We start from the raw sequence: 72,089 nt of genomic DNA, 5'->3' as shown, positions 1-72,089 counted from the left end.
TAACTACTTTCAACATGATATGTGAAACTGTAGCTTCTATTATTGATGATCTTCTTGTATCCCTTTCCTGTGGTGTACCTGTACTATCTCTGTATCTTATCTAAGTACATTGGAAACTGTATATACTGGTATTAGAACTAGGAAACTGAAAGGGAATACCAAAATCAAGAGACACAGGGTAAAAAAGACAAACGACTACAAAAGCAATACTTGCAAAACTGTTTGGTGTGAATGAACTGAAAGACTCATGGGGGGGGGGAGGGAAAGGGGGAGGGGGAGGGAGGAATGAGGGAGGAGGTAATAAACAGTACAAGACATGTATCCAATGCCTAACGTATGAAACTGTAACCTCTCTGTACATCAGTTTGACAAAAAAATTTAAAAAAATTAAAAGCAGAATATGGAATACACTTTTTCCACAGTTCTAATTACATTTTTTCAATTTTTCTTTGAACTAATATGCAGGAATCTGATACTATTAGTATTCTTTGTGACTTCAAATTAATATTTTTCTAAGTATAGTAGTCATGAGTTCTAAATTTATGACTGCCTCATTCACTCTCTTATTTACTTATATGACTTTTCTCCCAGGGTATATATTTTCTCCACTCGGTAAATATCTTTTTTGAATGAACCAGAATCTTTATTCTAAGTTCTCGATATTATCAATCAGATAAAATGAGTTAAAAGTCTGTAATATGCCTCTGCTAGAGAAATCTGTCACAAATTACATCTAGAGTGCTGACTAGTGACAAAGATGTCCTTTGCAATAACTTCATGTGGAGGATTCAAAAAGAATCAAAAAGTGTATACTTATTTTGAAAGGAAAATTGGATAATGGTGACAATAAAAATAAATTAAAATAATAAAAGTTTTGTCCCCCCTGCTAGACTGCTATTAACATAAGGGCTATTAATTTCAAATAAGCAAAGCCAATTGTCATACAGCTATAACAAAAATGTAAAAATAGAAGGAACTTATTAAATGTAATTTCATCATAAGGACCCCTATATTGGATTTGTAATGTCAGTCAATTTAAGGTAGGTCAAAGTTAAGACATCAGAATGTTCCCCTAATGTGAAAAGGAGCTGCATACCTCAACAATCATAGACTTTATATTGCTTTTGTCCCTGGAAAATATCAATTTTGCTACCACATAAAGTTTTAATGAACACAAGCTGGGAAAAAGAAACAGCACCAGGTTATTCCCACCACAGCCACACTGAGTAGTATAATTATTGTCATGATTTTAACTATAATGAGGAAATATGTGAATAGGCATGTACACTATCATACTGCTTTGTGGAGGTAGAATTGATAGCTCCAACACTTGAATGCAGGTAGTTTTATTCCAAAATCCTTTCTTAAACTTTCATGTTTTCTTTCTGCTTGCTAAGCACATTTCCATTTAAAAGGAAGAACATGTGAAAAAAAGGCGTAATATTTACCAAATTCACCGTTTCCTCCTGAATGATGTATGTGCTTAACTTGTCACTTTTGAGCAAGTAAAATAATCTCTTCATATATAAATATTTCTATTTTTGAATCAAGTATATGAAATACATTTTCTACTTTGATTCCAAAAGAATTTTAAATGTATAATCAGTTGCTTAGGCATAGGAATGTTTAAGTCATCTAACAATTTGGATGAAAAGAAATGAAAAAAATAGAGCAGTTGTCAAAACTTGTAAGGCTATCTATTTGTCTATCTATCTACCTACCTATCTCCTACATTTTAATATATATTGAAATAGAATAAAAAGTAAACAATTAAAATAAGTGAAAATTTAAAACAATAATTTATGGTAGAATTTGGATGGAGGAACCTATATTACGTCATTATATATTAGTATTATGATTAAAAAGATTAATTATAAATATTTTGCAGTATTTACCATTTGTCATGGCTTTTGGTGATCAATAGTAGGTGCCATGTATTTTCTCATGCCACCCTGCCAAGGTGTGCTTTTTCACAAAAGTTCCTAACAACCATAGAGGAAATCCTCCTGAAATGTTAGCCAAAATACACATCTCTTTCTAAGTTGCTTGTATAGTATTCTGTTTCAGTAAGGGAAAACACAGACAGATGTAAGCAGTGCACACATTTTAAACTTTGCTTATCTTTGCTTCATATTCTGAACTTTTCAGTTTTTAAATCGAATACAGTGTCCAGTTATGTAAACATCTACTCATTTAATATTTTTCTTCTTTAAGACTCTTAGGAACACATTGATATTGAATCAGAGATTATCTGATTCTCAAGCTCAGTTTTCATTAGGGCTGAATGATGGGAAATGCTATGAGTTGAAAATACAAGAGAAACGTATCACATATGATGATTTTTTTATTATTTATACTTGCAATTGAAAAAATGAATGCTGATGCTGTTAAAATTGACAAAAGTGATAAAGTTGATAAAATAAAAATCATAATTAAATGGTCCAGTTATTTCTGAAAATATAGAAGTGAATTTATACCTATCAGTAAAACTTAAGCATTATAAGTATAGGACTTATCCAATAAAAGTTTTGGAATATTTTCCTTTTGTCAGGCTTGTTTGTGATCGATGGTAGTCAATGAAAAATCACAAATCACATAGAGCAAAAATATACAATAAATGATATTTGCCAAGATTATTATTACTGTTATTATTAATTATTTTATTGGTGTCAGTTTTGTAGCTTCAACTTAAGGCCTAGTTGCTGTGCCTGAGCTTCTTCACTCAAAGTTAGCACTTTACCAATTTGAGGCACAGTACCATATCCTGTTTTCTGGTGGTTCAATGGAGGTAAGAGTCTTATAGGCTTTCCTTCCCAGGCTGGCTTTGAAGCAGGATCCTCACATCTCTGTTTCCTGAGTAGCTAGGATTACAGGGGTGAGCCACTAGGGTCTGGTCAAAATTATTAATATGCACTGTGTCCAGCTGTTTGTTTTCCTCTAGGAAAACTTGAAAATTGATAAATATATGTCAATATTAATGTTTTTTTTTAATATCCTGCATTATGAGTGATGGATGAGATCCTATTGGTTGCTACTTCATTGAGAAGGGGTTAAATGATTCTGTAAAACTTCTTTTGCTTTGTCATAAAGCTTTAAAATAATCTTGTATGATATGTAAGAATGCTTAAAATAAATCTCTCATTAACCAGATAGTATAGGATATGATGGGAGTATATTTAAATATCTGTTCAAGATCCAATCAAGCTACCAGACAGAGAAAGTAATAGATAAGTACCATCTGGGATCATACGGAGATAGTGAACTTTTAATTAAATCTAACTCTTCACTCTTCATTATCTTGAGAGCTCATTTGTTGGATGGTCTTAAAATAGCTTGCTATTTTCTATATAAAGGAGTTTTCAAAAACATTGATCCCGGGCTGGTAATATGGCCTAGTTACAAGAGTGCTTGCCTCTTATACATGAAGTCCTGGGTTCGATTCCTCAGCGCCACATATATAGAAAAAGGCCAGAAGTGGCCCTGTGGCTCAAGCAGCAGAGTGCTAGCCTTGAGCAAAAAAAGAAGCCAGGGACAGTGCTCAGGCCTTGAGTTGAAGCCCCAGGACTGGAGAAAAACAAAACAAAACATTGATCCCTACAGAATTTTGTGGACACTCAGCAGAGCATTAAAAACACAAGTGAAAATATTGCTCTTTATGTAATAAAAATTATAGTGTGTTGTTCACTTACTTATTTAGAAAACATTGTTCTCTTAATAGTAGTTTTTGCTTTCTTTGGTTTATATTTTTATTATCTTGTTTTCTTCAAATATACTCTGGATACTTAGATTATTTCTAAAATGATTTTTTTTACATTTGTTACTGTCACACATCACTAACTATTCTTCGTCTCTTAATGAGAAATTGGTACTCCAACATAATAGAAGATTTATTGCCTATCAATGAGACTACATATAGAAATATGACGCTTTTGAAAAATCTGCTGAGGTCACCTGTTTTGTCAGTAATAGAAGCAGTGTTAGTTTACCTCAGACAATTCCCTCCCTATAGCCTTACATATTAGTGAACAATGATGTAGATTGTGATAACAGTGCTTCATCTTACGATGAATAGACCTAACTGAATGCATAAGTAGCAGGAGAATTTTAAAGTGTTTTGATTAATATCATAGGTAATAATTTTCACTTGTCAAATGTTTTTCAATATTATATAGTATAAGGAATATCCCTACTGATACATGGGGAGAGCTCATTTCTTTGAATGTGTTTTCTACTATTTTTCTTTTTTTTTAACATTTTAAACACAGATTTATTTGTGCCTAATCCTATTGACAGAATTACTGGTGTGGTCCTGCTCTGGTGACTCATGCCTGTAATCCTAGAACTCAGGAAGCTGAGTTCTGAGAACAGTTTGAGGCTAGTTTGGGCAGAAAAGTCCCTGCAACTATTCGCTCCAAAAACTCAAAATTGAGAGACAAAGGCCATAAAGAAAAACCATTCCAAAAGCAATACTTACAAAACCATTTGGTGTAAATAAACTGAGAAGGAAAGGGGGAGGAGGGAGATGGGGGGGGGGGGAAATGCGGGAGGCGGTAACAAGTTGAACAAGAAATGTACTCACTGCCTTACATATGAATCTGTAACTGTTCTGTGCCAAACTTTGACAATAAAGAAAAAAACAAACACTTAAAATGGAGCACTGGTTCAAGTTGTAGAATGCTAACCTTGAGAACAAAATCTCAGGGACAGTGCTTACTGTCAGATCCAGAACAGGCAAGAAGTTAATTATTAGATAAATAACATAATAAAAACTGTGCCTTGAAATTTTATATTTAATTATTTTTACTAGCTGTTAAACAGCATCATATCTTTTCTGAAGATTTAACACAATTATTTTTATGCCTTGTTCAGTTATTAGATATTTCTAATATTTAATTAGGTTTTTTTACATTCAAGAGTTAGCCAAAAGAACATGTTTAGAAGACGTGAAGACCAATGAATATTCTCAATTATCAGCTTTGTCAATGATTGTTAAGGCTTTGGGAAATCTATTTAACATCTGTGTACAAATTTTCTTCATTGGAGATGAAATGTAGACATAACAGGTTTAGGAGGAATGATACAACTAAGGACACATAGCATCTAGTGCTTAGTGGATGTTTCTCAGTAAGTTTTATTGATAGCATATTATTATTTATTATTCTTGCTATCATTTTAGTGTTTGGTGTAGATTTTGGGAAAAAAATTTTATTGACTTCCTATTTTTGTTGTAATTAATCACTACAAGTATAATGACTTATAAAACCTGTTTATTATTGTAATGAATGGTAGGTTAAAGTCCTATGTAATTGTCCCTGGGCTAAAGGCAACCTGTAACCATCAGGGTTCTTTCTAAAGTTTCTATGAAGGATCCATGTCCTTTTTTTGTTAATTTTTTGTTTCTTTTCATTCTTATTAATTATTATTATTGTTGCTATTGTTATTATTATTGCTTTGCATCTAGTGTTGCCTTCCAGTCTTGAGTCCTCACTGTCTGTCTGGGTAGATCTTTCTCCCAACACGGCGTTTTCAACTTTCCTCTTTCTTACCCAGGACTTACACTTTTAACATCTTGTGAATATTTCAAGTCCACTTGGGAAATCCAAAATAATATTTGTATTTTAAAATCAGATGATTATTGACCTTATTTCTCTGTACAAACATATTTTCCCTTTCCTTTCTTCCCCCCCCAACATTATTGTTGTTTTAGAGGTGATATACAGCAGTTACTTATACATACATGAGGAAATAAGTAGATTTCTTTTTGCATAATGCCATTTGTTCGCTCATTCTCTCCCATGCCCTCCCTCCCCTGTCCACACATGACTTCCTTACTTCACTTTCATCAATGTCCTGTGCACCCAGTGTTCACTGTTTCACGTTTTCATCCTGCTTTTTCTTCTGAGTCAGTGCCCCCTCCCTATCCTCCCACAGATGTGGATGTGATTGCACCATATATTAGGTAAAGAATATGTAGTCAGCAAAGTAGAAAACAAAAACAAATTAAGAAAAAAAGTGCTTGGTTTCTATATCTAGGGAGTGTGTTTCAGTGTGTATATTATTTTATAAACATATGAGGTGGCACTTGGGTACTTTCCTTTTTGGGGGCAGTATAACAGTACAACATATTAAGTTGTGTTTACTGAAACTCCATTAAGAAGTTTATCCTGATACTAAGGAATTAACTGAGGGAGTTATTTTTGGTGACAAATGCATTGTCACTTTGGCTATGTCTCCCAACTCCTCTTATTTTTATATTGCTCTTAGGTATCTTAGGTATAGTTTTACTAATTTGGCCTAAACTAGCTTTGCATTTGCTATTCTCCTGTCTGTGCTATCCAAAATCTGGGTTTACAGATGTGTAACATTACTACTAATAGGAAACAACATTCCTTTGCATCTTGACAGATTAACAATACCATTGAGTCATTTTACTAACACATTCTAGCTTTTATTTTCATTCATGTTGCCCTTTCATTGTAATGAGTAACTGTAATGTGGACACATTAACTTCCACAATAAATTTATCATGACAAAATAATAAAATATGTTTATGCTTTGCTTAACTCTGTTGGGATTTTTATCATTAAAATTCAGTCATTCACAAATTGACAGTAGATTTAGAAGGGGAACGGAATGTTTAGCTTTTTACTAAAGAAATTATAATAAATAAGGTGAACTAATGAATGCAAATCTTATGTGATTTTCACTTTAGATCATAGGCTTCTACATTTCCTCTTTAATTCTGGTTAGTTTTCATTATTCTATGTATTAAGAGTTACTGTTTCGGGGCTGGGAATATGGCCTAGTGGTAGAGTGCTTGCCTCGTATTCATGAAGCCCTGGGTTCGATTCCCCAGCACCACATATACAGAAATGGCCAGAAGTGGCACTGTGGCTCAAGTGGTAGAGCGCTAACCTTGATCAAAAAGAAGCCAGGGACAGTGCTCAGGCCCTGAGTTCAAGCCCCAGGACTGGCCAGAAAAAAGAAAAAAAAGAGTTACTGTTTCAATTATTTCTTCAGCTACTAGCATTTTGAAGTAGGCCTTTTTGTGCTCTGCTTGTTTGTCTGACACTCTACCACTAGAGGCACACCTCCAACCTAACATTTTACTGCTGTTTTAGAGAGGGTCTTATATGGACTTTTCTATTCCAGCTGGCCATTAACCACCATCCTCCATATTTTAGTTTTCTCAGTATGTAGTACTGTAAGTGTGAGACATTGATGGAGGTCTTCAATAATTTTCTTAAAAGGGATCTCATTAAATAGTTCCAAGTCACTTTAGCTACATGAATGAATCTCTGTTTCTGTACAGATATAGATGATATAAATATAGATGTAGATATAGATATATCCTCTTCTTCTCAATCTGGGTTAATAACTGGATATTTTAAGGCAAAATTTCAAGTACATAATTTAATTAGTGCAAAATATTAGGGGATTAAGATCTACAATGTTTCCTCTTAGTGATTTGAACTTAAATCTATTCCTAAATAATATTTTTTAATTGTTTATATCAATTACATTCAAGAAATCTGATTGAGATTTTATGCATTCAATTACAGAAAATATTCAATGGAAAAATAAATGATAATACCAAATATTTAAGTAGTTAATAATTGCAATGAGTTACAATGAGTTTTTTATATTGGTTAGATCATTGAGTGAATTAATAAACCATGTAAAGTCTGTTTTTTCATTATCTGGATTTTATAAGTGTGGACTTACTATAGTAGAATTTAGTTTAACTCAAGCTAAAAATAAAGCAGTTAAATGCTGACTTAATATAAGAAATATTTTCCAATGCTGTTACCTAAAGTATTTGACTTCTAGAATAAGATCTGCTGATTTCTGTATACATAATCTGGGCAAGGAACCATTGTTACTCTAAATAAATGATGATATTTTTATACGTGGTTTCTATGAGTATTTTTCACCATCAATAAAGACAGGTACTTATATGCAGTGATTTTAACACATATATGATAACTTCTGATTCATTCCTGTTTTATGGTCCACTGGTAAGCTATAATAATATAACTAAATTAAAAACCATGAAAGTTTGTTCAACACTTTTCATTTTGTATCAGTAAAATGACTTGCTACTTATTGTTTATATGTATTTTTTGCACAATAAAAATAAAGTGCTTTGTCTTCTCCAGCACTTTTTTTTTTCCTTTGTGTTGCGTTAGAGTTGTTTTCACTTTAGGAAACCTAGATGCAATTATTTTGAAAGTACCACCAATTAATTTCTTTCTTTCTTTCTTTCTTTCTGTGTGTTTTTTTTTTTTTTGGTTTAGCATAAGGAATTAATTCTGTGTGTGTGTGTGTGTGTGTGTGTGTGTGTGTGTGTGTGTGTGTGTGTGTGTGTGTGTTTGCCAGTCCTTGGCCTTGGACTCAGGGCCTGAGCACTGTCCCTGGCTTCATTTTTGCTCAAGGCTAGCACTCTGCCAATTGAGCCACAGAGCCACCTCTGGCCATTTTCTAAATATGTGGTGCTGAGGAATCGAACCCAGGGCTTCATGTATATGAGGCAAGCACTCTTGCCTCTAGGCCATATTCCCAGCCAGGAATTAATTCTTGTCAACAGATGTTCCTATTATTTTCAGGTCCAACAAAGGATTTCAGGACAGCTCAGTGAAACATGAGTAGCCCTGGATTCTTGAGTGGGAAGTTTTTCTATGCGTGTATCTCTCAGAATATTAGTGAATGCTCATGTGTATGTATTAATGTGTAATGCTACATATAATTATTGTGTACTGACTGATTAATTTAAAATATTTTTATTAATGACTGTGTTTTGATGCTTAAACTAGTATTTATTTTAAATATTTATGGACTGATAAATTTAAACTGTTGGTGATGTATTTCTTTCTTGAGTCAATGTTTTTATTTATTTTTCAAATTATTATTTTACATTTTACAAAGGGGTTTTAATTAAACATTTCAGCTTGTAAGTACAATGTATCTTAGTCAGTGTCACTCAGTTCATCATTCTCTCCCATCTATTGAGATTAACTGTCTTGTGCACCAAATGCGAGTGACATAACAGATGCAGTAAGAGCCAGAGGAGGAACTTCATGAAAACAGTGAACATAACAATAAGTTTTTCTTGCATAAAGTCAGAAGAGGGCCTATAATCACATGGATCAAGAATGTGTCATGTTACAGATTCTGATTTTTTTTTTAAATAAGAGAATTTAGAGGAAAGATGTGAAAGAAGAGAAAAGGTTTTTGGTGAATCATATGAATGATGCACTTTTTCTTTTATTCTACAAAAAATAAATGTATTTATGGATATAAAATTGGGGTGTTATCTGATCACAACTATGGGTATGAAAGCAGATTTATTGCAGTGTAAATAATGATTGAAAGAAATGAGTGAAGGAGGACTAGAAATTAATTCAAAAGAAGACTTAGAGAGTGTGCCTACTAAGGCCACCTAGAGAAAACACATTGCTTACTGTCTCAAAATACCCTTAGTTATAAAGATTAATTTATATTTGCATTTTCTAACAGAAGCACACATATCAGAAATATATACTATATATACATATACACACATGTATAGGTTAGAATATGTATGTAGGTTAGAAATATGTATATAACACACAAGCATATATACATATAATGTAATTTTGTTGTATATATACATATGGATTTTTTTGTACTAAGTATATTCTTTTGCTCTATAATTTCTTAGCATAGTAGAGTAGGAATTATAGTCTTAATTTATGTTTCTATGCTTATGGATTCTGCCTAACACAGCTTCATACGTAACAGAAATTAAATATCTTCTGAGAGGTAAAGTTAAATACACAAATTGGGAGTTCTCAGGAGACAGATTGTAGCTTAATCAACACTGGTAGCAGGAGTTCATAGGCATAATGAGGTCTATATATGGAGAAATACTCTCTAAACAATAATTAAATGATAAAATATAATGTAAAAAAGAGGGAAATTTCTGAAAACTATTTGTTGGGTTAAAATATATCAAAAAGACATTATGAGTCAAGAAGAAAATGTCTACCCTGTGCTTTAATGGATAAAACAGATGTGAGTTCAACAGAACTTAGTTAGAAGTCTAATGTTAGAAAATAACTCCCTCACAGGAGCCATGCCCTTTACTGGACAACAACCACTTCTTCATCTGTTCTATAAAGGAGGGTACAAGGAAATGAACACTCCAGGCAACATTTTCTCTTTCCTTCTATTATCCTTCCAGTTCCTGTACTAAGAGGAAGGTAAAGAGAACAGAGGCTAATGTTTTGAAAAGATTTTAAATATTGTTTGATAAAAAAAAGAATAAAACACTAAAATGAGCAGTTAAATGAAAGACGTTATTCCTTACTGCTCTAACCAACAGAAAACCACCAGGCAGTGTCCCATAGAGATTAGGTTTGGGGACAGGGTAATCACAAATTAGGTAAGGGATACCTTGAATATAGCTAGTGGGGTATGGAATTGTCCAATTTGAGTATGCAAAACTATTTTTAACTTCGAAGCAATTAGAAGTTGTGCTAAGAAGCCCAGCGACTGAGAACTCTGAAAGGAAGTGGCAATTCTTTAGATAGAGCCAGAAATCTCATTTAAGACAACAAACAACCAAACAAAATCCCTACACTGCAGAAAGAAATTTCTTTGATACAATCTTTAAAGGTCACTTCTATAGGGTAAAGAACAATGCTAACAAGTAAATTAGAGGGCAAAGTAGGAATTGTGAAATAAAAATAGCAAAATGTGAAGTTGTATAGGAAAGTATTTCCTGGTAGATTAAATTAAAAGGAATCAAATGTTGATGTCAGTATTTTTGACGTACAGAAAGGGTAACTGCCATCAACCTAAGTTACTGTGTGTGTGTGTGTGTGTGTGTGTGTGTGTGTGTGTGTGTACCTGTTCTGGTCTTAGTTGTTTTAGAATATTATTGATGAGGCATACCTAAATATTAGCTTTGGAATATTAATCTATGGTATTATTAAATATATATTATCAATTATACAATTGAATATATAGCCCTGAAGTTTAAGAGAAGTCTGTGATAACACTGTTATTAAATTATATATAAACATTGATTCCTGTTATAGACTTACATATAATGTCCAAAGTTGTGAGTAAAGATAGAGAAAAAGACATGATAGACTGAGTTGAGACCTGCATTTTGTTGTCTAGCTGAATGCTGCATTGGGGAGTTTTCACATTACTAGATGAGAAAAAGTCATGTAAATTTTTAGAGACTGAGGTATTGTAGGAGGAAAATAAACATGGACAACACAAAGTCGCAAAAAGTCAAGTAGAAGAAAAAGTACCTTGAAGATATGATTATTTATAAGCTAAAATAAATCTTAGTTATTAACCAGTGGAATGAATTTCATGGACTAAAACATGGAAGGTTATAAAAATAATTATGTGCAACAGTAAAATGTATCAAACCTTTCTTAGAATGAAATCAAGATAGAAGAGAAGGATGTAGACACATTATTCTTGTTGGTTCTTTTTCAGCAATTGAAACCACAGTTTGTTGATTAGTATCAGTATGTGAATACACTGATGAAAGTGATCTATCAAAGTGAAAACTTGACACAGGAAGAGGAAAATGAGAGAAGTCTTGTCTTTGCATGGATGCCATGAGTGGGAAGTAAAAGGTTAGCCTTTAGAAAGCAGTCTGACTGCTAGTACAGGTTAGGAGACCTACAAAATCTGATAAAATTCAACAGGCATTACTCAAATATCTCTCCACAAATTAGGCTTAGAAGGAGCATGAAAACATAATAAAGGGATGCCACACCTTTAGCATAACATTAAATATGGAAACAAATTGAACTGTTCCTGTAAACTAGGGAAGAGGACCTCAATGGTCCCTTTTACCTCATTTCTCCCACATAGTGTCAGAATAATTAGCATGAGTGATTAAATAATAAAAAAAGTATAGCAAACAGAAACAAAGAAGTCAAATTTCCACTGTTTTAAGCACTATTTCCTCATAGACCCCTAAAATATAAAAAAAACCTGTTGGAATATATTAATAAATTCAGTAAATTTACATGATTAAAAATCAACAACAATCAAGCAATTCCAAAGGTCATTTGTCTGGTGTATGAAATTTACCAAATATTGTCTAGGAAGAGAGGAAGTAGGAAGAGAGGAAGTGAAGCTTATAACACAAATGTAAGTGAGCAAAATGTTCTCACTAAGTACATGGTATGTTGTGACTCAGATTGTTTATAAAGCGAATATTAAAAATGCTTTACATATTGTAAAGCCATTATTTTGAAGAAGACTTTATTTCTGAAAGCACAGTCCAGTAGTATATAAGCCCTATCGCTGATTAGTGCTTTAATGAAGAAGATATAGAAGTCACAAGAACAATTAAAATTTCTATGATCTTCTCAATTGTGTACAAAGACAGCTGCTTGTTATTTAATAATTCATATCAATTTATAAATTAGAACTCTCAGAGGAAACTAATTTATTTAAATAATCGAAAGCACAAGTAGTAAGTTGAATATCCAGACATGTAATATGCTTGATGAAAGCTACTCAGTATTTTTGCAGAATTTTTTTAAAACATATGACAGTGTCTTTATTGCTTCTAGCTTTAAGATCAAAGAATCCTATTAAATCCTACTATACAATGAAATCATTACAACTGAGTGTATTATTTCTCATGTATTTTTGATGAGATGAGAGACATATTGTTTATTGTAAAAGATTCAGACTTTTATCCAGAGGTTTGTGTCATTATTTTTACTCCTATAAGACAGTCATCTCTGTAATGGTAAACCGGTAAATACCATGTATCTGGGAAATCAAACTGAAAATCTTGTCAACAGAGAAAACACTCCCAACTCTCAACCTGTTCCAGTTCACTGAATGAATCCATGGACTAAGCAATTTGAGCATAGGTCAGAGTACTGCTGTCATTTTTATAGCAAGTTCTACCACTGTGCTTACTCAATAGTAATGCCTAAAAGACATGACAAGAGCAGACTGGATAGAAAGTGCATGATGGAGAAAATGAGAAGTTTCATGTCGCTGAGAGTTGAATAGATATGTGCCAATCTCTCTGTTGCTACAAATAGAATAATTTCTATGTAGTGGATGATCTACTAACTATTTCAGAAAATGTGAGTCCTTGGAAGAGCAGCAGGGGCTTAAGTACAATATGACCATAGGTATCAAGAGGAGAAATTGAAAAGTAATCTTTTACAGTACATCCTAACATTTTATAAGTTACTCCACAGGGAAGTGGAATATATCAAATAATATAATTGCATATATATTGCAACTCTAGTGAAGGAAATTTTTGGCTTTCTTTATGTTTTACTATCATTATAAAGTTAAGATTGACTTTAAATTATGACGTGGATATCTATTAGTTTTATCCCTTAAATGAATAAGATGTAATTAATATAATACTTTTATCTTTTAGATACTTTTATTGTGGTTTTGTGTAATCTATAAAGTCTTTGAGGTCAGATAATATAAACTTATACTTGTTTATGGTAGCTATGGAATCTAGAATTCTCTGGTTTACAATAGCATTAATGAATGAGAGAATACTAAGAATAATAACATCACATTGAACAAAGTGCATCACTTCTTACATTTTTTTAAATTTTTGTATGGTCTTGAATTTTAAAGACATATTTTTTTTCAACATCTTGTAGAAGACATGCATTTATTCTTTATGAAATATCATCCAATACATTTTCTACCTCATATTGTGTTAGAACATTGTTTTGGTACCTTTAAGTACTGGTCAGAAACATGAAACTTACTCTCAGTTCAGATCTCCGGGTTATCCATCATTTGACAACATAATGCTTTTTCCTAATAAAGTCTTCTGTCATTGTGTGTGTCATACCCCTAGACAGAAGCCTTATGTCATATCCAATGTGCTCCTAAAGTCCATGTTCCAAATGGTGACCAAATTTTTTCACAATTTTCTCCCCATGAAAGTGCAGTACCAGGAGCTATGAAGATACTGATAAATATTTGATTAATAGTTTAATGACTGACTCAAAGAACAAGTAAATAAGACACCTTAATAGAAAGTACTAAGAGAATTTTCCAACAACAGCAAAACTAAACAAATTCTTCAGAAGCATATGATGAAGAGAGGGAGAAATTCAACTTGATTTTTCAAGAGAAAAACCAAAACGGGTTCTAAATTTAAGATGAAGTAAACCTGATTGCATAGTTTGAGGTACAGCATGATGGGTGTTCAGTACTGTGTTGTTTAGAGTAAAAAAAAAATCTCCAAAGCTTTTGGAGAAGGGAGGATCAACCAGTACCACATCAATCACACATTGGTGTTACTCTATCTTCCATGCAAAAGTTAGTGAAATATTTAACTCATTTCAGTTATTCCCATTTTTTTTTGTTTGGTGTCTTATGGAGAGGGAGAACAGCTAGAAAGGAAAGTAACACCTTATACTAGGTAAGTTAAATATCTATACTAATTCTCTAATCTGTTTTCACTGACAGGTAATCTATTTACTTTCTCATTAAAGAATGATCATATTTTCTTGATTTGTTGATTACTTCAAAAAGAGTATGTTGAAATAATTTTTACATTGAAAAAGGTGAAACATTTCTACAGGGCTTCATATTAAATCCTCCCCTCTCAAACTCTCTACACTGAAGCCTTCAAGAAGTCTGTGTGAAGTGTGAAAGATGATCATATGCAGAGAAAGAATAAGTCTGTAAGCTTCTTTTTTTTCTTGGAGTTGGTCTGGGAATGTGGCTTAGCAATAGAATGCTTGTCTAGCATGCATAAAGCCCTGGATTCAATTCCTCACCACCACATGAATAGAAAAAGTCAGAAGTAGCACTGTGGTTCAAGTGGTAGAGTGCTAGCATTGAGCAAAAGGAATCCAAAGGAAGTTCTCAGAACTTGAGTTCAAGCCCCAGGAATGGGAAAAAAATAACGGAAGAAAGAAGGAAGGAAGGAAAGGACACACTAACAATAAATCAATGTGGCTCAATAATCAAAATTACAAATCAGTGGTCACAGGGTACATACTTATTAACTCCCTACTTAAATATTTAAGGCAGAAAGGCAATGACCTGAAGGCAGATCTGAGGTATATAGTGCAATGATATTTAAGAGAAAATAGAGAAATAAACAAAATTCCTAAACAAAAAAGATTAAAATTGATTATTTTTCTCTTGATTAGTCTATTTGCAAATATACTTTTCCTGAATTCATATGATTATAGAAATGTTTTGTTTATGAGTAAAATATCACAAAGCATATTTTAATCTATGTGAGGTGGATACTTGAGGATCAGAATGTGAGGCCTTCCCAGGTGAAAAAGTTATTAAGATCTTATCACTTCGTACAGACCTGTAACCCCTGTTATCTGAGAGCATCAGTGTCAGAGACCATATTCAAGCAAAATATATGAGAAAATACCAGAATAATAACATGATGCAAGAAAAGAAAAAGAAACATGGCTCAAGTCATGGTGCACATGCCTTGCAAGCACAGGCATTGAGTTTAAGCCTCAGGGGAAAAAAAAAGATAAATTAAATGTCACCACAGAGGATGAAACATCATGGTGGACATTTTTCCCATACCATACAAATGAAGTTTCCCTTTAAATTATGAAATGTTCAAATGGTAGAACTCCATTTTCATTACCTTGACACAAAAGTACTGATTTTACATATCTACTCAGGATAAAACTGGCGCTTGTTACATTGAGCAATGCATGAATTCCAATAACAGAATGCATTAATAGATGAAAATAAAAGTATCTTCACACTTGCCAGTGGGTATTGGCTTGAACCTTGTAATTGTAACTACTTGAAAGTGTGAGAATGAGAGGGCTATGGTTCACAATCCACTCTAGAGGAAAAAGTTGAAAGTTTAGTGGTCATCCCAAGGTTTGGGGGTTAGATGGAAAGAATCAATTACCTGGCTAGCTGAGGCAGAAAAGTCCACACAGGATTTCATCTCCAACAGGGAAATTGGACACATGGGGCATGCTTATTATTACCAGAATTTTAAAATAGATGAATCAAGCTCAAGTAAACTCAGGGAAGGAAGAGAAAATCTATCTTAAAAATAATCAGTGAAAATTAGAGCTGGAGGCATAGCTCAAAGCTTTTGTGCCAGATTAGTGAGTACAAACCTGAATGTAACATAAACGATAATTTGTTGAAGTAGTTTACTTCCTTTAAGAAACAAATTGACAAAAAAAATTGCCAATTTTATTATACATTTGTAGTTTTTTTCTAAATTAAAATGCTAATTTCTGGAAGGAAATGTGTGGATTTATGGGCAAAGCACAAGCCTTGAATAGAATAGCCAAGAGAATGAGAAGTTCTGAGGTCCAAAACTACTACCTACACAAACATACCCAGGCACACACACTCACATTCATGCACACAAAGGTAGAAAATTATAGCATTAAAATTAGTCTTACATTAGAATCTATTCAGTTCATTGTTTATTAATAATCAAGCACTTGACTATCTCTTCTATCAATCTATCTTCTGATATACGAACTTTTGATTTTCAATAAGGTTTCATTAAAAAAGGGTGTTCCTGATATATAGGTTCTCTCTAATCATCCAAGTTTGATGATCAACTATTACACTTTATTAAGTGAATGTCTTTGGGCAATTTGTTTTACTTCCCTAAATTCAATTCTATGATCTTTGAAATGGCAATTATAATAATAGCCTGAACTTTATGGGCTATTGGGCTTCTCAATGAGATAATAAAAGATAATAAAGTTAAAATATTGAAGTGTATAATACTGTTGGGGGATTGATAAATTGCCGTCTTGGTTAAATTATTTGGAAATATTTACTTAAAATATGTCTAAGAAGGCATATGAACTGGTAAAGGAAATACCATGAAACTAATTTTGTTCCTTTCCAAAGGACAAAAGACATTTTCCTATATCATTTTGTCAAATAATAGAGGAAACTATTGTGATAATATAGTATGATCAAGACTGAGAAAATAAAAACCCAAGATTGGGCAGATTATTTTTCTTTAACTATGAAATATTTTTTATTTATTTATTGTCAAAATAATGTACAGAGGGATTACAGTTTCATACTTAAGGAAGTGAGTAAATTTCTTATCAAACGTTACCACTTCTTTTGAACTCTGGGGTCTGAGCACTCTCAGTGAGCTCTTCAGCTCAAGGCTAGTGCTCTACAACTTGAGCCACAGCTCTACTTCAAGTTTTTCTGGTGATTAATTGAAGATGAGGCTCACAGACTTTCCTTCCAAGGCCTGCTTAGAACCCTGATCCTCAAATCTCAGCCTCTAGTATAGCTAGGATTACAGGTGTGAGCCACCAGCATTATGAAGTATTTTGAGATTTTTATACTGAAGAGATTAGATACTAAACATCAATCAGACTGGTAAGAAACAAGTGTCGACCTGCCTTCCTAGGTGGTTAAGATGGGCTGTTCTGAGCTTTTATTAGTATAGCATGTATTGTTCATCAAAATACTTGAGAGTCTTTTCAGAGAAGAACTAAAAATTTCCAAAGGACACGCAAAGAAGTGTGCAACATCTCTGCACATAATGGAACTACAAATGAAAAACAATATTGAGATTCCACCTCATCCCAGTTAAAATGGTTATTTTTCAAGAAAACTAAAATATCAGATGTTAGCAGGGATGTGGCCAAAAGGGAACACTACTAAACTGTTGGTAGGAATGCAAACTTGTCCAACCATTCTGGAAAGCAAAGCACTATGAAAGTGTCTCAAAAATTAGAGATAGAATTCCCTTATCATCCAGAAATTCCATTCCTGGGCATTTATCTAAAAGGTCACAAACCAAGATAAAGACACAGCAATAAATGAACACTGAAGCACTATTTACTATAGTTAAGTGATGATATACAACTCAGATGCCTTTTAATGGAGGACTGAATCTAGAACATATTATTTTATATATAGAACACACACATACACACACGCACACACACACACAGGAATTTTACTCATCCAATAGAAATGATTACATTGCAACATTTGCAAAGAAATGGAAAGACCTGGAAAAATTATTAAGTGAGTGAGTCAGGCCCAGACACACAAAAGATGCATGTTTTCTTTTTATGCAGAAGTAAGGTTTAGCTTATAAACTTATAACTAAATATGTTGGATAGTGTGCAAGTGAATGTAATTATACTAATTGGAATATGGAAGATTCAAGAATGAATAGAAGTAGTACAATTCCTTGAAAAGACAAAATTAATGTTCAACCCAGTAAACACAAAGAGCAATGTACTTAAAAGTGCTAGGGTGGGGTCAAGGAGTAATGGTTAGACAAATAGAGAGAAGAAGATGTTGGAAAATGCAGGTAAGTATCCAACTTATAATCTTAACATTTAAGAAAAATGAAGGAAGAAGATTGGGAGGATGGATGAGGTTATTGAAAGAGGTGACAGTGATAAAGATACATAGTATCCATAAACTGCTTGGTTGAATGAAACCACTATATACAACTACTCAAAGACTTTTTGTTGGTGGTGGTGGGAATGTAAACTTGTTCAACCACTCTGGAAAGTGGTATGGAGGTTCCTCAGAAGGCTAAACATAGAGCTCCCCTATGACCCAACAGCCCCACTTTGGAGAATCTACCCAAAAGATTACAAGCAAGACCACACTAAAGACAACAATACAGCTATGTTCACTGCAACACAATTTGTCATTGCTAAAATACGGAACAAACATAGATGCCTTCAGTAGACGAATGGATGAGGAAAATATGGTACATATACATAATGGAATTCTATGCCTCCATCAGAAAGAATGACACTGACTCGTTCATAAGGAAATGGCAAAGACTTGGAAAAAATTATTCTAAGTGAAGTGAGGCAGACCAAAAGAAACATGGACTCTATGGTTTCTCTCATAGGGAATAATTAGTACATGTCTAAGATACACCTAGCAGAAGATCACAATAACTCAGTAGCTATGCAAATAAGAACACATAAGATGATGCTAAGCGAAATGAACTCCAATTTACGGAAACATGTAGTATATGATTGTTGTAGTTATTTACAACATGCTATTTAAAACCATACCTTTTTTTATTCCTCTATTATTCCCTTCCTGTGGTTTTACCCCTCCTATCACTGTAACTGATCTTAGTACTCTGGATGCTGTATATATGTGTATTGGAACTAGGGAAGGGAAAGGGTATATCAAAATTGAGAGACAAAGGATAAAAAGACAAACCATTGCAATAGCAATACTTGCAAAACCAATTGGAGTAAGCCAACTGTAAAACTCATGGGTAGGTGGGGAAGTGGGGAGGTCAGAGATGGGGAAAATGTACTTGCCTTATACATGAAACTGTAACCCATCTGTATTTCACTTTGGCAACAACAAAGAAAAAAAATTTTTTAAATGTACTCTTTGGTTTTGGTCATTAATTGGGCTTGAACTCTGGATCCTTTGGTGTTATTGGGGATTTTTACTCCCAGATGGTGCTCCACCACTTGAAGCACATTTCTACTCTGGAAGTCTGCTTGCTAATTGAAGGCAGCCCTTGTTTTCTTGCTTCACTGACTTCAAGCCTGGATGCTGCAGATCAAATCCTTCCATAGCTAGCATTGGCAAATGAGATGGCTTCTGAGAGCAGAAAAATCTCCATTACATTTAATATTTTCAACGTTAAATTTATCCTAATCCAGTGTTATTGCTTTTAAAGTTGATTGATCTTCATTGTTATTCATTAAATTTTCTCCCAAAGTCTTACAATAGGCTTATAAAATTTGTTGTTGCCAATGAATTTTAGATCTACTGAGTTTCTCCTTTTTTCCTAGGATTTAATGTGATATGTTGAGAGTGGCTTATAGGAAAAATAGGTTAAAAAACAAACCAAAAAACTATTTGATTCACTAGTCATGAGCTTCCTCACATGGGGACTATATATATAGGCTAACATATGAGTTAGCCATTTTATTTTATTTTATCCTGGGCCTGGGTCTTGAACTTGGGACCTGGGTGCTGTCTCCAAACTTCTGGCTCTTTTTTCTGTAAGGCCAGCACTTTACTACTTGAGCTACAGTTACATTTCAGGCATTGTTGTTGTTGTTATTAGTTAGTTAGAGATAAGTGTCTCATGGGCTTTCTTGCCTATACTGGCTTCCAGTCAACACCCTTAGTTCTCAGCCTCCTGAGTATTTGCAGTTATAGGCTTGAGCTACCAGTGCCTGGCTGTGAATTAGTGTACTCTTACAAAAATTGTTCAAATAGAGCTTAAAAAACACAAAGCTAAAGCTGTGTTAAAAATAATTTCTCTCACTGTATAGAAATGTATTTTAAATTGTAAGTGTCCTAATGTATTAATCCAAAAATGTTTGTAAAGAAATATGGAGCACTTCTTCAAATGCTTCTGGATAATGTGATATTATCTGCAGATAAATGACAATAAAAATTTTGGTTTAATCCTTAATGGGCAAAGTAGAAAATGGAGGAGGAGGAGGAGAAGGAAGAGGAGGAGGAGGGGGAGGGGGAGGGGGAGGGGGAGGGGGAGAGGGGGGGAGGAGGAGGAAGAAGAGGAGGAGGAGGAGGAGGAGGAGGAGATTACTGCCTGTATCACTTAACAGTTCTTGAGCTAACAGTTTATCTTTTTGTAATTTTTATTGCCAAGGTGATGCACGGAGGGGTTACAGTTTCATATGTAGGGCAGTATATGAGTACATTTGTTGTCAACCTTGTTATCACCTCCTTCATTTTTCTCCCATCTTCCCTCCTCCCCAATCCCGCCCCCCGACCCGGCATAGAGTTGTATAGTTGTTTTATGGCATATCTTCTTGTAAGTAGTGCCGTTGCATTGGTTTGCATTTTTACCCCTTTTCTCTCCATTTTGATATTCCCCTTTTCTTCCCTAATTTAGATAAACTTATATACAACACCCAAGGCACCAAAATCAAATACAGTGACAACAGGGTTTCAGAGGGAAGAAAAACAAAAGAAAAAGACATAATTTCACATAGTACTTTGAAAATGACAGCAACAGTGATAATCCACTTATTTCCATAACTTGCAGTTCACTTTGATTAGCATCATCTTTTGTGATCATATGTACATAACTATTGACTTATTATGATCATCTGCTAGGACTATCCTAGACATATCATACTGTGGTACATATGCACAGTGGAATTATATGGTTCTTTCAGAAAGAATGACATTGCCCAATTTTTAAGAAATAGAAAGACTTGTAAAAAATCATACTAAATGAAGTGAGCCAGTCCCAAAGAAATATACACTCTGTGGTTTTCCTAATTGGTAATAACAGTTTCTTTTAATGATACTCTGTGCTCAAGTGCAAGTAATAGGTAGGAATTGTTATTCAGACAAGATATTAAACTTATATAAGATGACCCCATTTGTAAACAAGAGAGCAAAAGAGAGAGAGAGAGAGAGAGAGAGAGAGAGAGAGAGAGAGAGAGAGACTGAATCTTGAATCCAGCTAGTGAGAGCATAAGATATAGTAGGCAGTAAGAAGTGGATATTATTGTGTTTTACATACATTAAAATACATGTGGATCTAGTATGGCATTAGCAAAATTAATATTTAATTATGTTCAAAATCATTACACAATTCCAACTTTCAGTAGGATCATGTTTGTGTTATTATTTTAAATAATTTAACATTTGCTTTGATGGATAAATTCTGTCAATATTATTCAGGAATTAAAATTCTATTGTTTTGATTTTTATTTATGTACTCATTTATGGATGTATGCATGTATGTATTGCACTTGACCTAAGGGCCTGAACACTGTCCCTTAGCTGTCTCCATAAAGGCCAATGCTCTACCACATTGAGCCACAAGGTCACTTTCAATTTTCTGGTGGCTATTTGGAGGTGAGTATCACAGACTTTTGTGCTTGGACTGGCTTTGAACTCAGAGTCTCAAATCTTAGCCTCCCATATACTTAGGATTACAAGCATAAGACACTGGTGCCCAGCTGATATTATTTTTTAATTCAGTATATTTCATGTATAAAGGAAATTAGTTCACCCTTTTCACCTTCCCTTCTGTATTTTCCTATTTATGTGTATCTAAACAAACAACAAATGGAATAACATATATGGATAAAAAACAATGGATTATCCTTGATAGGATTTTATTTTTTTAAATTTTTTAAATAGTTGTACTGGGCTGAGAATGTGGCTTAGGGGTAGAGTTTGCCTAACATGCACAAAGCCCTGAGCTCAATTCCTCAGCACCACATAAACAGAAAAAGTCAGAAGTGATGCTGTGGCTCAAAAAGTAGAATATTAGCCTTGAGTAAAAAGAAGCCAAGGACAGTGCCCAGGCCTTGAGTTCAAGCCCCAGGACTGGCAAAATATAAATAAATAAAAATAAAAACAGTTGTAAAAATGAACTATCATTTAACAAATCAGTTTATGAAAACAATGCATCTTGATTGTTCTCACTTTTCATCATTCTAACGCATCTCTCCCAACTACATCCCTTACCTCAGTTTTCATAATTTTGTAGATTATGCATTGAATATTATGACTCAATTTGCCCCTTTTTCTTCTCATTATTCATTTCCTGTTGTTTATTTTGTTGCAATGAGCTTTTCTAAGGAAATACACAGCTAAAATTCTCCCCTGATTCTATCATATTTCAGTTAATACACTTATGTACATTGGATACTTCCTGGAAATTTTACATCTTTTCATTCTATGTTTAACATATGAGAGAGGCAAGTATCTTTTCTCTTTCTTGTCTTGACCTACTTCATTGAAGATGATTTTTTTCCAGTTTCTTTTATTTCTTTGCAAATGATGAAATGTAGAATCAGAAACAATTGTTTTTCTTAGCTCCTAGCTCTGCTACTAGATTGATTTTTTTAAAAAAATGGTTTTCCTCTCCTGCATCTTTCAATCTGTATTTTTTTGTGTGTGTGTGTGTGTTTTCTTTTTTGGTAGTGGGGCTCGAACCCAGGACGTTGCACTTGCTAGGCAAGCGCTTTGCCACTGAGCTACATTCCAGCCCAATTTTTTTTTTTTTTTTTTTTTTTTTTTTTTGTGGCCAGTCCTGGGTCTTGGACTTAGGGCCTGATACACCATCCCTGGCTTCTTCCCGCTCAAGGCTAGCACTCTGCCACCTGAGCCACAGCGCCCCTTCTGGCCGTTTCCATATATGTGGTGCTGGGGAATCGAACGGAGAGCTTCATGTGTAGGAAGCAAGCACTCTTGCCACTAGGCCATATTCCCAGCCCGCATCTTTCAATCTGTAAAGTACAGGAATACTATTGAAACCTAAAGTATATTATGAGGAATAACTGATTTAAAAGATGAAAACGCTGTTAGTAATAAACATAATAAACAGCTAAATAAACACTCATACAATTGATTGTGAATTACTACTGCTTTGTGATTTGAGAGGGGGAGTGGTCAGCCATGGGCTTGAACTCATGGTCTGGGTGCTGTCCCTTTCTTCTGCTGAAGGCTAATACTCTATCACTGCGAGCCTAACTGAGCTCCACTTCCTGTTTTTTGATGGTTAATTTGTGATAAGAGTTTCAAGGACTTTCCTGCTTGTGCTGGCTTTGAACTACCATTCCTAGATTTCAGCCTCCTGCATAGCTAGGATTTTACGCATGAGCCTTCAGTGACTGCTGAGATTTTAATGACGTCCTTAGAAGAAATGTCCCAGGTTTTATGTCTGATGACAACTTTGAAACTTCATCTTTTGCTCATTCCATTTTTCTCTGTGTCCTAGGAAGTTTATCAAAAGTTGATGCTGCTCCTATGGGAAGACTGTCCTGTGTTTGCACATGAGAACCTGCCTTGTACTGCACCCAGAAGCTATAACAGAACTGGATTCTTTGCCTTCTTGCTGCACATATATAAAACTTAAGAGCCTATCGTTCTATCCCCAGTGAACATTACTGTGTCAATAATAAATCCCGCTATCCAACTTCTATCACAAATACTTGTTAAGGATCTGTCCCTTCTGCTGATGCACAACAACATGGTGAAACTATCCACATTAATAATCAATTTACTTATATCTCAACATTAGCTTATTCACCCATTCATTCAGCTACCACCCACCCTACACTTTTCCTGCTAGTATTGTGTCTGTTTTCTTTTCCTTGTTTCAGTCTTTTTCTTGTTACTGTCATCTTTTCATATTTGTTTCTACTCAATTGCCACAAGAGGGAATCTTTCTAATGAGGAAGTGTGTTAAAATTTTTCACTTTAAATTTTTTGTGAAGCTTTACATGCATTTCTGAATTGCGAAAATTGTAGTACTTTACATATTTATGTTCCTTTTTTGCTTCTTTTAATTTTTAATTGGATTTATTTTATGCATGCAAGCCTGGTTCAAAATTTAGCAATCAAATGATATCATCACTTAGAGTAGGTTAAGAAGAGCAATATGTAATTACATCAATTGATGTTTTTAAGAAAAGAACTTAACAAAATGTAGCATTTTCTTTGACCAAGAAAATCTCAGCTAACTTGCAGAAAATAATATTGTAAATTGATGAAGATGATCAATAACTAAAATTTTTCTGTGAAATTTATTTGTAACTTTAAAGGATTGTGAATATTTCATCATAAAACCAGAAAGAAATTGCTATGGGCTAATTTTTATGTTTTCTCAAAACTCATAGTGGTATTCCCACCACTGTTAAAGTAGCATTGGGAGTTATAGTCTTGGAGAGTAATTGAATTTAGGTGAAGTCCAGCAAAATGGAGTCCTCATGGTTGGATTGGAACACTAACAAGAAATGAGAGAAAAGTGTGCCCTCTGTCTTTATATCTTTGTTAGTTTTGTCAGATAGGGAGTAGTTCAGTTTCTCAGAAAAAGAAAAAGTGCCTTCATTAAACACCTCTGTAAGCACGTTGATTTCCAAATGGGCAGATCTGTGGTAAGTATTTGTTGTAGAAAATATTCAGTGTGGTCTTGCCCTGGTATTTTGTAGTTATAATCCTAGCTATGGTGAAGACTTGGCACAACTTAGTTTAAAGCCTGTCCTTGTGGGGAAGTCTTTGAGAGTGTATCTTCAATTAACCAGTGAAATACTAGATTCACAGCTTAGCTAAAGTACTAGATGGTCCTCCCTGAGCTTTCAAGCAGAATGAGAAAATGGGGCCCAGATTTCAAACTCCATTATACACACACACACACACACACACACACACACACACACACACACACAGGCATGCATGCACATGATGACACAAAATAACAAAACAAGAAAATACCAAGTTTATATAATTTTTTCCGGGGAGCCCAAATTGAATACCATGTAAAGTAAGGTATCTTCTCTTTTCATTTCTACCAACCTCTTCCTAGTAAAACATCCCAGCTACTACCACCAACAGGAAAAGCAAATAAATAAGGTACAAATTAAGAATATAAAAATGAGAAATTCTTATTCCTAGATGACATGATTCCCTATTAAAAATTCCCAAAATTGACACAAAAGCCCCTATCAGAAATAAGTATAGCAGATTATAGAATCTAAGATTAGTAAACAAAATCGTGTTATTACATATTGAAATAAACAATCTGAAAAATATAGATTTATTATCAAAAATTTGCAGTATCCAAACTGTAGAAGGCCCTGGGGAAAGAATACTGAACAAAAATATAAGAATTATGTCAAGAAGGCACAACAGTAAGTTGAAAGAGCTTCCACTTGAAAAATATGGGACAGTTTGAACAGCAAACTAAGTAATATAGTGCTGGATTCTAATGCAAAGTGTAATGTAATTAATTATTCATGGGTTTTTACTGATAAAAATTAGTTTTATATTTAAGTAAATAAAGCAGAACAATTTCATTTAAGAAGAATTTCAAATAAACAAAAAATAAACAATCTTGGAGAGAGGAATTAAAATCTCCACATTGTAACTAAAAGATACAAAAAATAACTTACGTCGTATAAGCATGTGTAAATGGAAAAAATAAATATACACTTGTGAACGTAAGAAACATTATTTTATATAAGATATCAGAGATATCCTTCATACTAATAATTCATATTCATATTATTTCTTCCTTGATATTATTAATAGAAATGGAACTTTACCTATGTCTTTCTAACCAAAAAACCTCACACCATATTTAAATTAAAGTTGATAGTTAACCAAAGTCCAGTTGGTGCATGGTATTTTTTAAGATATATTAATATTCTTTCAATTTACAGTACTGTAAAATAATAATAATAACTTTAAAGATGGCAAAATCATCATCATCATCATCATCATCATCATCATTATTCTTATCTTCCTCCTCATCATCTAAGGACTCCCACAATCAAGAGAAGGTGAAAGAGATGTGATGGAAATTTAGTAAAAAGTGGTGTTCTGGATAAGACTAGAGAGCAGAAAATGTCAATATGAATTACTTAGGTAATAAAAATAAGGTAGTGGCTTGAAGGCATAATAAGATATTAATATTCCTTGATTAATCAACAAAAATTAGTAGGTTAATATAAGAGATTAAAAACAGGGAAAAACAAATGGAAGGTATGTATATATCATTCATTACCTTTGCAAAATTTCTCTAATTTTAAACCTTTTCTAGAAAACAAAGTTTGCTTTCTACACTGTAATATTTTTTTCTTACAAATTTATATCTTTTATCTTCTCTGTTATGGCATTTTCCTTTCAAAACCTTTAGTATAACCCATTATATATTAGCAAATATGAAAATGAGAAAGTTCAGGGCATAGAGACATATATCGTATGAATTGCCTTTAGAATCCTCATAGAGGTATTTTTTTTTTTTTTTTTTGGCCAGTCCTGGGCCTTGGACTCAGGGCCTGAGCACTGTCCCTGGTTTCTTCCCGCTCAAGGCTAGCACTCTGCCACTTGAGCCACAGCGCCGCTTCTGGCCGTTTTCTGTATATGTGGTGCTGGGGAATCGAACCTAGGGCCTCGTGTATCCGAGGCAGGCACTCTTGCCACTAGGCTATATCCCCAGCCCGAGGTATTTATTTTTTACATTATAACAGCTATAACTACCATGCAGGTCATTTGATATTAGTATTCAAAATTATTTCTGTGAAATACATTTGATATTTAGATGCATATACATACATATTTCCATAGATGTTATTCTATAAACTTAGAATAATACCTTCCATCTTCTATTAACACATACACACATATACACGTGTATATGTCAATGTGTATGTATATATTTATATATACCTTAGAGAGACAAATTAGACCTAGAAATACAGGCAGAGAGACAGTGAAAGTTAAAATCCTAGGTATTTTATTTATAAATATAAATCAATAAAATGACCATAATTTTTCTTCATCATTACAAGTGATTAAAAATTCATTATTCAATTATCTCAATAAGAATCATATTTCTCATTGTGTACACAAAAATCCAAAGCACTAAATATTCTTCTAGCACAACACTTGTAAACAGAATCATCTATGTGAAATAGCTTACTTTCCAATCTGCTGTGAGAATTTCTATCCCGAGTCCAAGGTTATTTTCTCAAGAGGAGACAAATGCTTTTATATTTCTAGTGACCACTCGATACTTTCACAGAGTGTTATTATAATGATCATAAGCAATGTATCACCATGTTCTTGTGTGTTGTAAAATTTATGACAGAGATGTATTTGTTAAACTCTGTGAAGACACTCTATGGTTGCTTTTGTGGGATTAGTTTTGCTTGAAGTCCAGCAGACAGAGGCATTTAATAAACTCTTTCCTGCAAGTCAAAATGATATCCTAGTGATACCATCTGTATAGCTGTTGGAATCAACTTTAGCATGACTGGGTAGGTGCCAGAGTTGAGCCAATGAATAAACTTTCCATGCAAGAAGTGTGGATTTTAACAAAATGGTTTAATCAGCCTGCTGGTTGACTGGTTGTATTTCTGTCCTACCATTTGATAAGATTAAGGACATTCATATTGGAGAAGTTTTTTTATAACAATTTATTTTTAGAACACTTGGAATGTAAAGCAAGTATTTTAAACTTTTCCATTTTACTTAATAGTCATAGTAACAATTACCTTCCTCAGCCTGCATAGATTATAGTCCCATATAATTTCATGAATGTATCCACAGGCTAAGTGTCACTGATACATTCATCCAGTCTTTGTTTCCTAGGAAACACAATAGTTCAAGAGATGAACAATGGCCACCCACTTTCATTTGCTCTATTACTTGATCCTGCACAGATCTATGTAAGTCATGTTTTTTTCCTTTCTTTCTTTTCTCACTGCTAACATTTAGTTGTGGTTTCATGCTATTTTAGAATTTTATTTTTATATAATATACAGTCCTAAAATAGAGATGATGGGGACATTCAGATGGTGAAATTCTTTACATGCTATAATTGCTATAATATATGCTGTAATTCATATTGCAAAACTAAATTCTACTGTAGTATGAAAGCATGGTACTGCCAGGTATTTAATGATAGCTTGTGGGTGATAAAAATTATATCTAGAGAGATAGTATAAGAGTTGCTTTTTGAAACAAGTATTGCACTATTGATTTCCATAGAAAATTATGATTTTAAGTATGTGTCATTGAAAGCATATTAATGGGGCATAGAAATTACAAATATTTTTATTGAACATTAAATTAAATTTATATGGACATGTAACTGTTTGTAATGATACCTGGGATGTTTTAGTTTAAAATGGTTTATTTCAATATTATAATAATATAATAATATTTACTAGAATTGCATGGAATACTAATTCACACACAAATAAATCTTTAGTAAGTATTTATGAATAGATGATATTGGAAAACACAATTTTGAAATGGACCTTCTGAATTTTTGAGACTGTTAACCAATTTCAAAATACTACAAAGAAAAAATGTGATTTCATGCAATGAGTAATTTGAAGGCTAGTCAATGATTGTATGGAAACATATCTATCCTGGTTTGTGTATAATTCTGCGTTTGTTGTTTCTGTTGGCTGTTTTAGGGTAAACTCCAATTTTTTGTCTCATTAACAAACAGGGAAGCAAATGAAGAGACAAAGAGAAAGAACCTTAATGAATGTGTCTTGAAGTCTTTTGTCAGAGATCCAGAAAAAATTTATAACTTTCAAGTACCTCAGAACTCCATTTTTTTGGAGATAGGTACTTGCTACATAGCTCAGGTTACCTTTAAGTTTCCAATCTCCCTATCATCACTTGCTGAGACTATAGTTACATATCACTCTACCTGTAATACAGTTCCAATTTCTTAACATTGGGGGATATTTATTAGTTACATATTCTAGTTCATTTGTAAACTGACTTATGTTACGTGATTTTCAGATGATGACAACTAAGGTTGTCAATAATTCAGTCTTTATTTTCCTTTGTTGTGATTCATCAATGTTTGCACTATGTGAATCATGAGCTTTGGTTTATGGGGTACATGTCCGTAATTATTTTTCTTTATTGTCAAAGTGAAGTACAAAGGGGTTACAGTTTCATATGTAAGGCAGTGATTACATTTCTTATTCAACTTGTTACCTCCTTCCTCATTTTCTGCTATGATTAACCTAAACATGTAGTAATTATTCCCTGTGAAGGCAGTTTTGGGTATGGCTCACTTCAGTTAGTATGATTTTTTCCAAGTCATTCCAATTCCTTACGAATGGGGCAATATCGTTTTTTCTGATACAGGCATAGAGCTCCATTGAGTGAGTTTGTGTACCACATTTTCCTGATCCACTCTTCTAGTGAGGGGCATCTCGGTTGGTTCCATATTTTAGCAATGACAAATTGTGCTGTGATGAACTTAATTGTACTGGTGGCTTTAGTGTGGTATTTCTTGTAATCTTTTGGGTAGAGGCACAGAGTGGGGCTTCTGGGACTTAGGAGAGCTCTATGTTTAGCCTTCTGGGGAAGCTCCATACAACTTTCTAGAGTGATTGAACAAGTATACATTCCCACTAACAATGTAGTAGGGTTCCCATTTGGCCAAATCCCCTCCAGCATTTGTTCTTCTTAGATTTCCTAATAATGTACATTCTTACTGGGGTGAGATGGGATCTCAATATTGTTTTGATTTGCATTTCTTTTATGGCCAGTTATGTTGAGCACTTCTTCGTATGTCTCTTGGCCATTCTCGTTTCCTCTTCAGAGAAGTCTCTTTTTACATCTTCAGCCCATTTGTTGAGGGGGTTGTTGGTTCTTTGAGGATTTGTTTTGGAGAAATTTAATTTTTTGAGTTCTACATCTATTTTAGATATAAGGCCTTTGTCTCACCTGTAAAGATCTTCTCCCAATCTGTGGGCTTTCTGTTTATCTTGCAAGCTATATTCTTTGCAGAAGCTGTGCATTTTGATGCATTCCCATTTGTTTCTGGGCCTTTATTAAAGAAGTTTCGCCCTGTGCCAAGGAGCCCAAGTGTGGTTCATACAGCTTGTAGGTAGGAGTTGGGTGCTTTCTGTACCTGGGGGAGCTGAACACTCTCAGGAACTGTGTGTCCTCCTGTCTGCCCTGGGACTGTTGCTTTTAACTCCTGCTGCTGGCTGTATGGCAGTGGGCCAGTGCCTCTGGCTGTGTTTACTTTGGGCTGAAACCTGCTAACCCCAGGGGAAGTTCCTCCCACCTGGGTGGGGAGACTTTCTCCTGGGTGGAGCTGTCTGTGTGGTTCATTGCCCCTTGCTGTAGTAGTTGGGACAATGATCACTATAGGGGACTGTAGCGACTCCCCTACTGTTTGTTTTGTACCACCAGTAGCTCCTTGCCTCTGCTTTCAGTTTGATTTTAGAAATTCTGGCCACTTTGGCAGCTGTGGGGTGGGACACCTCTGGCTGAGTTTACCTGAGTCTGAGAGCTGGGGCTAGGGGAAAGATCCTCCCACCTGGGTGGGAAGACCTTCTCCTGGGCAGAGCTGGCTCTCACTGTTAATTTACTCATGCTCTTTTCAAAGATGGAAAATTTGTCTTGGCTTTCCCCTGAACAGCATTATTTTCAGTCTGATCTGGCTCAGTTTATGCCACAGTCAGTAATGGCACTTCACTGTGGTGGGATGGGGGAAGGGCTACCTTTCAAATGCTGTTCTGTGGGCATGAGTGAGAATGTCTTTTGTGGTATACTCAAAATTTGTCTGGAAGTTTGGCCTGTCCGTGATCAGCCTGTGATAGAGTCTGTTTGCACCCATCTAGAGGATTTTTTCCTGGTCTCTGCTGTGGACTGTAGGTGAGTAGAGTGCTGGGTGCTCCACTGCTGTGATGGCAGAACAGCTCTTTGAGTCCAAATCTGTTTTCTCAAGCCAGCTGCCTCAACTTTTCCTTTCTGGCCAGAATCTCTATACAATTATAACTAACTTGGGCTGTTTTACTGAGAGTAAAATTTTCTCTGGAGTAGTAAAAGTGGGTTCTTGGAGAGAGATTAGATTGGGATCTGCTTCTCTTCTGCTATTTTCCCTGGGTCCTCTGTATGTCTGTTATGATGTATCTTGTATCATTTCCTTGCAGAGAGATTGAAAAGGAAAATAAAAATTGTAAAATAAATATAGGGTTATTAATTGTTAAGGGAATACTTTTTGAGTACTGTACAATTTTCTGTTCTGTTTCTAACTAAGAAAGTCTACTTAACCACTTCTGCAATTCATATATATCAATATGTAAGCTGTGTATAGCAATCAAAGAAATATTGCTATAATTACAGGCATTGATATATATCCAGTATTGAAAATTTGATTGATATAATGTATTTATTGTTATGTCATTACAGCCTATTGATTGAAATCCAACCTGTGATGCCTTTGCATGAGGACAAACTATCATTAATGATTACATATTAAATGTAGCATAAATACAAGGGAAAATGTAACATAAAAGTAGGAGAAACTCTATGGTGTAAACAAACTATACAACTCATAGGAGAGGGAAATGTGGGGGGAGTTGGGATAAAATGAGGGAGGAGGTACCAAGTTGGATAAGAAATGCACTCACTGTCTTACATATGAAACTGTAACCCCTTTGTACTTCACATTGAAAATAGAAAATATGTAGTTACAAATTTGTTAGACATGGGTTGTGTTATGTATTTCTTGGATATAAATTAGGAAGTTGGTATTATATCTTTTCATTAAAAACAGCAATGTTTCATCAGAAATCCTTGAAATATTGCACTAAGATAGGTGTAACTCTGTCTCTGTCTGTCTTTCTGTGTCTCTCAACTTAGACATTCTCTCCTCCTTTCAGGGAACATGTGATCTGCTCTCAACTCTCCCTGTCCCTATGCGACCTACAGTCATCTATCTCCCTGAGACCCAGGAATGAGCATGTTCCAGAGACTGCTGATCATTTTCCTGTGTCAATTTTGACCTGCATGATAGAAATTTCTAGGTGAAAATCAAGGAGAATGATTTTGTTTTAGGCAGAAATGTTGGGAGCTCATTTGTTTTCTAACTGGAAACCACCTACTGACCATTCCAATTCCTTTTACTCCCTCTTTAAATTCTTTCCACAAAACCACTTGATCATTGCTGTCCCTGGCTAGACTCAGGCTGCCTGGACACGAGGAACATACTCATCTGTTTGACCACTGTTGAATCTGTAGCTTCTGAATAAACAAGTGTGCTCATCCAGAACACAGCAGAATACAGAATTACTCAGGTGGCCCAAGATGACTTCAAACAGGCAGATAGCATTATGGGAATGAAGAAAAGATGCGGAAGCCCCAGATGCCACAACAGCAGAAGGCTGTTAGCAGCTGGAAAATGCTGATATCATCAAAGCCAATGAAATCTTGTAACTCCAGAACGAATGAGTCATGGAGGGCTGTCCATGTGGAAAGGAACTGTGATTATGTAAGGTGGTCACACCTTTGAGGAAGGTGTCTTTGACAAGAAACTATATAATCCACTCTTCTCTGCTACAATTCTCCAAAATCTTCATAGACACTAGATGAATTTAGGGAAAAACTTCCCAAGACAAAGAAGAGCAAAGATAAGTCTAGGTTGGGACAGACTAATATCCCAAAAAATTTTACTATTGAGAATCATTTCAGATGGTTGATTTTAAGGTTAGGAATTCTTATAAACAAAATTTATGCAAATATTCCAAAACTCTAAAATCTTCAACATGTGAAAACCTTCTGGTCTTAAGCTGTTTGGAAGAAGGGTTTTCAACATGAACTATGCAAGCCTTCAGCCCAGCAAAATGAAAATAAACTAAAAACCTGAGCAAGAGGAGGAGGAAGAAGGATCATGAGTAAGATATCTGGACTTTATCTCAAAAAGGTAATTGAGCCAGTTGTTGGTGGCTCCCACCTGTAAGCCTAGCTACTCAGGAGATTGAGATTAAGGATGGCCATTTAAAGCCAGCTCAGTCAAGTATCTGTTTCCAAACTGACAATGAATATGTGGATCTGTGTACCACATGAACACATTCCCAAGTATACACTAACTAATTAATAATTCTTGCAGCTAGACTATTCCCATGATTGAGTTTGCTTTAAATAGAAGTTTGAGCTTCCTCTGAGTGTGGTTGAAGTAAGAAATTTAAATCTCAATGTAGAGCTTTCTTGAAAACAAGGACATATTTAGTATGTCCTTTATAAAGATGAATACCTTTTATGAAACATTTGTCATAAGTGAGCTAAATTATTGTATTCCATCTCAGAGAAATGTCATGCTGAGGTGATGTTTTAAAAATGAAATCTTTTTTTTTTAAATCTATCAGTGTTGAACTTATTTCAGTGACTAAAACTTTAGAAGTATTAATTCCAATAATGAGCAAAATACCTTCCAATAGAATTACTGAACTCTCTAGCTGAGGATATGCATTTATTTCAGAATTGATCATAAATATGTGAGGTGTTACCTTTTCACCTGACAAGGCATGGAAATGGAATTGTGAGCAGGAAACAAATTATGTAGGTCATTGAAAGGAATATATAGGATTCATTTTTATTTCACCCAAGAGAGAGGTAGAAGTTTTTAAAGACCTTAATAAAGGGAAATGATGCAATCAAATATTTGTTTTAAAATTTAAATCTGAGCTAGACTTTGATGGTTTTACTTTATATGATTTCATAGTCATTTTTTGGAGTTATGTATTCCTAATAAGGAAACAAAATATCTTTTATTCTCCTTTTGTCTAAGTGCTCTGGTACAGAGAAAACATGAAATTCCAGTCTGTATTACATTTGTGTAATAAACAAGTTAATGCAATAACATGAATAATAAACAGATGGGATAATGACAACACAATGGATGCCTTACAGAAATATCATTGAGAAAAGACAACAATGAAAAGGTTTCACTTTTTTCCTCCTAATTTCAATTACTTAAGTCTCAAGATGTAGAATAGAATCCAGGTAATGTTAGTGAATGTGTGTCATCCCAGCTTCTCAGTAGTGTGAGATCTAAGCATCACATTCAATATCAGCCTTGGCAGAAATGTTCACGAGCTAAATTTGAGGTGTGGCTCAAATGGTAGAAAGTCAGTGACTGTTAAAAAATGTGAAATAATGTCCAGAATTTCCTCAGATTTATGTCAGACTATCCACTGCAGATGCAGAGACTCATAAACAAATGAAGCAGGATGAATTCATAAATTCTACAAGTCAGCATTATCATTATTAAACCAGAATATCAAAGACCCAACAATTCTGAAGAAAGTCAGATCAAAAACAAACTCAAAGGGCTGAGAATATAGCCTAGTGGTAGAGTGCTTGCCTAGCCTACCATGAAGCCGGGGGTTTGATTCCTCAGCACCACATATATAAAAAAGGCCGGATGGGGCTGGGGATATGGCCTAGTGCCAAGAATGCTTGCCTCCTATACATGAGGCCCTGGGTTCAATTCCCCAGCACCACATATACAGAAAATGGCCAGAAGTGTTGCTGTGGCTCAAGTGGCAGAGTGCTAGCCTTGAGCAAAAAGAAGCCAGGGACAGTGCTCAGGCCCTGAGTCCAAGCCCCAGGACTGGCCAAAAGAAAAGAAAAGAAAAGGCCAGAGGTGGCGCTGTGGCTCAAGCAGTAGAGTGCTAGCCTTGAATAAAAAAGAAGCCAGAGAGAGTGCTCAGGCCCTGAGTTCAAGCCCCAAGACTGGAAAAAAAAAAAGTCAAAAATACTTAACTAGTGAAGGGACAAAATTAAGAATTACGTTCTCCTCCTGAGAAGTATACTAGTAAGAGAAAGTTGAAAGAAAGATTTTAAATTTGGAGAAATGTATGTACCAGCCTAGAATTCTGTCTATTGGGAAGTTACTCTTCAAAATTAAAAGAAAATTTTAAAAATGAGGATATTAAGAGCCCAGAATGTGCCTTAGCGGTAGAGTGCTTGCCTAGCATGCACAAAGCCCTGGGTTCCATTCCTCAGCACCACATAAACAGAAAAAGCAGGAAGTGACGCTGTGGCTCAAATGCGAGAGTGCTAGCCTTGAGCAAAAAGAAGCCAGAGACAGTGCTCAGGCCCCGAGTCCAAGAAAATAAATAAATAATTGAGGAGATTTGGGACCAAAAAACTTATGAGAAACCCAAAAGATACTCTTTTAGAAAAAGAAATTTTATGAAACTGAAATAAAGAGCATCCAAAAAAAATAAAAAGTGAAAATAATGTTAAAATTTTGTTATTGCTTATTGTTAATTTGAAATTCAGAAAATAAAAATGTATTAAAGTAGGTGTTCTAGTGTGTATATCACGTGAGCATATATATGTGCATGACTGTACATAAGATTTGGTTCTCTTTTCCTCTCTGTTATCAATTTGCAGACGAACAAACTTCACGTTGTGTATAATGCAAAGAAAACTGTTCTCTTTCACAGTTTCCTTGATGATACATTAAAGTATGTGGTATATTACAGCGTAATGTGAAACAACTCACGAATGGCTTTGTGAGCTGTGTATTGTTTTGATAAAGCATGGCACAGCCGAACATATGTCTATTATAAAGTAGCATCAAAACATTGTTGTAGTGGACATAGTTCAAGTAACCTGTGTCCACTTTTTAAAGGTATTTTATTTAAAAAATTATAAAGCATTGCAAGCTAATCGAAACTGTAATTTCAAAAATCAAAGAGATCATCTGTGTGACGTGTCACACAAGGATAACACTAAATTCTAAAACCATACAAAATCAATTATAAACCATGGGCATGTGGAAATTATCAAAGAAATTCAAAGCTGCCTCAGAACTTGAAAATTAATTGAAGATTATCTTTTACATTCATCAAACCGTCTAACGTGTTATAACTGCTTCATTATCAGTCATTCATATTGACATACATATGTGATTGTGTGTGCATAAATTGCTAATGTGAATAGAGATAGACTTTATTTGGGGAGAAAAACTGTTAACCTAATTGTCAAGGAAATAAGGAACAGCGAAGGAAATTTGAATAGAGCTTACCTGTTGTGTTACTGATATTTTTATGTTAATATCCCTTTAAAACACAACGTATCAAAACAAAATGTTTATTAAATATTTTGCTCACCAGAAAGAAGCTTGAGTTATGTGTTGTAAAGTGATAATAACTTTCATCCTGTTTTCCTGTACTTTTCATTTTTAGTCTTCATTTTTAAAACTTTTTTCATGAACACCTAATTCTTCCTAGATAATGTTTAAAATTAAAAGTCAAGGTACAATTTTAAATTACAGAGCAGTAATGTGCTAAGAAATTATTTTCCAACCACTTTGAGCCCATCAGATAAAAGCCTTTGATTTCTGTTAAGTATCCTTAATTAGCATTTTAATGACATTAAACTATTGTAAAACACTTCACATGTTCTAGAGGCATACAAATCATATAAAATTTGTCCTTTAGAGAACATTAACAAAATTTAAATATATGCAAGGATTTGTGAATGCCTTTATAGCATGTTGTAGCACTTTTGTGCATTAATTAATTTAAAAGATAATAGCTTTTACTAATTATTCCCTGTGTGGTAACTTGTGAATATTTCATAAATAATACTTAGGCACAGAATACAAAAGGACAATTTATCTCCTATGCTTCTAGGAAAACAAACCAAAGGAACAACAAAGCAATAAATGGTCTCACAGGTTTTATTTCCCAATATCTCTGGACTCACATATTTATAAAGATAAGCTATGTTTAAGTTGTTTGATAAATTACATTCCTTTTAATTAAAACTCAAAAGGAAAATAAATCATTGGAATCACTTTACAGACTATGTAATTATAAAAAGACTATAGCAATCAGCTCACAGGGTTTTTGGACTTCCTAGTGCCCTCTGAATCAGGCTTGGAATACAGTGTGAGTCATTTCTTCAGATACACAAGGCAACAATAATTATAAATGGATAAAAAATATAGTTTTGAGAGCAAACATAAGTAGAAACTGTCATTAGACATGTATTTATTTAAGATACCACATTTCTGGTATAAATTCATTTCCCAATCATTTATTCAACCAGTCGGTATCTACAGCTTTATTTATACTTTAAATTATATTCAGAAATTTCAGATAGAGAGACAAGACAAAGACAAGCAGGGTGGATCACCTCTGTACTACTGGTTATGTGAAAACCAATCTTAAACACAAAGAACAGGATATGTATATGTACAATCAAGTACTACAATGCTTATCTAAACTCAAGACCCCAAATTCAGTTCCATCTTAAAAAATGAAGAAATTAACAATATACCTTCATAACTGTTACACTGTGATGGAAAATGCAGATGGAAAAAAAATCGTGTGTGTGTGTGTGTGTGTGTGTGTGTGTGTGTGTGTAGGCATGAGTGTGTATGTAAATATAGACAGAAGACTAACAGGCAGAAAAACTAAAGTGAGTAGATTCTTTGAGAAGATATATCCAAAAAAGATATGAAATGGAAGAAGGAAATAGTTCAAATATGTGAAGAATTTCAGATATTTCAACAAATTCAGAGAGAGAAATCTGTCACAGTTTAAGATTAATAGATACATGTGCCCATAGTGAAGTAGGCCATTTAGAGACTCCAAAAAATGAAAGAAAAAATGAGATATGACAAACTTAAGGGGCTTGAAAGCCAAAGGAAAATATTTTGTTATAATGACAATGAGGAAAATGGATTGAAATAAAGTAGTAAAGAATAAAATGAATCTAAATTTTATCTTCTGTGAAGAACAGAGGGTCTACAGATAAAAATCTGTAGCAGAGATAATTCACAATTAGATTTGACATATGAAACATGATGCTTTCTAAGCAGGGGAGGGAATCTATTCATTTATTAAGTTTCTATTTTCTGTGCTCGAGTTTGAAATCAGGTCCTTCCTAGTGCAGGCCACATGAGAGCCCAGTAAGCTGACAATTCAAGTGTGTGAGAGCCATATTGGAGATGAAAAAAAACTGGCCACATTTGCTATAGAAGAGGTTAAAATTTATGCTAGCATTAAAGTGGGAAAAACAACATAAATTCTTTGAAAAATGAATAGTTCAAAGAAAGAATATTAGAAAGCTCAAATGTTTCTAAAAGGGGAGGAGCACTGCAAAGGGGATAGATAAGTAGAAAAGGGAACATTGGAATAATACAGCCATAATCCAAGTACCTGTAGCTTCTGTGTGTAACCCTAGGTGCTCAGGAAGCTGCGATCTGAGAATCACTGTTCAAAGCCATCCAAAGCAAAAGAGTCTGTGACTTTTATCTCCCTTAAACTACTCCTCCTCCCAAAAAGCCAGAAGTAGAGCTGTGGTTCAAGGGGTAGAGTGCTAGTCTACTACTTGAGCCCCAGAATCACAGGGACAACACCCAGGCCTGAATACAAGCACCAGAATTGGTACGTCCCCACAGGAAAAAAAAGATAATATGTAAACAGTCAAATAAGAAGTTTAATATAACTAGTATGGTAGTGGAGAATTGAAGAGACCAAAGATAGAAATAGTTACTCTTATGCACTTTATATAAATGGATTAAATAGTAACCACTTTTATAGATATTTGAACATAAAATAAAATATTTAAACTAGCATGATTTTTTCACATATAATAAATATCTAGTTTAATTTGCCAGAAGAGAGATGTTGTGAAGAAACAAAACTATTCTGTTTCAATTCTTTGTCAGAATAAATTTCTTTGATTCCTTCATGAACATTTGTAAGTTAAAATTAGAACAATAAGGCCAATAAGACTTGAGAAAATATGGACTGTAATATTTTGAGAAAATATTGGAACTTCTTCATGTATAAATTGGTTGAGTAAAGAACTTTTATTATTGAAACACTGAAGGTTTTATCATTTGTGTTTTTCAAAAATATAGGGAAAATAATACACAATTGTATTGTTATTGATCTTAAAATCTGAAATTTGAATGGCAAGTGTATTAAATTTATTTTGTTCTAAATGTTAGACTTTTAAACAGTGATATCAAATAATGTTTGATATCAAGTTAATTATTAAATATCATCTAGTTGAAATACTAAACATTTCAGATCCACTTTTATGAATAGATCACTTAGTAGAAAAGTTAGTATTGAACATTTCTTTGTTTAGAAAGTACCAAGTTGAAACAAAAAAAGCATATTAATGTAAAGAAGTTGGTTAAATATTATGCCTCAAAATTACTTACATAATTCAAAAATAATTTAATAAGATGTAAAAATATTCATTAGTTTGTTACTACATTTTGTATTTTATTTTAAGACAATGATTATTGTTCAGCAAGATTAACTCCACAGGAACCATTCAGTGGTGGAATTGTTAAAGAAAGCAACAGCAAATTGTATCTAAAATTTTGGAGATTATCAGCAGTAGTTTTCATTTATCTTTGTCTAACATTATTGTAATTAGGAAAGCTTTCTATATACATTTGAATTTAAATATTTCTTGAGATTTACATTGAATATGATCTTACATGTGATGCTTTGTGCTTGTAAGAGTTTTTAGGTATATGAGAATTTTTTATACGAAAACCCCGCTTTGGGGCATCTACCCAAAAGATTACAAGCAAGACCACACTAAAGCCACCAGCACAACTATGCTCATGGCAGCACAATTTGTCATTGCTAAAATATGGAAACAACCCAGATGCCCCTCAGTAGATGAGTGGATCAGGAAAATGTGGTACATATACAAAATGGAATTCGATGTCTTTACCAGAAAGAATGGCATTTCCCAGTTGTAAGGAAATGGACAGACTTGGAAAAAATCATACTAAGTGAAGATCCAGACCCAAAGAAACACAGATTCTATGGTTTCCCTCATAGGCAATAATTGGTACAGGTCTAGGATAATCCTACTTGAAGATCACAATATCTCAATAGCTATGTACATATGAACACACAAGATGATGTTAAGCAAAATTATCTCAAGTTATGGAAACAAGTGGTTTATCATTGTTGTTATTTTCAATGTACCATGTGAAATTATGCATTTTTCTGTTCTCTTTCTTCCTTATGTTTTTACTTCTGATATCACTGTAACTGATTTTGGTGCCATCAATATTGTATATATGTGTATTGGAACTAGGGAAGGGGAGGGGAATATCAAATTGGATAGACAAAGGATAAAAGACAAACCAATGCAACAGCAATAGTTACAAAACTATGTGGTGTAAACCAACTGTGCCATTCATGGGGATGAGGATAATGGGGCAGGGGCAAGGCAGAGAGAAAATGAGGAAGGAGGTAACAAGTTGGATAAGAAGTTGGATAAGAAATGTATGCACTGCTTTATATATAAAACTGTAACCTCTCTGTACATAACTCTGACAATAAAGAAATAAATAGATTAAAAAATAAAGAAAAAACTATGTGTATATATATATATTCCACTATTTTAATGCAAAATTGTTTCGAGATTTTTTTTTAAATTTAAACCAGTGTTTAAGAATTTTGTGATGATAATGAAGACTCTCAAACAGAAATTTTAGTTAAAAAGACAAGTCTATGAAGTGTATGCTAAGTCATTTGTAAGAGGAAAGAAGTTTGTTAAATTTACTTATTTTGATGTTATACTTACATACATCAGCAACTTTAAGAATATTTTTGTGCTAGTCCCAGGGTTTATACTCAGGGCCTGGGTGCTGACCCTGCACTCTTCTGCACCAAGCTAGCACCTGGCCACTTGAGCCACAACTCTACTTGCATATTTTGTGCCTAATTGAAGAAATGAGTCTTAGGGAATTTCCTACCCCAATTAACCCCAACCCACAGTCATCAGATCTCAGCTTCCCACATAGCTAGGTTTACAACATAAACTGGTCTTAGCACAAATATAAATTAAAAAAAAACAACTTTTATTATCTTTATGGTGGAATACAAAGAAGTTGCCCTTCACCACATCAGTTTATGAATACAGTGCATTTTGATCATTGCCACCCTTTTCAATACTTTCACCACCCTTGTCAACCTACCCTTTCCCTTACTTACCTTAATCTTAGGTTCACTATTGAGTGTTTTGATGTTTAACAAAGCAATGCATGTTTACAGTGCCTCTTGATCTATGTCACCACTTCAACAGCTTCACCACCCCTTTGACCCCTCATCCCTTTTTTTTTTTCTTAATTTTGTGCTATATACAATTAATTACTATCTTCATGCTTCCTGTTACCCTTCTTAGATCAACCCCTCTCTCTCTCCTTCGCCCTCCCCTCCCTTCTTGTGTACTCATTTCCTGCTGTTTATTCTATTAGGCTTTGACTTAGACTTAAAAAAAAATTATACTTCTTGTGCTCTCCATGGAGGCTACTATATTTCAGTTAATTCATTTGAAACTCCTCACTTACCACCTGGCGTGTTTGCTTACAAATTTATAGGCACATTCTAGCTCCCACAAATGAGGAAAAACATACAATCCATAGATGTCTGGCTCCTGCCTACTTTACTTAATATAATTTTTTTCAAAGTCTTTCCATTTCCTTCTGAATAGTACAATATCATTCTTTCTGATGGTTTAGTAGAATTGATTTGTGTAGGTATATCACATTTTCTTGATCTTTTTGTCAATCAAGGGTCATTTGGGGTGACTCCATATGTTGGCTAGCAGAAATAATGCTGCCATAAAACATGGTTGTTGTGGTAGCTTTAGTGTGGCCCTGTTTGGTTCAAATGGATAAAACGCTCAATATTGGGGTTCCTGGGTGATAGGATAACTCTATCTTTAGTTTTTTGAGGAATCTCAATTCTGTTTTCCAGCGTGGCTGAACAAGTACATGCCCACCAATCATGTAATAAACTTCCCTTTTGGCAACATCCATACTTGCATTTGCTAACTTTAGTTTTCTTAATACTGACCATTCTAACTAGGATAATGTGAAATATCAATGTTGTTTTGATTAGCATGTCTTATCTATGGCCAGAGGTATTGAACATTTCTTCATGTGTTTATTGCCCATTCTTACTTCTTCTTCTGAGATATCTCTCTTTAAGACTTTAGACTATTATTAATTGGGTTGTTGTTTTGTTGAGGGTTTGTTTGGGATTCAATATTTTTATCTGTAATTACATTTTGGATATTAGGACATGTCTGATATGTAGCTAGTAAAAATAATAATAATAATCTCTCATTACCTGAACCTTTCTCAGTAAAGATCCAGAATCACAGTGAATCAATGAAAGATTCAATAAGTGGGGTTTAATCAAACATAAAAGTCTGTATGACAAGGAGCCTAACAAACAGTAATTTAAAAAATACATCTGGAAGAGTCAGTAGTAATCAACACCAATGGACTCACATCTCTAATCCTAGCTATTCAAAAAGCTGCAACTTTGGGAATGACTGGTTAAATCCAGTCCAGAGGGAAAAGTCTGAGAGACTCCTTCTCCAAAATAGCCAGCACAAAGCCATAGTGGAGGCACAGTTCAGTGTAACAAAGATGATGAATGAGCAAGAAGTCTTGGTATCATTATAGATTTCCTGTTAGTATTTGTTAAATTGTTAATATGAATAAAATACAAATATATTTAATTCTATTAACTTTTAGCTTAAAGATTTGCTCTATATAAATTTTTTTTTTTACCAATCCTTTTTATAAACCAAAAGATAAGTCATATTTTGTAGTGTTAGGGTATTAGCATGATCCCTTCTCATCTTCTTCTTCTGGAATAAAACCTGGTGCTATTCATAGCATGTAACCATGAACACAATAAATAAATCCGTTTCACTTCTAATGAGATATCAGTTTTCATTCACATTTATCTTACTTATCACCTCTTTTATTGCCAGATTATGTTGAAATTGATTATCTAAGTTTGAGAGACTACCTGGAAGCTATGAAAGATTCACCTTGTGTTATTTGTTCTGAGTTCTGTGAGAATGTGGCACTTGAAGCTGCAAAGAATAAGAAATGCATTTTAAGATATCTTTAGCCAATTTTATAGTGTCTAATTAAATTAGTCAATAATAAAACTACTTATATGTGGGCTCAATTATTCTACATTGGCAAAGTGTAATCTATAACTGCTGTTCTTGAAAAAACAGAATTCATTCATTAGTCAGGTATTATGGGAAGAATGAACAGGGTTATAGTGAGGGCTATAATGTCATCTGTCCTAATTGTTTTGGCTGTATGTCTCTCTGTCTTTTCCTTAATGCTACAGTTAATGTTGGGAAATAATGTTGCAAAATAATAAAATAATCAACTTGTATCAGATAGTAGAATTTTTATTTCACATGGAATTGTGATCTTGAAGATGGCCCACTTACAAGAGTAAATGGCTCTGCCATCCAGGGATGGTTTTCCAAGTCTCAGAATATTGTCATCTTCTAGGTGGGACAGAAAATTTTCTTTTCCTTATCTTTTCCCATTCCTTTCTCCTTTCCTTAAATAAAATAAACCTGGATCTGTCTTTATTCTGCTCTCATTCTTAATTCAAGAAATCCAGGAGATATTCTATGTAGATCATCATGGACTTTTATTTATCATAGCATTAAAGTTGTAATGAGAATGGACGTGGAAAGATGACATTATTATAATCCACAGGGATCCTAATTATTATGTAGTGTATTCTAGTCATTATCCCAATTATCAATCACTTGGAGAATTTATCAATACTTGAGATATTGGCCTATTTTTCGTGGAAAATGTCCATGATTTTCAATATCACTAAGTATGTATGAGTACATCATCGAGATATGTAGCTATTACTTGTTTATGTTATTAATATTACAAGTAAATTAGTTCCCATACATTCCTTAGGAAGTACTTTTATGTACAAAAAGAATATCTGTTATATACTACATTTTACACAACTCAGGGAGCAGGAGAACAAGAAGGGGAGAAGATGGGAGAAAAACATGGGAGGGGATAAAAAGTATGATAAGAAAAGCATTTACTACCATATATATATATATATATATATATATATATATATATATCTGTAACCACTCTATACATCATCTTGAGAGACAGTTTAACTATAAGAAAGAATAAAATGTTTTATAATTCTAAGTTACTTGTTATTCACTTATTTTGGGTCTTCTAGGTTAACCAAAATATGAGAATGCTAATCATTCTGTGCAAACTTCCAACCTTTACATCATCAAATATTCCATGTATCTCTACAGAGAGGAAATAACATCCCTGATTCACAAAGGGTGCATTTATTTACTTTTTCAATAATGCAAACGATGAGATATTTGTTTTGAGCATTAAATATAGTATCAATAGCTATCTAATTTATTTATTACTTGTATACTTTATATATGTATATACTTTACTAAATATATGTTCAGGGCCTTTATCAGGTCTTTTAAAAGTGTTATTGAAGGGGCTGGGGATATGGCCTACTGGCAAGAGTGCTTGCCTTGTGCACATGAGGCCCTGGGTTCGATTCCCTAGCACCACATATACAGAAAACGGCCAGAAGTGGCGCTGCGGCTCAAGTGGCACAGTGCTAGCCTTGAGTGGGAAGAAGCCAGGAACAGTGTTCAGGCCCTGAGTTCAAGGCCCAGGAGTGGCAAAAAAAAAAAAAAAAAAAACGTGTTATTGAAGAAATTTGAGTCACACTTATATTCCATACATTCAGTTAGCAAGTTTCATCTGCTCAAACTATTTAATTATGTTGGTTCTATTATGGACACACACTACTAAAATTAAACAAAGTTTAATGAATATTGTTAGAGAATGTTTTTCTAAGCTTCCTTGACAATATTATACTTAAAGCATATAATACAAAATGCATTGTTGTTTTACAAATATGTTAATAGGTTTATATTTTTATTGACAACTCATTTAAACTACATAAATGCTGACATTACTATGATATTGAATAAGAATACCATCTAAGAGCACCAGACACATAGCTCATTGTTTTACTTTATACCCTATTGCTGTTTTCCTTTGAGGGGTATATTTTTCACTTCAGTTTTTCCAAATATTCAGATAGATAGACAGATAGATAGAAATACAGACAGACTGATGTAGATTATATGTATACGTGAATGCATACATCTATCTCTATATATAATAAATACATTGGAAAGCTACCATATATGATATTTGAAAAGTAGAACATAGTGTTTTACTTTGGGAGATGTGGTGTAAAGTAATTTTAAAATTCTTTACCGGATATTATCACCAACATCATATCTGATATGAACATTGTGTCCTAATCTATTGGGTTTCCCTTGGAATCAATTATTTATTAAGGATCCTGGTTCTAAACTAGCTGCTGCAGAAAAATTCATGAAACTCTTATTTCCAATTATTCACCAACAATGGCTAAAAGTGGATTGTGGTTCAAATGGTACAATGCTAGGTTGAACAACAACAACAAAAAACTTAGAGGTCCTAAATTCAAACCCCAAGGCAGACACACACACACACACACACACACACACACACACACACACACACACACACACACACACACATATTTAGGGATGCAATTACTATTTATAATGAATCACAAATATTTTAGAGTTTTTTCAAATTTGCATATATTCTGATCAGAAATTATTCTGATATCTTTATTCAACTGTCCTTTCTAGTGATTCAGAATTGTTGCAAAATGAGAAAAAAAAAAAAAAAACTGAATTCAATCACACTGAAATTAAAGAGAGGAATATTTTGAATGGGTAGAGTAGATAAAGGAAGAAAGAATATAGGTTATTCATTGTTATATTATTTTGTTTATGAATTGGAAATTTGGAAAGTCTGTTTTCTACTCTGTCAAAGACTGAGATATAAGCATGTTTCACTTGCTTATATTTTGCTTGCTTATATCAGCTCTGGCTCATTTCAGTAATCAAATCCAGAAATGCAGGTGTAGCTCAAGTGTCAAACTGCTAGCATTGAGGGAAAAAAACTAAATGACAGTTCCCAAGCCATGAGTATAGCCCAAGTATTTACATACACAGTGTATACATACAAGCACATACACATGCATACACACATGCATGACTATCAGACAATTAAGAAAACATTTCTGAGTTATACAACTAGAGCAAGGAGAAGACTCATATCTCAAAGGAGGAAAACAAACATATGGTCATTTCAAAATAGTCTCAGAAAAAATCCTCTAGGAATTAGGAAAACAAGTTGTAGAGCACTAGCCTCAAGTAAAAAACTCAACAAGAAGGCAAGTCTCTAAGTTCAAGAACACAGTGCTGTCACTAAAAGATAAAATAACATAAAAGATTCTATAGTAGACATTTTAGGTTGCATGGATTTAGATATGAGTAAAGTCTATTTTTTATAGATCAAAATTTGGTATTACTTTGATCTTCAAAAAGCAATGATTCATCTTTCTTTCAAAGGACTGTTGATGTTAGTATAATTGAATTTTACAGTAAAATACTTCTTTTATAATATGGGGCCTTAAACTCAGGGCCTAGGCACTCTCTCTCTCAACTTTTTAACACAAGGCTGGTGCTATACCACTTAAGTCACAGCTCCACTTCTGGCATTTTGGTGGTTAATTTGAAAATAGAGTTTCAATGTCTTTCCTACATGGCCAGGCTTTGAACCTTGATCCTCAGAGTTCCCAGCCTCCTGTGAAATTCGTCTCCAGTTTTCAACCGACATTATCTGACTATTAATTTTTTTCTTTTATTTTTCTTAAATGTTAGCCCATTACCCTACCATTTCATAGAAAAATGCCTCAATTTTCATGCTGCATCTAAGGATCCATTATGTGTGATAGAAAATTTACGTGTATGTTATTGAATTAACCTCTTAACCTCCTTTATAGAACCACTAATTTCATGATAAAGAAGACAAAGCAATTCCTGTAAAACCAGAATAACCTTAAAATATCTCCTTTTGAGTGAATACATACATGGATTTCACAATGCTAATGTCTTTTTGACAGTACTAGAGTTTTCACTCAGGGTCTCATGCCAGCTCGTCAGATGACTCACACTAGAGCTACTCAGCCAGCTATTTTTATGTTGGTTATATTTTAGATAGATTCTTGCTTTATTTTGGGGTTGCCGGCACTTCAGTCCTCCTATCTGTTCTTCTTCATGTGTCTAGGATCACAAAACAGGCTCCAGTATGCCCAAATATGGTTCTTTCCCCGTCACTTGGGTGATGTATGCTAACCAACATCCACCATTGTGCTTCTCCATGTCACTAGTCAAAAGGTGCATTTCAAAACGTCTATCCACTGCTGAAGATAGAATCATAGGAACATTAAAAAAAAATGTTCTTGTCTTCAAAGTAGAAACACCCATATTCACCTTTTGAATAGCTAAAATTACAGAAATGATACTCGATGGCACCTTAAAAAGTTCCTTTATAAACACTTTATGCAGCATAAATGATTTAATGCCATTTAAATTGTATTGGTAATTTTATTGTTGTTATTTATTAAATAGTTGCACAAAGGTTTACGATTTTATAGTAAAGTTATAAGTACAAAGCTTGGTCAGTGTCACCCTTTCCATTCTTCTCCCTCATTTGCACCCTCCTGGCCCTATCCTCAAATTTGTATAGTTGATATTTTTGCATAAGCTTACTGGTAGTTTTATATCTAACACATATTGACTAGAAATTCAGAGCTACATATCTATTTTTTTCTGATCCTTCAAAATTTCATTAAGATTTCCACAATTTTAGCTTCATTGGGGGACTATGGTATTTAAATGATATACTAATACTGCTATTCCCTGCTCCACTGAAGAAAATGCAATGTGAATTGCTTTTTTTTACTTTGGTTCTTTTTAGAAAACACCAGAGCCAGAAAGAGAACACTTTATGTTGTGATTAAAGGTTCTTTAAATGCATTTCCTGTAATACCACTTTCTCAAAGCTACACCTATAACTTCAACCAGATGCTAATTCTTTGAACTATAATTAACAGTGTGACACTTATGAAGTAATTTTTAGAATCATTACAGTAACTATACATTTTTATTCTCCAGAAGTGCTAAGTACTGTAATCATCACCTGCTCACAGTGAGTCTTATTGCACTACAGGCTATTAACAACGTATGGATCCATTTAACCAAAGCTCCATTCCTAATGAAATTATCAGTAACTGAATTTTTATATGCAAAAAAATGAACTAGTAGACAGGGCTACTTTTTGATGGTATGAAGATTTACGTTCTAAGAACATTTTCAATAGGTGCTCTTCTTTACAGCTATTTTGAACTTGTAATAATTTCAAAAAAATAGTGGTGAGACAAAGTATAAAGGGAGAACAATGCAACAGTGATACTTAGAAGGCAATATGTTGTAAACCAACTGTACAACTCTGTGGGGGGGGGAGCACTGGGGAGGAGGGCCTGTGGGAATAAAATGAGGGAGGAGGTAACCATTTTGACAAGAAATGTACTCACTACCTTATGCATGTAATGTAAACTCTCTGTACATCAACTTGACAATAAATTTGTTTTAATAATATGGTATTGATTAGGTGTGTAACTAAGAAGTAAATTCATGGCTTAATGTTCTCAAATCCCTGGGTTCAATCTTCAGTTCTGCAAATAGTAATAATATTAATAATTATTTTTAGTGCTAACATTATTATATACCATATAATAAAATTGCTAATTATATAATAATTTGTAGTAGTAATATTATAATGGGAATAATCAAATAGATTTTGAAATACTAAAATCTAACACATGATCTAGTAGACAGATGATTGATAAAAGATTTAAAAATATATAGAGATAAAATAATAAATGAAAATATGACTAAACATTTACAAACATAAGTATATAAATATATGCAAATAATATAAATGTATATATAAGCAATCCAGATACATATCACAAATGTGTAAATCATAAAATATACATGTGTATGTATATTATATATTTACATATATGTACATTTTAAGAAAAGGTATGTTTTCAGACCAAAGTATGAATCTAAATGTTGAAATTACAGATGTTTGTAGTAAAATGGTGGTTATCAACAGCCAGAAAGAACAGGTGATGTAAAGACATGTGGAATAGTTGATTAGTAGATAATTGTATGATAGATATGTTAAATCCTAGCTAAAACATTTTGTAACATAGGAAAATATATTATTATGTGTCCAATTTTTGACTTCATTCTTTTATAATAGGTTCAATTAAAATAAAAAAGGTAGGGCAGAAATTTATATTTTTCAGTTTTTTTAAGTTTGTATAAGGTAAAATAAATCATTAGGGGACATTTAGGTAGTTAGACCCATTTATAATAGCCAGATTAAAATGCAGACTTTCCAAAGATAAATAATAAAAAATTAGTTAGGTTGAGTCTGCTCTTCATTTTTCCAAAAATTAGGAATAGACTTTAACAACATATCAGCCAATTTGCAGATGTACAGAACATGCTAAATTAAGTATAAATCTATCTTTTTTTCCCCAAAAGAACTGTGGAATCCTTCAGTGAAAGAATTTTTATTTGTCTTTGATGCTCATGAAAGCTTCAGAGCACTGTGCTGCTTTCACAGTGTTTATTTCTCATAAGAAGATCATCTTATGTTACAGTGTGAAAAGGCTACACCATAGCCCAGATGCCCTGGTAATGCTCATAATGCTGGCAATGGTTATGCTCCGTGCACAGCTGTTTGGTAAAGAGTTGCTTTCTTCAATTCTGCATTTCCAATGAAGAATTATATCCATCAAATGGTAAATCCTCAATAAATGTTCACAGAATTATTGGAAATTAGTGATTAAATTTTCTTTTTGTCCTAGTCTTCATTTTCTACTTTAAATTTTTAGCAATTATATTGAATATTTCACTTTTTTTTCTTTGCCAGTCCTGGGGCTCGAAATCAGGAACCAAGCACTGTCCCTGGCTTCATTTTGCTCAAGGCTGGCACTCTACCTCTTGAGCCACAGACCCACTTCTGGCTTTTTCTGTTTACGTGGTACAGAGGGATCAAACCCAGGGCTTCATGGATTCAAGGCACTCTATCGCTAAGCCATAACCCTGGCCCTCATATTTTTTTTTTTGTAAATGATACTTAGAGTAACAATAAAATCATCAATATTCATGATGATTGACAAGAGCAAAAAAAAATATACATATATATATCAAATGAGAATTAGAAAAATTCTAGGATTAAAACATCCAATAGTATGTCATAGTGACCTTAAATATTGTAGTTTTAATAAATACATATTTTCAAAATTTTCAAGTTTTTGGTTATTTTATGTAGGAATTTATGTTTTCTATGAATAATGGCAGTGTTTAGTCTCTTGATCATCCTAAAATCCTTTTTCCTTTTTTCTTTCATCATGACTATTGATGATTTTATAATTCACAAATATCTATTATTGCCAATACTTAAGAAAGCCTTCAGTGAGATTAAAATCTAAACAGTTCAGTGAATTCCAAGAATATGTATAAGTTCAGAAACTATCTATGTATTACTGTTAATATTATCATCTGTTTACAAACACAGGGAAAATAAAATCCCATGAAATACAATCTAAATTAATCTAATTACACTACAAAAGGTATAGTAATTGAGATCTTCAGAGAGCTTACAGGATGTTGTCCTAGGAGATTTTAATATTAGACATAAAGAGAAATAAAAGTAAGATTCACAATCAGTGGGTATAGCAATTACCTGGTAGTTGTATTACTGCAGTTACAAAGGAGGCTATCAAAACAAAGAGGCATACACAAGTGCCATACGTACTGAAAAGACATATATATTGAAAAGCTTTGAGCCCATGATTAGACAATTCACGTATAACTAAACAAGTAAGTAGAATATAAGATGCCCCTTCCAAAAAAAGAAGTGGAAAATTATTATTTGTTTTAATTTTTTTCATCTTTAAGTAATTATTCAAAGGAGATGCCATTCAACAAAGCAGTTTCTGAATACAATACTTAGTGACCAATGTCACCCTTTCAACATTATCATTCTTCCCTCCCCACTCACCCTTCCCTCACTTAAGTTTATAGCGTATATATTGAATTTTAATTGCATCCTTCCCTAAATTCCTGACTCCAGGCACTTAAGGAGGGTGTTGTGATAACCACAAAACATAATTATCCTCTCCTGAGAAGGAAAGTATTTTCAAATGCCAGAATTTCTGCTAAGAGAAAAGCAAAGCATTGCAAAGGAGAAGTCCCTTAATAGCAACTGTAATTTCTAAACTGCTAAGGAAAACAGATTGACTTTAGACAAGAGCAATATATATATATATACATATATATATATGTATATATACATATATATATGTATATATATAATGAGAATTAGAAAAATTATAGGATTTAAACATCCAATAGTATGTCATAGTGACCTTAAATATTGTAGTTTTAATAAATACATATTTTCAAATTATTTTCCTGTGGATAGTTTTTGGTTATTTTATGTAGGAATTTATGTTTTCTATGAATAATGGCAGCATTTGGTCTCTTGATCATCCTAAAATCCTTTTTCCTTTTTTTTTTTTTACTGCATTGGACAGAAACACTCTATAAATCAAATGATTACTCAATAAGGCTTAAATTTCATCCTCTCTCTCTGTCTCTCTCTCCCTCTCTCTCTCTCTCTCTCTCTCACACACACACACACACACACACACGCCCTTATGCTGATTCAGTTTTCCATGTAAACATTACCAATTCTCTGTTGCCTTGAGGAATAATATAAAATACCGTTGTCCAAAGAAATGTCATATTTGTTTGCATTTGTCTCTTCTTGGAATTCAGTCTTCATGTACTCCCAGTTTTATTTGCATCCCAATGATTGTAAAATGTGCTCCCTGTGAGAATATCAAAGCCCATATGAGTGGACCTATTTTGATTTCACCTATTTTTTCTTTGTTTATTAGTGCTTTTACTTATAAAAATAGATAAAAGTAATTTAAAAACTACGAATAAGGAATAACTTTCTGTAAGATTAAATTAAATATATTTATTAGTCTAGATTAAGTAAAAAAACCTATTTGTATAGACATACATGCATTTCTATGTAATGCTCAGTCCATTCTACAAATCATTCTGTACTTCATTCTGGAATCAGATTAAAACTAAATTCACAGGACACAACATTGTATAAAAAAATGGGGTTTATTTTGTTGTTAAAAAAGAAACATGGAAAGCAACACAAAATCACTGTCATTTCACTGGCAATGTTTCTTGTTTTTAAAAAAAATTCTACATCCCAGCATTCTTGCTATTCTACCCCTGGGCCAGTTATGGATTTAAAAGAGATAATGAGGTATGTAAGATAGCTCAGCCCAATGAAGTCAAGGCTAGTATTGTAGCATGGTTTGGTTTAACACAATTAGACATTATTCTTTTGATGAGTTCCTTCTCGTGAATAACTGTTGTTATTTACTCTATAAAAACCAGAAAATGTAATGGCATGCACATGGTCCATTTCATATTGTTGGCAAGATATTCATTTGCATTTAGAAAGTAATAGTATGGGACCAATTCTTAATGTTCCTTTGGGTTAATGACTATATTCTTTCAATAGAGATGCTGTGTCAAAGTACCATGAATTGTATGTCTTAAAACAGTGAGAGTACATGATTTTACTTCAAAGTCTTTGATCCATTTGGAATTGATTTTGGTGCAGTGTGATATATAAGGATCTAGTTTTAATTTGTTACAAGCGTTGAACCAGTTTTGCCAGCACCATTTGTTGAAGAGCCTGTCTTTATTCCATCCTAATATTTTAGGCTCCTTTATCAAAAATTAAGTAAGCATGGGTCTGCGGATTCATTTCTGGGTCTTCAGTTTTGTTCAAATGGTCCTCAGGCCTGTTCTTGCGCTAATACCAAGCTGTTTTTACCAGCTGCCCCACTTTTGGGAATCAATCCAGAAGATCACATGCAAGACCACACTAAAGCCACCAGCACAACTATGTTCATTGCAGCACAATTTGTCATTGCTAAAATATGGAACCAGACTTCTGGGAAGACGGTGGAGGAGAAGCAGCAGAGCTCTAGTTGAGCTCTCTCTGACATTGCAGTTTTCCCATCCCACAGAAACTTTTACCCCTAGAAAGATAGCAAAAGTAAGTTATAACAGTACAGGGATTCTGGCCAGGAAGGAAAAATTGACTTAGCTGGTCTGAAAACATATATTTGAGCTCCGGGCGCCATCCTGCCCCCATGCCAGTGCCGGTGCTGGGGCCTGCACAGCGCCCTGCACTCCCTGCAGTTGAAGCACTCAACGGAGACCGGGAGAAATCCTCCAGACGGCGGCATACAGACAGATCGCAGGCTGAGCACAGATGGGTTGAAATCTCAGAGAAAGCGAGGCCGCCCCACCCAGGAGGGAGGAATCTTCCAGGTGAGCAACTCTCAGCTGGGTAAAAAACCAGAGCAGAGGCGCCCTGTCCTGCTGAGTCCACAGGCTATTCAAAGCCATGCATTAAAAGCAGTGGCCCTATAGCAGATGGGAGGAGCCACAGTTCCCAAGAGTGTTCACGTCCACCACCTACAGCGGACTCCCAAGTGTTACCTGCAAGCTGTGGGAAACACAGAGCCCCAGGATTTCACTGACAGGGGAAGAGGTTCATAGCAGATCCACCCCCTGCAAACTGAAAACAAATCAAACCAGCCAAGCGGCAGAATAGACTACAGATAATCGCAAGGAAACAGAGTCTGTAGAAAGCCCACCCAAACAAGGAAGACTACTTTTTTTCCTCAAACTTTTTTAAGCTATATATATATATATATATATTCATTTCTGAAATGTCATTGGTTTGTTTTTGTTTTCCATTTTTACCTGTTGGTTCTATCAAGTTCTTTTTTGTTTGTTTTTTGTTGTTTGTTTATTGTTCCTGATTTTTTTCTTTTTTTCCTTTTTATTTTTTTAAATAAGTTTTCTCTGTTATATGCGTCTGTCTTCCAGTATTTTTTCTTTATTTCTTTCTTAGCATTCTCTTTCTTTAAAAATTACTTTCCTATGAATAACACCTCCACTCTTTACTGCTAACTCTCCATTGTCTATCATTTTAACCTGTTCTTTCTACTGATTCTACTCTCCTCCACATTTCCACATCACTGAAATTAAACCAAAATCATTACCCCCCCCCATACATTTTACTCTATTCTTTTTACTACATCTAACTTACCCTTCTGACTTTCTTCTAGGACCTCCAGATTCCATTGACTCCTGGTTACTGGATAGAGGGTATCCATGCTTATTATGAGTGAATCAAAGGGGTTCATAGAGAAAGCCAGTCCAAAAAGAACTCAATATAAGAACAAGAATTGCTAATAGGGTTGTAACAGTAAATAAGTAACTACAGAATACAGGGCTCAGGATTGGTTGCTATATTGAAATTGTACTCTTTAGGAACACCAAATATAATTTTATACACAGGTATAATATGTATCCATATATGATTGTGAACTTCTAAGATTTACACAAGAGTGCTTGGTAAGGTCTGCTTTGGGTCTTAAACAGTAATCACAGGTGCTTGTAGATTGGCATTCCCAATCCAAATGGGCAGAAGAAACACAAGAAAGATGGGAAACAATGGAGTATTATCTCCCACTCAAAACAAGCAGGAAGCAGAGCAGTCAATCAAAGACATAGAAGAGAACCCTCAAAATGCTTGACAAAATTTACTGATAAACATGATAAATGAAAAGTTTGAATCTCTTCAGTAAATTATTGTAGAGTGTGTGGAGGCAAAACAAAAATTAATGGAGAATTTCATGAACTCCACAAATAGAAAGATAAATGAACTTCAAGATTCAAATGAAAAGATAACTACCCAGCTAAAAGATTTGAGAGACAGCACCCAAAACCAAATTAATGAAGTTAATGAAGTAAAGAAGTCCATGCAGGACCTAAGAGATAATTATAGCAAGTACATGGAAATCATCAGGAAAGACCAGTCTGAAGGAAAAGCGATTCGAAATCAAGTAGCTAGTCTACAGTCCCAACTAACTGAAGCAGAGGATAGAATCTCAGGAGCTGAAGATTCCCTAGAATCTTTGGAGAAAGATCAAAAAGCAATACAAAGCCAATCCAATCGACCAAACAGATCGCTCCAGGAGTTTCAAGATACAATCAGAAAGCCCAATTTAAGGATAATAGGTGTTGAGGAAAACCTGGAGAAGGAAGTTAATGGAATAGGCAACCTATTTAATGGAATATTAGCTAAGAACTTCCCAAATATCCAGAAGGATAGGCTTATACAGATACAAGAAGCATTTAGAGCACCAAACCGACCAGACCAGAATGGGACAACCCACTGACACATTGTGATCAAAGCAGGATCAATAGAGTTCAAGGAAAGAATCCTTTAAGCTCTTAGGGAGAAAAACAATCACATATAAGGGAAAATCATTCAGAATCACCCCAGACATATCAGCAGAAACCATGAAAGCAAGGAGAGCCTGGAATGAGGTATGCCAAACCCTATATAAAAATAACTACCAACCAAGAATAGTGTACCCAGCTAAACTCTCATTCATAGCCAAAGGTCAAATAAAAGTCTTCCACAGTAAGGAAAAACTTAAACAATATATCTCCACCAAACCAGCTTTACAAAAAATCCTCAAAGATATACTATATAGACAAAATAATCGAGATCCCAATGCAAACCGAGAAATGAACCCTGAACAGTAAACCAGAATATCAGATCAACAAATGGGAAGACTCAGCCTTTAACAAGATACAGATAATGAAAGGAACAAATGATCAGCTCTCAATCCTCTCAACATTAATGGACTTAATTTGCCAATCAAGCAACATGGGCTCATAAGTTGGATCAAAAATCAAGATCCATCTTTCTGCTGCCTCCAAGAGACTCATCTATCCAGCAAAAGTAAACATCTTCTAAAAGTGAAAGGCTGGAATCAAATCTACCAAGCAAATGGCCCCCATAAGCAGGCCGGAGTTGCAATCCTAGTATCAGACAAAATCGACTTCAAATTAAAAAAGGTAAGAAGAGACAAAGAAGGTTACTACATACTATTAAAGGGATCTCTCCTACAGGAAGATATAACCATTCTAAATACCTACACACCTAATAAAGGAGTACCCAACTTCATAAAAAAAAACACTACTGACTCTAAAAACACTCATAGAGCCAAACACATTGATCGTTGGGGACTTTAACACTCCACTATCACCTCTGGATAGATCAACACTCCAAAAACTGAACAAAGAAACCACAAAACTAAAAAATTGCATAGACCAACTAGACTTAATCGATATCTACACAATATTCCAACCTGCAACAACAGAATACACATTCTTCTCAGTGGCACATGGAACATTCTCCAAAATATATCACCTTAGGTCACAAAGAAAATCTGTACAAATTCAGAAGTATCAAAACCATTCCCTTGGGCTGGGGATATGGCCTAGTGGCAAGAGTGCCTGCCTCATATACATGAGGCCCTGGGTTCGATTCCCCAGCACCACATATACAGAAAATGGCCAGAAGTGGCGCTGTGGCTCAAGTGGCAGAGTGCTAGCATTGAGCAAAAAGAAGCCAGGGACAGTGCTCAGGCCCTGAGTCCACGCCCCAGGAATGGCAAAAAAACAAACAAACAAACAAACAAAAAACCATTCCCTGCATTCTCTCAGAACACAATGGAATAAAATTAGATCTCAACTCAAACAGCCACCACAGAAAATCCTACAGTTCAAGGAGACTAAACAGCACACTGCTAAAACATGAGTGGGTCATTGAAGAAATTAAAACAGAAATTCAAATGTTTATGGAACTCAACCAAGTTGAGGACACAAAGCACCAGCTCCTCTGGGACACAGCAAAGGCAGTACTCAGAGGAAAATTTATATCTCTGAATGCATACACCAACAAACTGGAGAAACAGCAATTCAATCATCTAAGGAAGCACCTTAGTTTCCTTGAAAGAGAACAACAAGCCAAACCCCAAGTCAATAGATGGAAACAAATAATTAAAATCAAATCAGAATTAAATCAATTAGACAAAAAAAAAAAAAAAACACCATCGAACGAATCAAGAAAACATAGAGTTGGTTCTTTGAAAAAATCAACAAGATAGACAGACCCCTAGCAAACCTGATCAGAAAATGAAGGCAGCACACTCAAATAAACAAGTTAAGAGATGAATCCGGTAACATCACCACAGAAACAACCAAAATCCAGACCATAATAAGAGACTATTTTGCAAACCTTTATGCCAACAAATTTGAGAACTTGGAAGAAATGGATGATTTTCGAGAAAAAATTCATATCCCCAAACTCAACCATGAAGATTTAAACTGTCTAAACAGACCCATATCCATTATTGAAATAGAAATGGCAATAAGTGATCCCCCATCCAAAAAAAGCCCAGGTCCGGACAGATTCACAGCAGAATTCTACAAAGCCTTCAAAAGAGAACTCACAACAATATTTCTCAAACTCTTCAATGAAATTGAAAGAGAACGTTCACTACCAGACTCATTCTATGAAACCAGTATAACCCTCATCCCAAAACCAGGCAGGGACTCATCACGAAAGAGGACTATAGACCGATTTACCTGATGAACATAGAATTAAAAATGCTCAACAAAATTCTGGCCAATACACTTCAACAGGTCATCAAAAAAATCATACACCACGATCAAACTGGATTCATCCCAGGGATGCAAATTTGGCTCAATATACACAAGTCAATTAATGTAATTCACCACATCAACCGGAGCAAGGTAAAGAACCACATGGTTTTATCACTCGATGCGGAGAAAGCATTTGATAAAATCCAACACCCATTTATGCTAAAATCCCTGGAAAAATTGGGATTCCAGGGAACATTCCTGAATATAATCAAGGCAGTTTATGACAAACCAATAGCAAGCATAACTTTAAATGGTGAAAAACTAAAGCCATTCCCTTTAAAAATCAGGAACAAGACAGGGATGTCCACTCTCTCTCCCCTTCTATTCAACATAGTAATAGAGCAGAGCAATTAGGCAAGAATAAAATATAAAGGGGATCCAAACAAGAAAAGATGTAGGTAAACTTTCTCTCTTTGCAGATGACATGATCTTATACCTAAAGAACCCCATAGACTCTACCCCCAAGCTACTAAAGCTGATCCAAAACTTTGGCAAAGTTGCAGGATATAAATTAAACCCTAAAAAAAATCAACGGCCTTTCTCTATGATAACAACCCAAAGACCGAGGCTGAAATCAGAAAAACAACTCCTTTTGCAATAGCCTCAAAAAACATAAAGTACCTAGGAATAACCTTAACCAAAGAAGTGAAAGACCTCTATGATGAGAACTCTAAAAACATGAAAAATGAAATTAAGGCAGAACTAAGGAGATGGAAAAACCTCCCATGCTCCTGGATTGGGAGGATTAATATAATCAAAATGTCAATATTGCCAAAGGCTATCTACAAATTCAATACAATACCCATTAATATCCCAACACCATTTTTTAATGAAATAGAGGAAGCAATCCAGAAATTCTTTTGGAACAATGAAAGCCCTAGAATAGCAAAAACAATCATAAGCATAATGAACAGTGCTGGAGGAATTACAATACCCAACTTCTACCTGTATTATAAATCTATAGTAATAAAAACAGCTAGTTATTGGCACTGGAACAAGCCTGAAGACCAATGGAACAGAATTGAAGACCCAGAAATGAACCGACAGAACTATGCCTACTTAATATTTGATAAAGGAGTTAAAACAATAGTCTGGAAGAAAGATAGCCTCTTTAACAAATGGTGCTGGCAAAGCTGGTTCAACACATGCAACGAACTAAAACTAGATCCTTCTATATCACCCTGTACCAAAATCAAGTCCAAATGGATCAAAGACCTAGAAATCAAAACAGACACCATGAAAACACTAATCAAAGGAGTAGGAGAAACACTTGGACTCCTTGGTACAGGATGGAACTTTCTTTACAAAGACCCAGAAAGGCTACAAATCAAAGAAAGGTTAGACAAATGGGACTGCATCAAACTGCAGAGCTTCTTCTGGGCAAAAGACATACCTCACAAGATAAACAGAAAGCCCACAGATTGGGAGAAGATCTTTACTGGCCGTTCAACGGACAAATGCCTCATATCTAAAATATATGCAGAACTAAAAAAAAAATTACCTTCCTCCAAAACAAAACTGCATAGAACAAATTACCCCCTCATCAAGTGGGCTAGAGATTTAAAAAGAGACTTCTCTGATGAGGAAATGAGAATGGCCAGGAGACATATGAAAAAGTGTTCTACATCACTGGCCATACAAGAAATGCAAATCAAAACAACATTGAGATTCCATCTCACCCCAGTAAGAATGTCCTATATCAAGAAAACTAACAATTACAATTGTTGGAGGGGATGTGGCCAAAAGGGAACCCTAGTTCATTTTTGATGGGAATGTAAAGTGGTTCAGCCACTCTGGCAAGTGTTATGGAGATTCTTCAAAAGGCTAAACATAGAACTCCCCTATGACCCAACAGCCCCACCTTTGGATATCTATCTAAAAGACCACAAACATAATCACACTAAAGCCACCATCACAACAATGTTCATCGCAGCACAATTTGTCATAGCTAGAATCTGGAACCAACCCAGATGCCCCTCAGTAGATGAATGCATCAGGAAAATGTGGTACATATACGGAATTTTATGCTTCTATCAGAAAGAATGGCAGAAATTGAAGGACTTGGAAAAAGTTATACTAAGTGAAGTTAGCCAGACCCAAAGACACATGGACTCTATGGTCTCCCTTATAGGGAATAATTAGCACAGGTTTAGGCAAGTCACAGCAGAGGATCAGAGGAGCCCAAAATCTTTAGGATCATAAGATAATGTTAAATGAAATGAACTCCATGTTATGGAAACGATTGTTATATCACAATTGTAACTACTTTCAACATGCCATATGTAACTGTACCCTCTATTATTGATGATCTTCTTGTATCACCTTCCTGTGGTTGTACCTACACTTTCTCTGTATCTTATCTGAGTATATTGGAAACCAGGTATACTGGTATTAGAACTAGGAAATTGGAAGCGAATACCAAAATCAAAAGACACAGGGTAAAAAAAGACAAACAACTACAAAAGCAATACTTGCTAAACCGTTTGGTGTAAATGATCTGAACAACTCATGCGGGGGCAGGGGAGGAAAGAGAAAAGGGGAGGAGAGAAGGGGGGATGAGGACGAGGTAACAAACAGTACAAGAAATGTGTCCAATGCCTAATGTATGAAACTGTAACCTCTCTGTAATTCAGTTTAATAATAAACTATATATATAAAATAAAATAAAATAAAATTTGGGACCAACCCACATGCCCCTCAGTAGATGAGTGGATGAAGAAAATGTGGTACATATACACAATGGAATTCTATGCCTCTATCAGAAAGAATGATATTGCCCCATTCGTAAGAAAATGGAAGGACTTGGAAAAAATTATACTAAGTGAAGTGAGTCAGGCCCAAAGAAACATGGACTCTATGGTTTCCCTCATAGGGAATAATTAGTACAGGTTTTGGCTAGTCATAGCAGAATTCCAAAATAGCCAAAAAGCTATGACTGTATGATCACATAAGATGATGCTAAATGAAATGAACTCCATGTTTTGGAAACAAGTTTTATATCATTGTTGTAATTATTTTCAACATGCCTATGACACCATAGCTTTTTGTTTGTTTCTCTTGTATTCCCTTCCTGTGGTTGTACCCCCGCTATCACTGTATCTCATCTGAGTATGCTTGATACTATATATACATGTATTAGAACTAGGGAAGGGAAAGGGAATATAGTAATAGAGAGACAAAGGCTAAAAAGAAAAAAAAAAAAACAATACTTCCAAAAATATTTAGTGCAAACCAACTGTACAACTCATTTGGGGGAGAGGGATGCAGAGGGGATGACGGAGGAGGTAACAAGTTAAACAAGAAATGCACTCAACCCTTTACGTATGAAACTACAACCACTCTGTACATCACTTTGAAAATAAATAAGTAAATATTAAAAAAAAAAGAAAGACATTCTATGCCTCTATCAGAAAGAATGACATTACCCATTCCTAAGGAAATGGAAGAACTTGGAAAAAATTGTAAGTGAAGTGACCTCCTATTCTTTTTTGGCTTTTTTCACTCAACTCTGAAAGTCTTCTAGTTGATCTACCCTTCCACTTTTGTCCTTATTTTGCTGTTTCACTGTACATAAAAGTTTCATGGATTTTTTTTTATTCTTTCTGGCATTGAAACAAGATCCTCAAATCTTAACCTCTTGAGTAGCTAGCATTATAGTCATGAGCCCCTATTATTGGCCTCAAAACCTTTAAATAATTTTAGCACAAAGTCTCTTGTTTCACACTACAAAGCGAGCAGAAATTTAGTTTTGAGAGTAGACTGAACCTTGACAATGATACATTGAGAACAGAATTCAATGTCTTTCACAGTGGAGTAAACACTGGTAGTCTTTTAAAAATTAATTTTCCTAAAATTATCTACATGTTATGTAATGTTTTGACATTACCTGAAACTGATGGTCAATAAAGACCAATGATCTGGACTAAGAAGATACTATGATGACATTCTACATTCAGAGAAATAACTTTTACAATTTTTATCAGCTTTATGATTCTTTCTGAAATTAAAAGATAGTATAAGAGTCATTGAAAGCAAGTTCATTGAAAAATTTCAAAGCTTGAATTAGCAATCTATCCCTATTTTCTTCAGAGAAATTGTTTGATAAAATTGTTAGTTTGATTTAGCAATAACTTCATTCCTTACGATCCATTTCTACTACTTTCAATTTTTAAATCATGCGATCAAAATATTAATGTTTCCTATGACTTAAAAATATATTTACCTCAAAGAATCATGCTTCTTTTCTTAGTAAACAGTTTTTCTTATGCCTTCCAAAGCTTAACACTGAATTCCAATGACTATGAAGAACAATTATTCACTTAAAGTACAGATGATGAGATGTGAGATGCACAGTGGTAAGGGGGAATCTAACTGCTGTGGAGTTACTACAGCGCCATGTGATTTATGATTTATCCCAACCATCATTTCACCACCCTGCTGTCTTCTTTATTGTCTGAGTGGATGCTTTCAATGACATCCTATAAATCTTTGCTTTGGCCAATATTTTTTCAGTGTTTTAACATAGAAGAGGTATGCCTAGCTTTCACTACTTCTAAGATTTAGAGGTGTAATTTCAACTTAATGTGAAAAGTTTTAGCTGGGTAAATTCTATTAGCCTCTTTTGTCAAGAAAGGAATATACCTATTCGTTTTCATGTTATGTTTATATATTGCGGCCCATCAACACATGAAAAATGTTATGTACTTTTGGCAAAGATGGCAGGAATTTTCTTTAACTGAATTTCTCACATGCACAGAAAATCTTCTAATAATATTGATCTATATTTCTCTTAGCAAGCAAAAGTCACATGCATAAACATTTATGAAATAAGATGGGTATCTGTTTATTCCCATATTAAAACTCCTAATGGCTGTGTAGTGGTTTCTCTAACACTTGCTACAGGCAGATGCGATCTTATGACCTAAATTTTAGTACACCAATAGCCTTCAGGGTATAACTACATGTTTATTAACAGTATTAAAACCCACGGTTATACCTAACCAACAAGGTAGAAAAATGCAAGCAGCCCAAGTATTTACAGACTGAATCACATAATACATTTCAATAAGAAAACACTTAAATATTAAAATGCCTAGAAATTATTTTAGGCATAATTATTTATTAGAGAATACTGGAGACCAAGCCATGGCCCTTGTTCAAGCTCACCACATGTTTTACCACAAAATTATACCTTGAGCTGCAGGAATAATTCTTCAGATCCCAGTTACTTTACTTGTTTGTTTTATCTTTATTTTTCTCAAAGTCAATCCTACAATTCTCCTTTAAAAATCTTACTGAGAATTTGGTTAGACAAAAAATTGGCTACCCAAGAAGTTGTTATAGTAGAAGTTTTTCCCCCGTAATTCATTTGTAGGGAATCCCTGAATGCATGTTTCATTGTGACTTATAAAGTTCTTTGTTTGACTGTAAACTTGTGTATCTGGAAGTTTCATTCAGCTATACAAAATCTGAAAATCTCCCTCAATTGCCAAGTACAATAGAGACTGCTACTTGGGTCTGCAAATCCTAAGTCATGTATTGGTAATAGAAACAAAACCTATTATTTTGTATGGATATATGATCATTTATCAAGGTAAAACACTGACCCCAAAGCTCTAATTACCATCAATACAGGCAAAAGAGTTTGAAAATGAGTGTCTTTCTGAGGGACACACTTTGTGAAACACTATTTTTGTTAACAATTCCTATCTTCTGTCCACTGTTCTAGGTATAAATTATTTTTCATATTCTGCTAATATATCTAGAATTATTAATTGTTTTTACTTCCTTTGCTCATATTATTGTTTTCTTAAAAGTACAAGTATATTTTTTTTTTCTTAGAAGTATAAGGTTCAACTTGATTTAACAATAATATCTATTTGGTAATCACACACAAAAAAGACTCTGATGAGATTATGTTGCTTGTAGGTCCTGTGTCAAAATTCAGAGTACATTATACATGCAAATGCAGATATACCACAAAACTAAGCAATATTGTGACCTGCAATATGCTCCCCTAATTATGGGAGCTACATTTCCTAAGAATGAGGAAAACAACTTTTATTAATGCAGTGCTAGTATGCACTTATTCAACATTTTATTTTCTAATATATATGTATATATATATGAATATATGTAGGCTTTAAAAATTAACTAACAGGGGAACCTATCATACAAGTGCAAAAAATAAATAAATATTTACAACTTGATTACTGTACAACCCTCAAAATTTATGTTATTGTACCAAAATATTTTGCATATAGTTTGATAAGAATCACTTAATTCAATCAATAAGGGTAAACATTGCGTATTACTTGTACAGTTTCATTTGTAGTTTTCTTAATCCAATCAAGTTTGGATTTTTATACAGTGGTACTCAGCAATATAGAGGTAACAGTGAAATTGAATGGAAAACTCCAAATGAAATTTCCCAGAGGAGAGCATTCCATAAAGTAAATGATTGTAACTCTGACAGTTGAAATGATTTTTTTCTTAAAGAGAATTAAACAGTGAGTTGCTTTGGAACTTTGTTTATTTTAAGCTTCTTTCCATTCAGTTTAAAAGTTTTTAGGTGTTTTCTTCAAAACATATGATATCTAAGTCTAACATACATTTTATATATCATTATTTGATTGTGGAGACGTACTTCATTATTAATCCAAATTCATACATAAAGATTTTACTTCTTTCCTGGGTATATAAAGTTTTAGAATTTATAGATTGAGGCTTCAGAAGACATTTAAAATGAGCTTCTTTTAGAATAAGATATTATACTGCTTAAGCAGACATTATCAGAAAGGTCAAAATCTGAAGTAAAAATGTGTTAACTTGCTGCTAAAATGTTTTCCTCTACTTACCGTGAATTTTCTCTTCAAAATCACTGAAGTCAAAGTATGCCTAGGACTTCTCATCTTTTCTTTCATCTTAATGATCATCTGGAATATTAACTTAATAAATTACTAACAGTTCTACATAATAATACTAATTAAAAATTCTACAAGTCATTTTACTTTGAAGATTGCATATTCTGTATTCCTCTAATCCTTCTTCAATCTTTGCATTAATATTTCTAACCAATGGCACATAGTCATTTTTAATTACTGTGATGAATGATAATCAACAAACCATTTGAAAAATTACAGTCAAATATTAATCATCAAGTTTCTTTTCTTAATTTCTGGATCCTTCTAGTTACAGACTACAGGGACTCCAACTTCCTTGAGATACAAAGAAAGCAAAAGGCCCAAGATGAAGAAGACTGTTTATTAGACAGTGAGATTAGACTTTAATAGTAAGAACTATAACCATAGGCACAACAAGAAATACCCAGCCCTCAAAAAAAAATACCAACATCTTTTTCTGAATAATTACTTATTTATTGTCAAAGTGATATACAGAGGGGTTACAGTTTCATATGTAAGGCAGTGGGTACATTTCTTGTACAACTTATTACCTCCTCCATCATTTCCCCCTTACCCTCTCTTGCTTTCCCTCTCCCCTCCCACCCCCATACCCCCTCTGTAAGTTGTTCAGTTAGTTTATACCAAATGGTTTTCTAAGTATTGCTTTTGGAGTCATTTGTCTTTTTATCCTTTATCTCTCAATTTTGATATTCTCTTTCCCTTCCCTAGTTCTAACACAAGTATATACAGTATAGCACAATTTGTCATAGCTAAAATATGGAACCAACCCAGATGCCCCTCAGTAGACGAGTACATCAGGAAAATGTAGTACATATACACAGTGGAATTTTGTACCTCTATCAGAAAGAATGACATTGCCCCATTCATAAGGAAATGGAAGGACTTTGAAAAAAAATTATACTAAGTGAAGTGAGCCAGAAAGAAACATGGATTCTATGGTTTCCCTCATAGGGAATAATTAGTACAGATTTAGCCTAGTTATACCAAAAGATCCCAATAGCCCAATAGCTATGTCCATATGAACACATAAATGATCCTAAATAAAATGAACTCCATGTTATGGAAACAAGTGTTATATCACTTTTGTAATTATTTTCAACATGCCATGTGAAACTGTAGCATTTCTTGTTGTTGTTGTTTTTTCTCTGTATCCCCTTCCTCTGGTTGTGCCCATGCTACCACTTTATCTCATCTGAGTGCCCTGGATAATATCAACATCTTAAAGACATTTATTCTAGGGACAAAAGCAAAAACAAAAAACACATGTCATTAAATTGTGTGTATCAACTGTAAATAATTTTCTGTTACAGTTCTGACCTTCTAAGAACACTGGATGATTATAAGTACCTTGAAGAAAAGATTATTGAAACATATTGCCTTCTTTGGGGAAAGAAGTGTTAAGTCCTAAAAAAAAAGTTCTGAAATTCCTTTAGGCACTTTCTAGTCAATAGAGAAAAAAAGTTTTGTTAGGTATGTGTAACTTCCTAGTAATTCCCAGTGATAACTTTCCATTGATCCTGAGCTTTTACTTCTGAAAATGTCATTTAGCATACCAGGGCTGAGTTGATGTTATTTGATGTAGGAAAACCTGGCTATGGAAATCACATGTGAAGCTGTGTGTTGGTGGAGGTGGAATTGCATAGACTTGCCTCAGTTTCCCTGCATAGGATGGTTGTCCTAGTGCTTTCAGCTCACATTTAATCGATCAACACCACATACAATAACAACCATTACAAAGTAAATAATATGATTATGGTACAAATGAACAATAGTTGGCCTGGAAAATAAAATATTAATGTAAAAATATCAATCTACTATATTACTTTCCTTTGAAAAATAAGGAAAATGAGGAAGAGAAATACAAATGCCATTTTCAAAACTGTCCTATAGTGTGCTCTGCAGAAGCAGCATTCTCTTTGCAGAAGCTCCCTGTTCCCCGCTCATGTCCTACTTGATGCCATTGTCCTTATCGCAGACAGTACATAAATCTTCAGCTCCTGCAATGAAAAGGAGTTCCAGAAACTGTTATCCTTTTTCAAACTGCAATTTGTATGTAGCATCACTGAAGGACTAGAAAAACTGAGCCTCAATACTCAGTGCTTTTCTTCCATTTAAATAATTAGAAAATGCAGTGAGGCTAACAAGGATCACTTTGCATCTCTTCCAGAAGAAAGTCTCCCTTTCATCTACATTTAGATCAAGGTACCCTTCATCTCTACTGTCACTCTTGGCTGCCCATCTGTGGTCATTGTCTTCTGTATTAGAAGTGAATCTATGGAAATACAAATGTTAAAGCCATTCTCAAAAGCAGAATAGTCCTTAAGAAAGATGTTGTTGTGAATGATTTGTTTACCTTTACATTCATAAAGACTCAAATGCAAATTTTGCTTTTATATTGAATACATATTGTGGGTACTGCTATCATTGGGTCTGGAATGTCCCAGAACTGTCTTAAGAATTCGATGAAAATTTTGTTGTCCCTTCCTGGTGCTTGCAGAACATTGCAGCTTGCTTTCTTTCCTACTCTCTCTCTTTTTATTTGTTAGTTGTAGGGCTTGAACTTAAGACACAGCTGTTGTCCCTGTTAATTTCAAGGTAATGTTCTACCACTTGAGCTACAGTACAACGTGCAGTTATTGAGTGGTTAACTGAAGATAAGAACCTCACAGGGACTTTTTTGCTGGGGCTGGCTTCATACTCTAATCCTCAGATCTCAGCCTCCTTAGTAGCTAGGATAACAGGCATGAGCCATCAGTGCCTGGTTTGGAGGTGTTTTCTTACAGGAAACAGTTCTTCTCATGTTTTTCCTCTTTTTCTTTTACCAAGTACAAAAGAATCAGCTCTTTACTCTCATGTGTTACTAAGTATAAAAAGGTTGAACAACCACAACCCCCAATCCAATGTGATCATGTGACAGTGGGATGTGACCTTCAGAACTACAATTTAACAACAGTTTATAAGTTGATTATCAATCACAGTTTCAAATTAATAAACTGATTATATCAGGTATTATCACAGTCATGGAAAGATGACTCCCTAAACTTGTGTGGCTCTTCACAAAGTACAATATTGCACAAAAATCATAAGAATATATTTGATGTGCGGATAAACCTGTACATTTAGTAAGGAAAATCTATGCAAGCTTCTTGGAAAAATATGCTTTCAGAAAATAATAATGATTTTCAGGGCATTATATTTGAAATAACTTAGGATTTCCTTTTTATTTTTTTCAACACATATCCAATCAATGTTAGCTGAGTGCTCACTTTCTCTACTTTTATAAATGAATCTGTTTTTATTCAACCTAAACTAATTTGAGGCTTTAAGTGCAATGTTAGTGATATGAACATATATAAAATTATTATATTTTCTTTATATTTTTGAGAGATGGTGATTGTTTGCACAGCTATATTAGTGGTTTGCATAGCTATTGGCCAGATGGTACATTTGATTTTTTAATCATATTTATCAAATATGGGTTTCTCATTCTGGTGAAAAAGAAAATTTAAAAAAACAATAACTTTCCATCCTACATCTTGTAGTTACTTCTTTAAAATCTCCTTGTAACTAGGTGTAGTGCATTATTACATTGACCGTAGAAATGCTACCACAACTAAGATGAGAAGCATAAAATAATTTCTGATTATGATAAATCTGTGACATTTGTGTGGCTCTTTACAAAGCACTATTTTACAGAGAATCATAAAGACTTTTCTATTTCTCCAACCACTCTCTTCTATTGTTTCTTATTTCCTAAATTCTCAATTAGGTGTGAGCCCTTCTGGTATCCTCTAGGTGTCATATTGACTCTAATATATTCCATCCTGCCTTTCTAGATTTCAAAATATTTTTTGAAAATACTCATCTTTATGATTGTTGTTTTTTTCAACTTTATCTCTTCTTTTGTTTCAACCTTTCTTTTTCTTAAACAATCAAGTGAGAATACCATTATAATTAAACATGTCAGTGATGTTTTCTCATATTTGAGCACTCCTTTATGCAGGCAATGAAGACTTTAATCATGCTATATTTAACCTCTTAATGGGTATCCTCTTTTCTCCAATGACTGTACTGTATTTCATTCTCATTGCACTAACTTCTAACATCTGCATCTCCTTAATATTCTACATTTGAGAAAATTAAGAGATATTTGCAAATTTCAACAATGGTATCAACTCAAATAGACTCCTATTCCTGCAAGGTTTGGAAGCCACTTTAAACTTCACTGTTGTCACTGACTCATATATCTGAGACTTGTGCTCACACAATGAAAGGAACAAGAAATGTACCTTTCTGGATTAGTGTTATGTTAAAATTGCGATATTCCACTAACATGTTACAAAAACCAAAATCTTTAATACTCTGTTGATAAAATTCACATTGTTCTTTTACTAAAGTGACTCTGTTAGCTGTGCTTAGGTGAATAAAGTTGATAAAAAGACAATTGTTATTCTTAAATTTTATATTAGTTTGTGCTATCTTGTTCATCAAATGCATTTTAATAAGTTTATGTCTTAATAAGTATGTAAAATACATTTCAGATACTTTTCCCATTTGACATTCTCTAACGTATTTTGATATGAGGAATTGGATTTTGTAAGCCTACCCTGAACTTTTTAAACTATATTTCTTTCAGTTTTTAGACATATACATTTCTAATTTAGCTATCAATAAGACCACTTCTAATTTCCTCTTCTAACCTTTTTTTTTTAATATTTTAGTATTTTGATACATTCTTGACAATAATTTCCAAATACAAACTAACAACCATGTCTGTGCATGTTGGATTTGCTTGTGTGTACTATGTGTTCTGGTGCCTATTATATGTGCTTACTTATTTGGTAATTTGTAGCATCCACAGAATTTGACATATAAATTGTGGAGGAAAGGGTAAAGGTAAAAAATGTTAGTGATTTAAAGTCTGTATCCCCAAAAAAGAAGCTTTGATGGGCTGGGAATGTGGCCTAGAGGTAGATTGCTTGCCTAGCATGCATGAAGCCCTGGGTCTGATTCCTCAGAACCACAAAAACAGAAAAAGCCAGAAATGGCACTGTGGCTCAAGAGGTAGACTGCTAGCCTCAAGCAAAAAAAGTCAAGGAAAGTGCTCAGGCCTTGAATTAAAGCCAAAGGTCTGTCGAAGAGGGAGGGGGAGGGGGAGGGGGAGGGGGAGGGGGAGGGGGAGGGGGAGGATTAGCTTTGATGGAAACCACTGTTTAATTATTAATGGCCACATCTGTCTCATGGAATTGTCAATAATTGAAATAAAATATGAATTAAATTTACAAATTTATTATTATAAAGAAATTCATCACATCATTAATTATTCCAGTACCATTTCAAGTGGTAAGATAATTCCGAATTTTAACTTACTTCTCTTAACTTACTAAAAATAATAAAGATTTGAAATGTGGACTATTTAAAATTCATGTTGAACCAATAACAATTTAATAGATTTATAATCAACTAAGGATGTGTGAACAGAGCATCGATCACTTTTAAAGACATAATATAAGATGTAAGAGATGTAAGAGATTAAATTTCATATTATTCTTTACAAATATTTGAATAAAGAGAAAATGATTATTAAAAATTATCTACAAAAAGTGAGAAAAAACATATTAAAGGATAAAAAAGAAAAATTAAAAACACTGAATCCATTAAAATTTTTATAAGATTCCCCTATATTAAACAGGAATTATATGATTCTGTGTTCAAAGAAAAAAAATTTGCCTTCAATTTCATTTATTGCGAACTAAATATTAGTGAATAATACATATATCTACAATTACTTGAGAGACAATAGTGAGTGAAGAATAAAATTTATACTAATTTGGAAAAATACAACAGAAGAGGATATTTTAATAATTTAATAAAATTTAAGACCATATGCTAAAACAAATATTAGCAAAATCTATATACTATATAAAGTGCATCATCAAGAATCTTAAATTGGTATTTCTAATGATAAAAATGTCCTTTATTATGAAAGTAAATACTTCCTGTACTTTTTCAAAAATAATTCATCATGGCCTAATAAGAATTACTTCAGAAATTTAAAATTTTTTCCAAATTTCAGAAATTCTTTAAGTATAATTTATGCTATTAATAGAAGTTACTAAATGAAAGATAGTAATGTGAATAATTGAATGCCTTAATATTCTGAAGCATATCGGTTTAAGAATTTTAGTCTAACTTTTTCAAACATGTCACATATCTACTTCACAAATTATTCATAAAAGAGTTTTGTTCAGTGTCAAGGAGCCCAAGTGTTTCCTCTATTACTCCTATTACTCCTGAAATATTTTCTAGTTATCTGGTCTTACACTGAGGTCTTTTTATCAATTTGGCGTCAATTCTGGTGCACGGCAATACATAAGGATCCAACTTCAATTTTCTGCACGTGTAGCCAATTCGCCTAGCACCATTTGTCGAAGAGGCTGACTTCTTCCATCCTAGTGTGGTTGGTTGTTTTTTCGTGGTTGCCTTATCAAAATTTAGGTGGCCCTAAGTCTGTGGATGCATTTCTGAGTCTTCAACTCTAGATTCACTTGGTCCTCAGTCTTGTTCATGTGCCAGTACCAAGTTGTTTTTATAACTATGGCTTTATAATAGAGTTTGAAGCTTTATATTGATATTCTTCCAGCACTTATTCTTGCTCAAGATTGTTTTTGCTATTTTGGGTCTTGTAGTATTCCATATGAATTTTTGGATTGCTTCTTCTATTTCATTAAAGAATATTGTTGTGATATTGATGGGTATTGCATTGAATTTGTACATAGCTTTTGGCAACATTGCCATTTTCATGATGTTAAGCCTACCAATCCAAAAGCATGGAAGGGTTTTATTCAAATCCTTAAGTCTGTTTTAAGTTCCTATTTAACATTTTTAAAATTTTCATTATAGAGGTTCTTCACATCTTCCGTTGAGTTAATTCCTAGTTTTTGTTTATTTGTTTGTTGATTTCAGCCTTGCTCATCTCATTGTTGGCATACACAAAAGCTATTGATTTTTGTGAGTTAATTGTATACCCTGCTCCTTTGCAAAGTTTTGGACCAGCTCAAAAAACTTGGGAGATGAGTCTATTATTTTTTAAGACAGGATCATGTCATCTGCAAAGTGGGAGAATTTAGACACATGAAGAAATGTTCAGTAATTTCTATCCATAAAAGAAATCTCAAATCAAAACAAGATTGAGATTCTACCTCCACACAATTAGTATGGACATTATCAAGAAAACTAACAATAACATGGTTTCAGGGCTGTGGCCAAAAAGGAACACTAGGACATTGTTGGTGGGGGTTCCTCAAAAGGCTAAACATAGGGCTGGGGATATAGCCTAGTGGCAAG

The sequence above is a fragment of the Perognathus longimembris genome, chromosome 11 (genome assembly GCF_023159225.1).
Source record: "Perognathus longimembris pacificus isolate PPM17 chromosome 11, ASM2315922v1, whole genome shotgun sequence".
Taxonomy (NCBI): Eukaryota; Metazoa; Chordata; class Mammalia; order Rodentia; family Heteromyidae; genus Perognathus; species Perognathus longimembris.
The sequence above is the reverse complement of the archived record's forward strand: the minus strand, read 5'-3'. Positions refer to the sequence as shown.